The sequence below is a fragment of the Rhinoderma darwinii genome, chromosome 1 (assembly GCF_050947455.1).
Source record: "Rhinoderma darwinii isolate aRhiDar2 chromosome 1, aRhiDar2.hap1, whole genome shotgun sequence".
Taxonomy (NCBI): Eukaryota; Metazoa; Chordata; class Amphibia; order Anura; family Rhinodermatidae; genus Rhinoderma; species Rhinoderma darwinii.
The window spans coordinates 53766904-53827851 of record NC_134687.1 but is presented as its reverse complement, the minus strand read 5'-3'; the positions used below and the strand labels follow the sequence as shown (position 1 = coordinate 53827851).

The 60948-nt window shown below is 41.6% G+C and overlaps 1 protein-coding gene across 3 annotated transcripts; it reads right to left on the bottom strand.

The window, feature by feature from the left end:
- Nucleotides 1-18858: 18858 nt before the first annotated feature.
- Nucleotides 18859-33653, bottom strand: SLC34A2 (solute carrier family 34 member 2). Of its 3 annotated transcripts, none has more exons than XM_075849484.1 (13): nt 33635-33653; nt 27947-28052; nt 27215-27352; nt 26995-27123; nt 26633-26776; nt 26130-26241; nt 24132-24327; nt 22844-22930; nt 22544-22658; nt 21521-21688; nt 21272-21388; nt 21060-21184; nt 18859-19996 (listed from the first exon to the last, which is right to left on the bottom strand). In XM_075849484.1, the coding sequence occupies exons 2-13, from the start codon at nt 28047-28049 to the stop codon at nt 19421-19423; spliced, it is 2010 nt and encodes a 669-aa protein (XP_075705599.1). In that variant the 5' UTR covers nt 28050-28052; nt 33635-33653; the 3' UTR covers nt 18859-19420. The 3 variants fall into 3 exon arrangements, with proteins under 3 accessions (XP_075705599.1, XP_075705593.1, XP_075705598.1); XM_075849478.1 differs by lacking the exon at nt 33635-33653 and adding an exon at nt 30700-30729; XM_075849483.1 differs by lacking the exon at nt 33635-33653 and adding an exon at nt 30700-30729 and having other exon boundaries at nt 27215-27349.
- Nucleotides 33654-60948: the final 27295 nt, after the last annotated feature.

The following is a 60948-nucleotide window of genomic DNA, read 5'->3' as shown; positions in this document are numbered from 1 at the left end:
ATGTGGCTCTAGTGTTCTCGTGGACTAAAACACAAGCCATAGAAGCAAAGAAGCCCCTAGTGCATTTTAAGGCCTCTTTTTTATTAGAATATATTTTAGGCAGCATGCCAGGTTTGAAGAGGTGTTGAGGTATAAAAGCAATGGAAACCCACCAGAAGTGACCCCATTTTGGAAACTACACCCCTCAAGGAATTCATTTATGGTTGTTGTTAGCATTTTGACCGCACAGTTTTTTCACGGCACCAATTTCAATTGGGCTGTGACATTAAAAAAATGAAATGTTTTCCAATAAGATGTAATTTTTGATCAAAATTTCTTATTTTCACAGGGAACAAAATACCCCATTTTGTTGCCCAATTTGTCCTTAGTGCGGCAATACCCCATTTGTGGTGATAAACTGCCGTTTGGGCCCATGGGAGGGCTCAGAAGGAAAGGAGCGCTATGTGTTTTTTGGAGTCCAGATTTTGCTGGATTGGTTTTCGGGTGCCTTGTCGCATTTGCAGAGCCCCAGAGGTATCAAAGCAATGGAAACCCACCAGAAGTGACACCATTTTGGAAACTACACCCCTCAAGGAATTAATTTATGGTTGTTGTTAGCATTTTGACCGCACAGTTTTTTCACAGCACCAATTTCAATTGGGCTGTGACATTAAAAAAATGAAATTTTTTCCAATAAGATGTAATTTTTGATCACAATTTCTTATTTTCACAGGGAACAAAATCCCCATTTTGTTGCCCAATTTGTCCTTAGTGCGGCAATACCCCATTTGTGGTGATAAACTGCCGTTTGGGCCCATGGGAGGGCTCAGAAGGAAAGGAGCGCTATGTGTTTGTTGGAGTCCAGATTTTGCTGGATTGGTTTTCGGGTGCCATGTCGCATTTGCAGAGCCCCAGAGGTATCAAAGCAATGGAAACCCACCAGAAGTGACTCCATTTTGGAAACTACACCCCTCAATGAATTAATTTATGGTTGTTGTTAGCATTTTGACCGCACAGTTTTTTCACAGCACCAATTTCAATTGGGCTGTGACATTAAAAAAATGAAATTTTTTCCAATAAGATGTAATTTTTGATCAAAATTTCTTATTTTCACAGGGAACAAAATACCACATTTTGTTGCCCAATTTGTCCTTAGTGCGTCAATACCCCATTTGTGGTGATAAACTGCCGTTTGGGCCCATGGGAGGGCTCAGAAGGAAAGGAGCGCTATGTGTTTGTTGGAGTTCAGATTTTGCTGGATTGGTTTTCGGGTGCCATGTCGCATTTGTAGCGCCCCAGAGGTATCAAAGCAATGGAAACCCACCAGAAGAGACCCCATTTTGAAAACTACACCCCTCAGGGAATTCATTTATGGTTTTTGTTAGCATTTTGACCATACAGTTTTTTCATAGCACCAAATTCAATTGGGCTGTGACATTAAAAAAATTAAATTTTTTCCAAGAAGATGTAATTTTTGATCAAAATTTCTTAATTTCATAGGGAACAAAATACCCCATTTTGTTGCCCAATTTGTCCTTAGTGCGGCAATACCCCATTTGTGGTGATAAACTGCCGTTTGGGCCCATGGGAGGGCTCAGAAGGAAAGGAGCGCTATGTGTTTGTTGGAGTCCAGATTTTGCTGGATTGGTTTTCGGGTGCCATGTCGCATTTGCAGCGCCCCAGAGGTATCAAAGCAATGGAAACCCACCAGAAGTGACCCCATTTTGAAAACTACACCCCTCAGGGAATTCATTTATGGTTTTTGTTAGCATTTTGACCATACAGTTTTTTCATAGCACCAAATTCAATTGGGCTGTGACATTAAAAAAATTAAATTTTTTCCAAGAAGATGTAATTTTTGATCAAAATTTCTTAATTTCATAGGGAACAAAATACCCCATTTTGTTGCCCAATTTGTCCTTAGTGCGGCAATACCCCATTTGTGGAGATAAACTGCCGTTTGGGCCCATGGCAGGGCTCAGACGGAAAGGACCACAATTTGGCCTCCTGGAGCTTTTCTGGTGCTAAGTTATGTATGAAGAAGCTCCTGAGGTGCAGAGTGAGATTTGAAATTTTCTATATATATGGCATGTCAGTGTCCGATATAGTGTGCCCAGCATGCGCCACCGGAGATCTACACCCCATAAGCTGTAATGTGGGTTCTCCCGGGTACAGCAATACCCTACATGTGGCTGTTATCAGCTGCCTGGGCACACGGCAGGGCTCAGAGGAAAGGACCACCATTTGGCCTACTGGAGCTTTTCTGGTGCTAAGTCATGTATGAAGAAGCCCCTGAGGTACCAGTACAGTTGAAACCCCCGAGAAGTGACCCCATTTTAAAAACTACACCCCTTAAGACATTCATCTAGAGGTGTAGTGAGCATTTTGACCCCACAGGTACTGTGTAAAAGATAATGCGCAGCAGATGGTGCAGAGTGAGATTTGCAATTTTCTATATATATATATGGCATGTCAGTGTCCGATATATTGTGCCCAGCATGCGCCACCGGAGTTCTACACCCCATAAGCTGTAATGTGGGTTCTCCCGGGTATGGCAATACCCTACATGTGGCTGTTATCAGCTGCCTGGGCACACGGCAGGGCTCAGAAGGGAAGATGAGGGGGATAAGCTGTGCGGAGGGCATCAGGGTAAATTTTCGGGACACGTGTCACATTGGTATATTGTTTCCCTCCTTATCCCCCTCTTTGAGCAGACTCTGCACCTCTTTTGACTTTTTCCCTTCTTGCCAGTTTGGGGAACTTTTCCTGGAAAGTGTTGCCCTGGTACGATGCGTGTGGCCTCGCTTCCAGAAGTACTGGGTGCCCCCCCCCTTCTTGGTCCCTAAAGATTAGGTTCTTGATAACCACCTCTTGAAATTCCAGGAAAGTTCCCCTCTGGCCTGCACATCGACGTAGCACGTACGCATTGTACAATGCCATCTGTATAATGTGCACGGCCAGCTTCTTATACCACACCCTCGATTTCCGCATGGCGCTGTAGGGTTTCAGGACTTGATCTGACAAGTCCACCCCTCCCATGTACCTATTGTAGTCCAGGATGCAGTCTGGTTTGAGGGTCTCTGTACTGGTACCTCGTACACGTACATGGGTACTGGTGTGGCCATGTATTGTTGTCAATACAAGGACATCTCTCTTGTCCTTGTACTTGACACACAATAAATTGCTGCTAGATTGTGCCCTGCTCTCACCCCTTCTGAGTGTTTGCCCAAGCAGAGTCTTAGGGAGGCCTCTCAGATTTTTTCTAGCAGTACCGCATGCCACAGTACTTTTGGAAGTGAGGCACTTGAAGAGTGGGACACTGGTATAAAAGTTATCCAGGTAGAGGTGGTAACCCTGGTCCAGCAGTGCGTGCACCAAATCCCACACAATTTTTGCATTAATTCCCAGTAAGGGGGGGGGCATTCTGGGGGCTGAATACTGCTGTCCTTTCCTTCATATATCCTGAATTTATATGTATACCCTGATGCACTCTCGCACAGCTTATACAACTTCACGCCATACCTCTTACTCGGCAGGTACTGGCGGAATTGAAGCCTCCCTTTAAAATGTACCAGGGATTCATCTATAGAAATACACTTCTCGGGGGTGTATGCTTGGGCAAACCGGGCACTGAAATGGTCTAATAGGGGTCTCAGTTTGTATAAACGGTCAAAACTGGGGTCATCTCGGGGTGGGCACTGCTCATTATCCGTATAATGCAAGAAGCGAAGTATTGCCTCATAACGCATCCTGGACATGGCAATACGGTACATCCGGGTGTGGTATAAGATGTCCATGCTCCAGTAGGTCCTAATGGATGGCTTTTTCAGAAGCCCCATGTTCAAATGAAGTCCCCAGAACTTGCCCAACTCTGCTGCATCTACAGGGGTCCACCTGTGGGATTGGGCAAAAAATGATGTGGGGTTCTTTGTTATATACTGTTGGGCATATAAATTAGTCTGGGAGACCATTAGTTCTATAAAGTCATCAGTGAAGAAGAACTTGAAAAAGTCCATCTCACTGAGCCCTGCCGTGTTAAATTTTATCCCTGAGCTGCCCGTGTACTCTGGGATTTGGGGCTCATAAATGTCTGGTGTGGGGGTCCAAATGGGGTCACTTCGCTCGGGGGCTTGAGCTGCGGCGGGGTCATTTCGCTCAGGGGCTTCAACTGCAGTGGTGGTCCTGGGGCGTCTCCTAGGGGGTTCCTCTTCTTCATCACTGGATGAGGAGGTAGACAAATAAAACAGTCTCACCATCCGACGACTCTGTGTCGGAGGCAAGAAATGAATATGCCTCTTCGGCACTAAATGTCCGTGGGGACATGTTTGATTCCTTCCCTAATAGGCTGCTAAACCAGCCAAAAATAAATTGTTTTTATAGAACGAGTGGGCTTCCCTGGCACTAAACCTAACTAGGGCGAGGGTTCCTAACACTAAACCTAACTAGATTTTATTTGAACTTCCCTGAGACCAAATCTAACTACGGTGACTATTCCCTGACACTAAACCTAACTAGATTATTCCGAGCTTCCCTAACACTAAACCTAACTACGGTGACGGGTACCTGACACTAAACCTATCTAGATTATTACGAGCTTCCCTGACGCTAAGCCTAACTACAGTGACGGACCCCTAACGCTAGATCTAACTACGGTGACGGATTACGGACGCTAAATTCCCTGACACTATACCTAACTACGCTTTTTGACGGTTCCCTGTCACTAACTAACCCTAATACTAAACTAACCAGTTAAATTGTCAAAATTGGCTAAACTAACAATTTTTTTTTTATTTTTTTTTTTAATTTTTTGTTTTATATGAAGAAAAAAATAATAATAATCTCCAGGGACCAAGAAATTGGTCCTGAAGACTAAGAAGTGGTCAGTGATAGGAGATCACTGACCAAAAACGTGGGGGGAACACAAAGAGGAAGGGTACAGGACTGGGTAGTGGATTGGGGAGGTGGGAAGCACAAAAAAGTTGTTTTTTAACTTCTTATTTGACTTTTTTCACACTTTCTCTTCTCTCTCTCTTTCTCACAACCGCTCCGAACGCCTCGCTAACTCCAACAGGGCGTTCAGGGTGGATGTGAGGTCAGGGAGAGGAAGTGAAGCGACTGATCGCCACTATTGGACAGTTGCTCACTAACTGACCAATAGTGGCGATCGTGGAGGCGGGACCATCGCGGCAGGTCCCGGCGTATTGAGCTGTGATAGCCTGCTGTTGGAAACAACAGCTGTCACAGCTCGTGCACGCGTTGGGGGAAAATGGCGATGCATTTTCCCCGCGACGTAATTGTCCGTCGCTGAGCGCTAACAATATAGTCAGCGCGACGGATTATTACGCCGCTGAGCGCGAAGGGGTTAAGTCTAAAAGAGAACAAAAGGGTGCTGCAAACGTGTTAAGCACTACCAGTACTATTTCCAAAGAACACATTAGAGAAACGCGCACACCCATCAATTATACTGTAGTAATATAAAAATGTTATTAGGTACAATATTCCACAGGCCATTAAAACCACTTAAAAACAAGTATTAACCCTAGATCCATGGACAATAACAATGGACCCACTTCAGTATTCATCCATAATGAGGTATAAAGACACAAGGATCGAAAGGAGTTACAATTTAACATGCAGGCTAATACGGAAAAAAATAGATACAAAATATAAAAAATCATATACTAAACAAATAAAAAGTATTCGACAGAACATTCCTAATAAGGAAAAGATGTCAATGCTTATGAACAATTATTATTTTGTGAAATGGATGCACTGGTCAAAGTATCACTACCTATAAGCAATAACTAAGATATATAAATATAGTAAGTACAGGTAATGATACCATGCAAAACTATAAGTATAAAGTTCCTAGGGCATGAAGAAAGGGTAATAATAATTCATGACAACAATGTGACATCATGATAAACAGAAAGAAAATTTACTGAATAGAAGAAAAAGAGAAAATAATTAAATGTTTACATGTCCCAAAATACTGCAGTATGAGACCTTCTCCACACGTATTGCTACCTCCTATTGCAGATTCGTCAGGGGTGAGAATTCAGAATAATTTAAGCCCATATATACATATACAATCACATTAAATTAGAAAAGCATTATGTAAAAAAACACCCTATTACCGACTCCTGAATCGGCGCGGCACAACCTGGCGCCCGTAAGTGCACAATTGGCACAGCATATCCCAGCATCTGGAAGTGCACAATGAACAAGACCATGGTTGGCTATCAACCATGGTCCTGTGCATTGAGCACTTCCGGACGCCGGGATGTTCGTTGCCTGTTTGTACTTCCGGTCTCCTTATTATGGGTGAATACTGCTGTAGGCCCATTGTTATTGTCCTTGGCCTTAAATAAGTAACATCCAAGATAAGCCATTTCCCGTCTGATCCAAAGGGTTTAGCTATATATATTTTTGGACCGGCTAGGAAAATAGGTAAACCAATGTATAGCAGCATGAAGTAACTTGTAATGTCCGTGGCTGCGGGCTGTCAGCTCCAGCCTCCCGCTGACAGCCGCAGCCACGAGTCGGCAAGCGCTGGCCCCAGCCTCCTCCTCAGGAGACGCCAGCGCTTGCATCCACTCACCTCCGCCGGAGCCAGCAGGGTGCGCGCGCATGCTCGTCCCCGCTCTTAAAGGGGCAGCGCGCGCACCGGACATCTTGAACGACCTTTGACCCGTGAGTACCCTGGGCTATAAGAGGGGTCCAGCCCCCTAGTTCGATGGCTGAGCGTTGTTAGTTTTCCCAGTCTGTCTTGCAAATGGTCCCTTAGTGTTTCCCGTTCCTGTTGTTACCCGTACCTTATTCCCCGTTCCTGCTTCCCGTGCTTTTCCCTAGTATCAAGTCGTGCCACGTCCTGTGTCATCTGCCACGTCCAGAGGAATCTGCCATGTCCTGTGTCATCTGCCACGTCCGGAGGAATTCGCCACTTTCTGTGTCATCTGCCACGTCCGGAGGAATCTGCCACGTCCGGAGGAATCTGCCACGTCCGGAGGAATCCGCCACGTCCTGTGTCATCTGCCACGTCCGTAGGAATCCGCCACGTCCTGTGTCATCTGCCACGTCCGGAGGAATCCGCCACGTCTGGAGGAATCCACCACGTCCTGTGTTATCTGCCAAATCCGGAGGAATCCGCCACGTCTGGCGCAACTTGCGGCTCCTGTGTCATCCGCCATGTTTGGCGCCATCTGCTGCACCCATCTCATCTGTGCCAGAGCTGCGGCCACCATCTGGACTATTCAGGTACCCTTGTGCGGGACATTGTATTTCTGGGGTGTCCTGTTGTTTGGCCAGCTGCCTCCCCGCTGCGGCGGTACGGCCTAGTGGGTCCACTAACCTGCTTTGTGACATTACTAAACATAGAAGGCACAGGTTAATAAGGCTATTGGGTCAGAAAGGCCATGAACAAAAAACTGAGCATTCAAAGTCTAAGGGTATGTTCACATGGCCTATTTTCAGACGTAATTTGGGCGTTTTACGTCACGAATTACGCCTGAAAAGACGGCTCCATTATGCCTGCAAACATCTGCCCATTGCTTGCAATGGGTTTTACGATGTTCTGTCCAGACGAGGTGTAATTTTACTCGTCGCTGTCAAAAGACGGCGCGTAAAAAGACGCCCACGTGAAAAAAGTTCAGGACACTTCTTTGGACATTTTTGGAGCCGTTTTTCATTGACTTAATTGAAAAACAGCTCCAATTACGTTCGTAATGGACGCCGCGAATAACGCGAGTACTTGCAAAAACGTCTGAAATTCAGGAGCTGTTTTCGCCTGAAAACAGCTCCGTAATTTCAGACGTCATTTGTTAAGACGTGTGAACATACCCTAAGATTAACAACCAATGTGTAGGCAGGTAGGGAAGGTATAGGGCAAAGGCTGCAGTAAAGGCAACACTAGTAAACACTGTAAAGTAGTACCATACTATATAATGAATATACTTTAAGGTCGTTTTGTAAGATCCTATACATTCATGGCAGTCACAAAATAAGTCTAATGATTTATATTTGACAATGCTAAGAGCTTTGAACAAACTAGATACTAAATAGTTAATACCCAACATAGTAGAATCATTCTACAATCAACAAAGGGCAATGTTCCCAATATTCGATACATTGATTTCAATAAAAAAAATTTAATACACTTTGCTGTCAGCAAAATGTATCGACAACCCATAAAAATCAGACTGAATTTAACAATTTAGAAACTTCTTAGGCCAACGCAACCATGTTTCCTCTGTACAATATTCATAGTGCAACAAATATAGTGGACAACATCAACAATATTGTCATGTAAGGGAGGTCATGTTAACATTGGTGGGGCAGTGTCTGGAGCACAGCCGTGTTGCCACTGGCTGAACAGGCATTGGAGAGTAACCTCCCTACCGCCCAGGGGCGTAACTAGGAAAGACTGGGCCCCATAGCAAACTTTTGACTGGGGCCCCCCCTCCACTGGGTAACACACAACCCCCCTTGTAGAAAGTGCCTCCCTATACATTCCACCACACAGCGCCCCCCTGAAGATAGCACCATACACATCCCCCTGTAGATAGCGCCATACACAGCTCCTGTAGATAACGCCTTACAGGCCCCCTGTAGATAACGTCTTACAGCCCCAAATCCCCCCTGTAGATAACGCCATACAGCCCCCTGTAGATAACACCATACAGCCCCCCTGTAGATAACGCCATACAGCCCCCCCTGTAGATAACGCTGTACAGCCCCCCTGTAGATAACCTCTTACAGCCCCAAATCCCCTTGTAGATAATGCCATACCGCCCGCTGTCGATAACGCCATACAGCCCCCTGTAGATAACGCCATACAGCCCCCGTGTAGATAACGCCATACAGAACCCCCTGTAGATAACGCCATACAGACCCCCCTGTAGATAATGCCATACAGAACCACCCCCTGTAGATAACACCATACTGAACCCCTCCCCTGTAGATAACACCATACTGAACCCCTCCCCTGTAGATAATGCCATACAGACCCCCCTGTAGATAACGCCACACAGACCCCCCCTGTAGATAACGCCATACAGACCCCCCTGTAGATAACGCCATATAGCCCCCCCCCCCCACAAAATACAGCCTATAGTTTGTCCTACAAAAGACATGCATCCCCTATCCACAGAATAGGGGACACATGTGTGATCGCTGGCAGCAATAAGGAGAATGGGGGACCGAAAGTCCCCCGAAGTTCTCCATGACAAACCTCGGACTTCCGGCGTCTGCGCAGTTCAATAAAAATGAAAGGTGCGCTGGTCACGCATGCGTACAAGCGCGACAAGTGCACAATTCATTTCTATGGAGCTGCAGATAGACCCCGGAAGTCAGAGGTTTGTCATGGAGAACTTCGGGGGACTTTCGTTCCCCTGTTCTCCTTATCGCTGGGTGTCCCAACGATCACACGTGTCCCCTGTGGATAGGGGATGCATGTGTTTTGTAGGAACAACCCCTTCAGTGGCGTGGTGCTGTAGCAGCTATAGCAGCTGCTAGCGGAGCCTCCGGCCATGGGCGGGCCGTGCCGGCGGGTGGCAAGGGCCCCCTCATGCTGCGGGCCCCGTAGCAGCTGCTACGGCTGCAATAGCGGTAGTTACGCCACTGCTACCGCCATAACAAGAGTAGCCATTGTTTGGCAACAGCTCTAAAGAAAGCCGTGCACTAATCAGGAGGGGGCTTTTTCCTGTATATTGGCCGCAAGACCACCGATACTAGGAAAAGGAGGAGGTGTGCTGACCTGAAGGTCATTCAGAAGCCGAAGCTCAGTAAGTGGGAGGAGAGTGCCAACTGAAAAGAGAGAGAGCAGCCGGAGTAGGAGGCTGCTGGCATCCTGTAACACCTGGACATTATTGGAAAGCCTGATATAACTTGGAAGCAGGCTCCACACCCTGAAAATCCCTGCCCAGGAAATTACTACAAGGCTACAAAAGATACCCAAACTGTGGTTGGCTCTGAAGGTGAAACAGACTTGGGACTTCTACAGTTCAATATTGTTAAATGAGTGAGACAAAGTCCTCCTCTTCTTGAGAACTTCTCCCACAACACAAAGGAAAAAACAATTTATTTTTGTACACCTGTATTGTCCGTTACGGAACAAGAATTATATTTCCATTTCAAAGTTATAACACTTTCCAAGTTGATTGTGTTATACCGTTGTTCTCAAACTTTGGCACCCCATTAATCTAATATGGATAGAAGGGCTGTTTAGACTGCATACTGAGTGTATTGGACTTTCCCTCTTTTTAAACCTGCCTGTGTGTGAGTACTTATACGTAAGCAGTTGGTAAGGCCGACAATTGCAAAATGAGTGCAGGACCATGCTATGAACGGTAAGGGCAAGCTGCCGCTATGACCCCTAGACGCGTATAGTGTGATTCAGGCGCAAGTTTACAAAGTCTGGGTGCAGCCAATAGCCCATGGGGCATAGCTTTCGCTATTGGGGATTCTTTGAGGGAGTGGATAGCCCCACTAAAGAGGTGCATTGAAGGAACAACGACCGTCCGGTCGAACGTGGGTCTTTGGCGCAGCTGGTCCAAGGGGAAACTCCGGCAGGATCGAGATCCCCTGCCACTGTTCATACTGTATCTACTGAGGGTGCCAATTCTAATAGTATACAATAAAGCTATTCTTTGATCAAAACCTCAGTATAACCTCAGTATTATTCCTGTCTAACTGGTACGTTAGCACTAGAAGACACACCTTCATATATCTGGAACACCTGAGTTTTCTTAGGAAGGGTGTTGCTAACAGTCTGGTGTGGCATGTTTACGTGCACTCCTCCGCCTATATGTCTTAAACTCTGCCAGGTCTAGAAAAAGGAAAACTGATGTGGCATTGGCCTGCCAACGCTTCTCGGTTTTGATTAATGAAAGGAGGAAGTACTTTAGAGAGCCGTCAGAGGCAGATGCCAGAAGTAGCAAGAAGCAGATTGAGAACAGTGGTCAATCAACTTGGAGAGTAGTTTAATTTTGAAATGCAAATACAATTCTTGCTCAACACAGATGCACAAAAATAAACACTGTTTTTCCTTGGGATGCGGGAGAAGTTCTCAAGAGGAGGATTTTGTCTCACTCACAGTATGATTGAATTGTAGAAGTCTTTCTGAGCTTGGTGGTTTAAGTGGCTTGTGAACTAAGTGGAGTTCTAAAACCGGATTGTGTTGCTGTACTTCTGTATTGTGTTGCTGTATTTCTGTGTTTGTGAATCTGTTTTGATTGCTAGCAAATAGAAGATAGCAAAAACTCACACAATTTAAAAAAAAAAAAAATTTGTAAATTTTTTATTTTTTTTTTTCCCTTGCAGATTCGTTCCAGCTGAACAGCTGACGAGGGGGAAGGGGTTAACTGGACACAGGTGGTATAAATTAGTCAGCAGACCTCATTTTGAGCTTGCTCTTTCTGAGCTTGGTGGTTTAAGTGGCTTGTGAACTAAGTGGAGTTCTAAAACCGGATTGTGTTGCTGTACTTCTGTATTGTGTTGCTGTATTTCTGTGTTTGTGAATCTGTTTTGATTGCTAGCAAATAGAAGATAGCAAAAACTCACACAATTTAAAAAAAAAAAAAATTTGTAAATTTTTTATTTTTTTTTTTCCCTTGCAGATTCGTTCCAGCTGAACAGCTGACGAGGGGGAAGGGGTTAACTGGACACAGGTGGTATAAATTAGTCAGCAGACCTCATTTTGAGCTTGCTCTTTCTGAGCTTGGTGGTTTAAGTGGCTTGTGAACTAAGTGGAGTTCTAAAACCGGATTGTGTTGCTGTACTTCTGTATTGTGTTGCTGTATTTCTGTGTTTGTGAATCTGTTTTGATTGCTAGCAAATAGAAGATAGCAAAAACTCACACAATTTAAAAAAAAAAAAAATTTGTAAATTTTTTATTTTTTTTTTTCCCTTGCAGATTCGTTCCAGCTGAACAGCTGACGAGGGGGAAGGGGTTAACTGGACACAGGTGGTATAAATTAGTCAGCAGACCTCATTTTGAGCTTGCTCTTTCTGAGCTTGGTGGTTTAAGTGGCTTGTGAACTAAGTGGAGTTCTAAAACCGGATTTGAAAAGAGGAGTTGAAGCCCCAGTAAGTACTCTTCTTTTTCTTTGACAATTGTTCGCTGTTTTGGTGTAACTTGGATAATGGATAGCAAGATTGGAGGTTTTCTTCAGTGCACAGTTTGTCATATGTATACACGACTGGAGCCGGAGTTCCAGGGTGAATATCTCTGTGGCAGATGTGAGCATGTTGTTCACCTGGAAGCTCGTATTAGAGATCTGGAGGAGCAGAATGCAACACTGAGGAGGATAGACAATTTTGAGCGGAGCTTGCTGCTCACAGAGCATGCAGTTAGTGGGTTAGAACTGGAGGGTGAAGACATGGGTGAGCAGGATCAGGTAAGTAGCTGGGTTAATGTAGTTAGGGGCAGTAGAAAGGGGTCAAAGACAAGGAAGGCCGATCCGGTTTCTGGCATTCCAAGCAAAATTGCCAGGTTGGGTGATGATGCGAGGGTGTCAGTCTCAGAAAAGGCAGCCCTAGTGGATACTGATCTCCCTAACAGCCGGGAGAACAGCCCAGCTAGTAGTCGGCGGGATGGTAATGCAGGCAAGCCAAGACAATTGATAGTTGTAGGGGATTCTATAATCAGGAAGACGGATAGAATAATTTGTCGCCAAGACCGCCTCAACCGAATGGTTTGCTGTCTCCCTGGTGCCAGGGTTCGGCATGTGGTGGAACGGGTGGACAAATTGCTGGGAGGGGCTGGTGATGATCCAGCTGTCGTGGTCCATGTCGGTACCAACGACAGAATAAATGGTAGGTGGAGGAGCCTTAAGAATAATTTTAAAGAACTAGGCTACAAGCTGAAGGGAAGGACCTCCAAGGTTGTATTCTCAGGAATACTGCCTGTGCCATGCGCATCACAGGAAAGACAGCGGGAGCTTAGGGAGTTAAATGCATGGCTGAAGTCTTGGTGTAGAGGAGAAGGATTTGGGTTCCTAGAGCACTGGGCTGACTTTTCATTGGGGTACAAACTGTATTCTGCAGATGATTTGCACCTAAATGGAAGGGGGTCCGCTGTGCTGGGGGAGAGAATTCTAGCTGGGGTGGCGGAGTATTTAAACTAGGGCTGAGGAGGGAGGTCAATGTAGAAAAAAAAGGGGTAGCCAGGTTAGAGAGGGGTCAGACTATATTGGTGGGGGGAGAAACAGAATGTGGGGAGAGGACTAGACAACAAGATAAGGAGATCCTTTCGTTACAAAACATCAGTGTAAATAAAAAGGACCGATTAATGTCAAATCACATTTCTGATAATAAAAGTGAAAAACTGACAGGCAAGTTAAAGTGTATGTTCACAAATGCCAGAAGTCTAGCAAGCAAAATGGGGGAGCTGGAGGCCTTGATACTGGAAGAAAATATAGATATAGTTGGTGTTGCTGAAACATGGCTGGACTCTTCACATGACTGGGCTGTAAATCTACAGGGTTTTACACTTTTTCGTAAAGACAGGACAAATAGGAAAGGTGGTGGTGTATGTCTGTATGTGAGAAGTGATATGAAGGCGAGTGTGAAAGAGACAATAGTGGGTCAAGACTGTGAGGAGGTTGAAACCTTGTGGGTGGAACTAGAAAGGGAGGTAAACACTGAAAAAATTACTTTTGGTGTAATCTATAGACCCCCCAATATAACTGAGGAGATGGAAGGTCAGATATATAAACAGATGGAGCGGGCTGCACAGGCGGGTACTGTAGTGATAATGGGAGATTTTAATTTCCGGGATATTAATTGGTGTCATGGTTCGGCTTCAACTGCAAAGGGGAGACATTTCCTCAACCTATTGCAGGAAAATTTTATGGGCCAGTTTGTGGAAGACCCGACTAGAGGTGAAGCTCTGTTGGATCTGGTCATTTCTAATAATGCAGATCTTGTTGGGAATGTCAATGTTCGTGAAAACCTCGGTAACAGTGATCATAATATAGTTACATTTTACCTATACTGTAAAAAACAAACGCAGGCTGGGAGGGCAAAAACATTTAATTTTAAGAAAGCCAATTTCCCCAGGATGAGGGCTGCAATTCAGGATATAGACTGGGAAGAACTAATGTCAAATAATGGAACAAATGATAAATGGGAGATTTTCAAATCTACTTTGAGTTATTATAGTGCAAAATTTATTCCTACAGGTAATAAGTATAAACGACTCAAATTAAACCCCACATGGCTTACACCTTCTGTGAAAGGGGCAATACATGACAAAAAAAGGGCATTTAAAAAATACAAATCTGAGGGTACATCTGTAGCCTTTGTAAAATATAAAGAGCTTAATAAAATCTGTAAAAATGTAATAAAATTAGCAAAAATACAAAATGAAAGGCAGGTGGCCAAGGATAGTAAAACAAATCCTAAAAAATTCTTCAAGCATATAAATGCAAAAAAGCCAAGGTCTGAACATGTAGGACCCCTAGATAATGGTAATGGGGAGTTGATCACAGGGGATCAAGAGAAGGCAGAGTTACTAAATGGGTTCTTCCGCTCTGTATATACAACAGAAGAAAGAGCAGCTGATGTAGCCGGTGCCAGTGCTGTTAATATATCAGTTGATATACTGAATTGGATGAATGTAGAGATGGTCCAAGCTAAATTAAATAAAATAAATGTGCACAAGGCTCCGGGACCAGATGGGTTACACCCTAGAATTCTTAAAGAGCTTAGTTCAGTTATTTCTGTCCCCCTTTTCATAATATTCAGAGAATCTCTAGTGACTGGTATAGTGCCAAGGGACTGGCGCAGGGCAAATGTGGTGCCTATTTTCAAAAAGGGCTCTAGGTCTTCCCCGGGTAATTATAGACCAGTAAGCTTAACATCCATCGTGGGGAAAATGTTTGAGGGGCTATTGAGGGACTATATACAGGATTATGTGACAATAAATAGCATTATAAGTGACAGCCAGCACGGTTTTACTAAGGACAGAAGTTGTCAAACTAACCTAATCTGTTTTTATGAAGAGGTGAGCAGAAGTCTAGACAGAGGGGCCGCTGTGGATTTAGTGTTTTTGGACTTTGCAAAGGCATTTGACACTGTCCCCCATAGACGCCTAATGGGTAAATTAAGGACTATAGGTTTAGAAAATATAGTTTGTAATTGGATTGAGAATTGGCTCAAGGACCGTATCCAGAGGGTTGTGGTCAATGATTCCTTCTCTGAATGGTCCCCGGTTATAAGTGGTGTACCCCAGGGTTCAGTGCTGGGACCACTATTATTCAACTTATTTATTAATGATATAGAGGAAGGGATTAATAGCACTATTTCTATTTTTGCAGATGACACCAAGCTATGTAATATAGTTCAGACTATGGAAGATGTTCATGAATTACAGGCAGATTTAAACAAACTAAGTGTTTGGGCGTCCACTTGGCAAATGAAGTTTAATGTAGATAAATGTAAAGTTATGCATCTTGGTACCAACAACCTGCATGCATCATATGTCCTAGGGGGCGCTACACTGGCGGATTCACTTGTTGAGAAGGATCTGGGTGTACTTGTAAATCATAAACTCAATAACAGCATGCAGTGTCAATCAGCTGCTTCAAAGGCCAGCAGGATATTGTCGTGTATTAAAAGAGGCATGGACTCGCGGGACAGGGATGTAATAATGCCACTTTACAAAGCATTAGTGAGGCCTCATCTAGAATATGCAGTCCAGTTCTGGGCTCCAGTTCATAGAAAGGATGCCCTGGAGTTGGAAAAAATACAAAGAAGAGCAACGAAGCTAATAAGGGGCATGGAGAATTTAAGTTATGAGGAAAGATTGAAAGAATTAAACCTATTTAGCCTTGAAAAAAGACGACTAAGGGGGGACATGATTAACTTGTATAAATATATTAATGGCACATACAAAAAATATGGTGAAATCCTGTTCCTTGTAAAACCCCCTCAAAAAACAAGGGGGCACTCCCTCCGTCTGGAGAAAAAAAGGTTCAAGCTGCAGAGGCGACAAGGCTTCTTTACAGTGAGAACTGTGAATTTATGGAATAGTCTACCGCAGGAGCTGGTCACAGCAGGGACAGTAGATGGCTTTAAAAAAGGGTTAGATAATTTCCTAGAACAAAAAAATATTAGCTCCTATGTGTAGAAATTTTTCCTTCCCTTTTCCCTTCCCTTGGTTGAACTTGATGGACATGTGTCTTTTTTCAGCCGTACTAACTATGTAACTATGTAACTATGTAACTATGTATCACTCTCAGAGTCTACCACTCTCTGGGTATGTCTTGTAGCCTGACTAACACTAACTTGCCCAAAGGCAAGATAAAGCCCTTTTTTCCCAAGTGCCTACTAACTAATCCGTTGAAATTAAAACATAACTTTATATTCATATATATGTATTGCTTAATTTAACCACACTAAATTAACATTTCCACTGTGGTCTGGTAGTGTGGGTAATATCAAGATTGAAATTTAGCAACGCTGTTGCAAAATTAGTATAACATATTGGATGTATATTTGCTAATTTGCTGCTGCAGTCCACTAATAACATACAACTACCAGTCAACGCACTGTATTAAAATTCAAAGAACCCCCCTGACATGTTTCACCATTCACAGCACAAGGATATCCAAAAAAGCGTTTACATAGAGTCTATGCCAGGGTGACCAATAGAAGTGATTTGTTGAGTAGTTGTAATAATAAAAACCTTAAGGAGTCTATTGGTAGTATCAGATGTATTGGAACATTTGACGTTTGTTCGAATCAAGTTGCTAACGTTCTACGTCAACATTGGCCTATTTTATATGCAGATCCTGATTTACGCGATGCAATAACAGCGACACCTAGTATAACCTATCGAAGGGGCAAGAACCTTAGAGAGTTCCTTGTTCACAGCCACTATAATGGACAGTCTATACCACAGAGTACATGGCTTAAATCTCCCACCATAGGCTCCCATTCTTGTGGGCGATGTTCCTTCTGCCCAATAATGCCTAAAGTTAAGAATTTCAAAAATCCTACTGATGGTAGGTCCTATGAAATCAGGCAATTCATTATATGCCAGAGCAGTGGAATTGTATATATTGCTAAATGTTCATGCCCAAAAATCTATGTGGGCAAAACTATTCAGCAGTTTAGAAGACGTATCTCAAAACATCTCAGCTCTATCAATAATAAAGAGGATACATCATTATCGAGACACGTTGGGTGAGTACATAATGAAGAGACTAGAAGAACGGTGGATTCATCAGTTGGCCAGTCTTTTACCTGATGGACTCAACGAGGGTTTCACTTTCATGGCTTTCCTCTAAAAAATATTCGTAAAAATATTTGATTAAATTGGCTGAAATTTCAAAATATGTTTATGACTATATATATAAGATACTACATTTATACCTGGTTTTATCCATATTTTCTCTTTGGCGAAGGTATTTACCTTTAAATCTATATGGGCCTACATAGACTTTTCAAATTCTTTATAACTACTCTCTTTTGAGTCTGTCGATCTTTAATCTGTATGGGCTTCTGTAGGGTTGTTAAATCCCTTATAACCTTCTATCTGAGTTTGCTAACAAAACACCCTATGTATAGCATCGCAGCTAAATCTATACCTATTGGCTGATGCTGCTTTTTTTTTTTTTTAATACTAATGTTCTTTTAGGTCCATAATTCTATTAACCAAATAATTATACTATTTCGGGTCTGCTGATTGTGTTAAACACATACCCAGTAACAGAGGTGAACTTCTTCTTTTCTGTTCTGGAAGTAGAATGTCTCATCTGAAACTAAAGTCCCGTTTACACTGGCCAATTATCGGGCAAACAAGCATTCAAAGAACGCTTGTTCCCGATAATTGCCCTGTGTATATAAGGCAGCTATCAGCAGATGAACAAGCAAGACGACGACTTCCGGCTGCGGCTTCCGGCCATATGTTCAACGAAGCGAAGGCGCAAGGAATAGGAGCGTAGACCAGCGGAGGCGGCAGCAGCGGCAGGTAATTTATTTTCGTGTATGTGATGTGTGTATTATGTTCGTGTATGTTCGTGTTATACTGTCTGCTGAGCCCTGTATCTAATCTTCCTACACTGTGCAGTCGCTCAGAAAATGACGGCACACAGTGTAGGAGGTTTGAAGACATTCAAACCCCTCCTTCTCCTGGCACTAGCCAGAAGAAGGGAGGGGGGATTGTCTGAGGACACTAGAGGAGAGTGTGTCCACCCCAAATTTGCAGCATAAATCAATGAGGTTACTTTACCACAGTGACCATGCTGCAATTTTGGGAACTGCTCCCTCTAGTGGCCAGCACATGGAAATGTTATAAATTAGAATCTAATTTATAATATTTCCTGACTTGTGAAAAAATGTAAAAAATTAAAACAATGTGTAATCACTCAAATACTAATTGTTTAACTGAAAAAAAATATATAATAATTTCTAGCAACACATTCCCCTTAAAGTAAATATAAGTATATGGAGTAGACATATGAAGAGGATGATGTCAAATATAAAATCATAAATCTGATGATCGTGCCATTAGGATGATGAACACCCAAGACACAGGAAATTAGATATTTTGGAGAAATTCTGTTCGGATCAGAAATTAAATGAATGGCAAATTTTACACATAATAAATATTATACTAATGTTCTTCTAATGTGTATGGAACAGCGCACCATGCTTCTGTTCAACTGCTTGCCCATGCGTGTATTACCTGTCTCCTGAACGGGGCTGGATGAAGTGGTGCCAGTAGCTCAGTCATGTACAATGGAACATACATTTTTACGTGACTGCTTAATATTACAATATCTGAGCTCATGTTGATACCCTTATTAAAAGAAACTGAAGAAATTATCAATTATGTCAAATTCACAATATTTATTAAAAATTAGAACATGTCAGAACTATATTACAACTGTACATTGGTTTCGGTACAAGAAACATGAGAATATAGTAAAAATTTTACATTTATATACAGTGGAACATTCGGTATAACTATATACATGGGCTAAATGATATCTACAGATCTGTATTAATATGTACACAGTACAGAGCACAGACTGTATTACGCTGGGGTGTTTCCCATTCAACATATTTATCATCTTTACCTTTTTCCTTACATACATTCATATTATTATGTTTACATTTGGTTGTTTCTCCAGTTCTGTCCATTCTGCCCTCCAAATGTTCAATAGTTGATAGCAGCCAATAGTCCATAGCAGCAATTCATCACTTACTACCTCTGTGTACATCCTAACCTAATTACAACATTGTCAATGATTAGAAATTCATGGACAAAGACGTGATCTCGACCACCAAAAATTTGTTATTTCTGATCTTCTCGTGAACATATGCTTAACCGCGTTGGTCACAAAATAAATAGTCATTTGATCAGAGCTCCAGTCAAGAAGAATTTTTGGTCCATTTTGTTTAGTTCCTATAACAGAACCTTCTAAAACTTGTCCTACAAGGCAGTAAGGTCCATAGTTTTTCCTTGATCTTTGTTACCAATAGATGGGAGTTCATCAGTCAGATCGACAACATTTTCATGACACTCCAGAGCTTGGGGTTTGTCAACTGATGCTTCTTCATCTTCTTTATCCTGGCAGCATTTACAGCACTTACATTTCTTGCAACAGCAGCAAAAGTAACGACCACAAAACAGGGAGAGGGCGGACATCCAGATATCCCAAGGCTTCAAGGAATGCATCCACTTGGGGAGAAAGTCCCAAGTTTTTAGAATATTTGGTAGCACTCTGGGGCATTTGGATTGCAAAACACTGATGATGATTACAACAATAATTACAAACACAATCGGGACAGCAACTCCAACCAGAGCCTGCCATCCGGCAACAGACAAGCCGAAGATAGCCAGGGGCAACAGGAAGAAGCACATGATCAGGTAGACAACAGCAAACCATCTGTATTTAGCTGTCTTGTCCCCCAAGCCTTTGGCCAATCGAATGGGTAACCTCATAAAGGGGATAGGATACCAAACAAGTATCCCAGATATGTTGAAGAAAAAGTGGCATAACGCAATCTGCAAAAAAAAAGGATATAATATAATATTTTACCTGAAAGCAACAAACGAAAACTATAGACACTTTATGCTAACAACTTCACCTTATGTTATGATCTGATTATGTATGGCCAATACATGACCAGATAATACTATTATGTAAGGATTTGATAGATTTGCATTTTTCTAATATAGTCATGTAATGAGGAGCTTCATTATCTACAGATGACCTACTTCATCAATGTTTGGATTCCTCAGTGCTCGATAAGATACTCTGATCAGAATTAAAGCATCACAGAGAGGATTTGAAGTGTAACTAAACTTTAAAAAATGTTTGACATGTCATAGTGACATGCCAACAGTTTTGATCGGTGGGGGTCCAAGCACCTCTACTGATCGCTGAAACTAAATGGCAGAAACGCTTGCGTGAGCACTGTGCCGCTTCGTTTCGGATCAGCTTTCCTCAGCTTTTCTTTAGAGCCGCGTTCGGGCTCAATAGAAAGTCTATGAGTTTTTACACCGTTCACTCTAAAGAAAGCCGAACAGAAAACAAAGCAGCATTACTGATCGGTGGGGGTCTCAGTGCTCGAACCCCCACCGATCTAAAGTTCTGGCATGTCTCTATGACATTTCAAACGTTTTTTCAAAGTTAAGTTACCCTTTAAGGTGACATATAAAGAAACTAGTATCTACATCAAATATGATAAGTCATAATTGACTATTGCAAATCATAGTTAAGATTTTTCATATCCTTAAAGGGGATCACTTTATGATCGGCGGGGTCCGATCTCCATCAAATCTGAGAAAGAAAGGGCAAAACGAGCGCTGCGGCCGCAAAACTTTATTTTCCTGTACAGCGGCACCCCAGTTACCGGCTGCGCAGGAAATAGCAGCATGGCCCAATTCTAGTGGATGTGCTTCTTTCTCCAGCTCGGTTGGGGTCCCGGCAGTTGGACTTCCACCTATCGCTGGCAGTATGCCATCACTCGGTGTGATGGGAATAACCTTTAAGAATTATAAAATCCTGAAATAACATTTCATTAATTGAAATACTTCATAAAAAAGACAGTGCTGTAACACACACCTGTACAGCGTTTTGTAAGGTCTCCCCTGGACTGGCTAGTGCTGCCAACAGGGCAGTTGTTGTTGTTCCAATGTTAGACCCAAGTGTCAGTGGATAGGCACGCTCTATGCTAATCACCCCAATACCTGCAAGAAACAAGAGCCAAGGTATTACAGGAAGAAGGAACAGTATTACTGGAAGTATGATTTCTCACAATCATTCATGCTCCTTACCAATGAGTGGAGTCATAGCGGATGTGAAGACTGAGCTGCTCTGCACAATGAATGTCATTCCTGCACCTACAAGCATTGCCAAGTATCCAGTCAACCATGAGAATGGGAAGGGGAAGTCTTGAAGAGAAAAACAAGAGAGGACATGTAAAAAATGATGGATCCGGACAATTCTTCATCTTGGTGTGAACCACAGAAGACATCTGTTCTCCACTGACTAGAATAGATGAATGTTGTGTCACTGATAGTTACCAGTATTGATTATCTTCCTGATAATAACAGATACTTGTCCTTTTAGCATGGAGTTTAAAAGCTTGACAATCAAGATCAGACACAGGCAAAGCACTATCAGGGACAGTGCCAACAGGATGAGTCCCACTGCTAGATCTGGGAGATCAGTGGAAGCAAATATGTGGGAGCCTGGAAAATGATATAGAAGAATAGTTATTACAAGGGTTTGTTATCCATCCAACTCTTTTTTTATTACAAGTAAGAAGAATTTAGATGAATGTTTCCTTCGAAACCATATGATCTGGAAATGAGGTGGTGGTACAGAGGACATATGTGGAGAATGGACCCTCTGGGGTCTTAATGATAATTAGGTAATAAAGACTAAATTACAAATATATCGTACCTGCTTATACCTGTTGTCACTACTATTCTAGCATTCAACAAAAATAGAATAAGAATTTTCCATGCAAAAATTACATCTTTTGAATTTAGCTATGACCTGAATGGTTTCCAATGCAAAAAAACAAAAACATTCAGATCAAATAATATTCAGATCGTAGCATAATAGTTATCAAATATTGTCGTATTGTCTACAACTACCTTTGGAATAGCAACATGACAGTGAAAATGTAAAGGTTATGTATACATTTGGAACTATTTTATTCACATAGTTCTGCATAGAAACGGTATACACAAAATTGCAGGATTTGGACTGTTTGCAAATTTGCTTCTTTTTTTAATCTAGATGCATTGGAGCAAAAAAATAAATAAATTGCAATTGCAAAAGTATATAAACCTTTTATCAATGCCAAGTTACACTTTCCAAATTAAAAAAAACATTCAATATATTCAATATATATCCAGATGGCTGAGCTCTAAGGACTGAATAACTATTAAAACCTTGATTCTATATGGTAAAATTACACTATAGTATGTGAAAAAAAACAATAACAATAATTTGTATTGAGAAATCGCTGCAGATGTCAATGATAGTTAAAAATTAAGTAAAGAAAACAGAATTTTTACATTGATAGAAATACTTACAGGTGAATTTTACCGTCTCAAACACTTCTGTCCATACCACATCATTATCATCTTCCCAGCACAGTCTATTGATAGTACAATTCTCCTTACCAGGCACGCTAGAATTCATCCATTCCTGCATAGAAGCATGAACATACATTATTATACCTAATAGCTACTGCCCCCATATAATACATCCATACAACACGTAATACAGCCATGCGAATGAATCCTTCGCCAGTATTTCTGTAATCTATCAAAATTAGTGGTTGTCAGGCCGGGTGCTCCACTGAATATTATAATAAAAAGATGTCGTCTTACCTTGTAACCACATTCTCTCTTGATCAGACTCATATTTTGAGCTGCTAAGTCTCCATTAGCTATCGCCTGAATGACGTTTTTATCAAGCTACAATAGAAAAGACACTTGTTAATGCGCCGTACACGTAAAGATTATATTGTATCCACTACGTGTGCGCTTTGAGTATTAGTTGTAGTTTGAAACGTGTCAGTAATTGTAATAGAGTTTAATGCAATGTACTAAAGTAGTTTTATTCATTGTCTACATGGGGGGCAGATGTTCATCTATCTGTGATTTTCATGATCAGACAAGCCTTTATTATGCAGCCAAGGAGGAAACAATATGGCTGTAATTGCCATTTGCTTTACTGTAATGGAAAATATGTATTTATCTATTAAAGGGATTTTCCCATAATCAATATTTATCACCTATCCACAGGATAGGTGATAAATATCTGATCGATGGGGGTCCAACTTCTGGGTCCCTTATCGATCATGAGAACGGGTTTACCTTGCCGCTCCGCTATCTTTGGCAGCACCATAGAAATTGATGAAGCGTTGGCCGAGCATCCGCACTACTGCTCAATTCCTATAGGGCTCCCAGGAACGGCAAGGTAAATGCATTCTCCTGATCGTGGGAGTCCCAGTGGTTAAACCACCACCGATCAGATATTTATCACCTATCCAGTGGATAAGTGATAAATAATGATAATTTTTAATGTTATTTTTTAAAAGTTATCCAATTTTTCATTATCATTTCTGTATTAATTCCTCATGGTTTTCAAAGTCTCTGCTTGTTGTTATTCATTAGGAACATTCATTGTTTATTTCTAGTGGATAAAATTCTGTCCATGGTCATGTGATGGATACACAGGTGCTGGGATCGATAGAAGACACAGCTCTAATACACATACTGTAACTGTAACGAGCCGTGCACCTGTGTGTCCATCACATGGCCATGGACAGAGTTTTATCCATTCTATCCATGGATGTTCCTACTAAATGCACAGATCTTAAAAACAATGAGGAATTAATACAGAAAGTATCATGGAAAAATGGATAACTTAGTTATGCAAAAAGATTAACATTAATTTGTTGAAACCGGACAACTCCTTTAATTTTCCCTACTCTTTTAAGTAATGCAAGGGTAGTTTCACCTAATACATATAATTCCTCTAGTACATTGTTATTCTATGTCAGGTTTATCTATGGAACCAACTTTTGGTATTTTCTATAACAAACCCAAAAGTTTTCTTCATCCATTTTGAATGATCATCATTAATTGACAAATAAGAGATTTATGTGGATACCTGAATAATTCCTTTGGTGAGGGGCTCTGTGATAACTTTTAACATATCTGGGGCATCCTCTCCTGATTGTATATTGAAAGTCTTGACAATAGCGCTGGTGAGGTGGTACAAATATCCTGATGCTATTTCAATAGGCAGTAGAACCAGCACCGAGAGCCAATTAAAGAAATCATGAACGGTGGCTCCTGCAAATGCCCTGTAGGGAGGAAACAACTTTTATAAGTCATTGGAAATAAGTTCAATGCGAATTATTAACAATCATTACACTAAGGTCTCAAGCATACAGGAGCGCCTGGGGCTCCATACTATGAAATCATAAGGACTTTGGGGCAAATATATCAAAACTGGTGTGAAGGAAAAGAGGAATATTGGCAACCAATCAGATTTTCCCTCTCTTTTTTTAGAGGCCCTTTGGAAAATAAAAGCAACAAGATCATTAGTGGCTATTTGAAATTGCTCCACTTTTCCATTGCACCAGTTTTCATACATTTTCCCTTTGTGTGCCGCCATATATTGCACTGCATGTCACCTTATTCTCTACTTGAAAAACCTCCATATGATATTAGAAGCATATGGAGATACAGTAGGAGGCCATAGAAGTCTATGAGCGCCGTATTACTCGGAGGTTGCACAGATCCGTAATATCTGGGCAACATTTACACTGAACTACCAGCTGTAAATTCCAGTCATTGCCGTGTATATGTTAAGCAATAGGAACAAGCAATTGTTCAGGTCTTATATAGTTCATTTCATTGATCACTAACTTATTACAGAAGTCACTGAAATAGACATTAACTTCCTAAAACTTTTTTATACGTTGCAATCTGTCAAGAATCACTTTTATGTTTCCATTTTCAATATTCCATTGTATTATGTTTTTTTTATTATTGTAATTTTTTTTTGGCTGCATCATTTTTGTACTTTGTACTATAGGTTTTTTACATGCTCCCATTTGAAAATGTTTGTTTGCGCCAATGTCAGATTCCCTACAGTACTAGGTAGCTTTACAGGTTTCGTGGGAGATAATATTATAATTTTATAGCATATGGTATCAGAGAAGAAAATCTCTGGAACTATATGACTAAACTCAGTTTTGTTCCCAGGGTGTGCCCCAGTACTGTACATGGTTTCAATGAACACCCTTTTCTAAAAATGAGTAACATAAAAACTTATCAGATGTACCGCCAATTGCGTCTGTACGTGTTGTTCTCCAAAAGAAACGTCTGTTTATGAATAGGTATTTAGAAGAGCTTTCTGTGCAGATACTTAAAGAGGCTCTGTCACCAGATTATAAGTGGCCTATCTCCTACATAATCTGATTGGCGCTGTAATGTAGATAACAGCAGTGGTTTTTATTTTGAAAAACGATCATTTTTGTGTTATGAGCAATTTTAGATTTATGCTAATTAGTTTCTTAAAGACCAACTGGGCGTGTTTTTACTTTTTACCAACTGGGCGTTGTACAGAGGAGTGTATGACGCTGACCAATCAGTGACCAATCAGCCTCATACACTTCTCATTGTTTCAGCCCAGCATGATCCACAGCACAGTGTGATTGTACAGTGAAAGAAGCTGGGCTGGAACAATGAGAAGAGTATGACGCTGATTGGTCACTGATTGGTCAGCGTCATACACAAAAGTAAAAACACGCCCAGTTGGTCTTTAAGAAACTAATTAGCATAAATCTAAAATTGCTCATAACTTCCACAAAAATGATCGTTTTTCAAAATAAAAACCACTGCTGTTATCTACATTACAGCGCCGATCAGATTATGTAGGAGATAGGGCATTTATAATCTGGTGACAGAGCCTCTTTAAATGGACGTACAGTACATAATACAGGAGCACAACAAGTATAACTACTTCAAGGAGTCTCAAGACCATCTAAGAAGATGAACAACCATGGAAGTATTTAATTCAGCTACAACAGGAAAGAACTTTATGCGCTTCACCGGATCCTCATTTTCTTATCTGATATAATAAGAGTAGGCACTGTACCTTCTGAATTCATTCCGGTCACCAGACTGCATCAAAGCCACAATGGTGTTTGTGACTGATGTGCCAATGTTTGCTCCCATGATGATTGGAATGGCTGTCCTAACGGTTAGAACTGTCAAAACACAAAGAGTCATACAAACAACATTTACTTTATGTTATAACCTCCAGAACAACATAAGCATTATGCTATTCTCAATATTCAACATTCATTATAAACGCCAATATAATAGGACAACACTACACAATTGCACTGCCATTCGTCAATGTTCCAGGTGAGTTGGTGCCATTGCAAACTCTTTAAACCCCTGCTGATATGCAATTCATTTTAAGCAAACATCAACGATAGCTTTCATCATTTGGGAGATTTTAGGTCATAGCCTCACCCAACTTTTCCCAAATATAACATCAGAGTGCTCAATTTGGCAAGCAGCACCCCAAATATGAGTATTGTAGTATAGTGTGATATACAGTTATATATTATATATAGTACAAGGTATACTTACGACCAGATGACACCATGCTGACCACAATAGATGTTGAAGTACTTGAGCTCTGTACGAGGACGGTCACCAGAACCCCAATCACCAGTCCAGCAACAGGATTGGACAGCACAGAGTGGTTCTTGAAAATGTCTCCTGCAGCCTTTCCTATAATGAGTTAACTTTAGGTTAGTTCAGAAGTGCAGGGTATAAGAAAGTTCTATATCAATTAGACCAGGTGGTCTAATACTTAGACCAGAACGAAATTATTTTAAATTAATATGGATAATATAGCCTGCGGCTTATACCGATAAGGATATTCCGTTTTTGGGGACTTGGTGTTATAGGAGGCTAGTGGCTATAACAGAAAAATTTTATTTTCTTACCTCCTACCAGTTGGAAGGCCGAGCTTAACACATCCAAAGAGCAAACAAAGAAATATAGCAAAGTCAACAAGAGGACACCTTTTGTGATCGACAGCAGAACCGATAGGACACGTTGTTTTGTGTTCATTTCTGTAAAAGAAAAATTCTTTCAGTCCTGAAGTGTGGTGAAACTTTACACTGAAATGTTAAAATATCACATATATATATATGTTAGACCCACCCGACCACTTTGGTCCAGTGCTCTTAAGTTCTGGCATCTCCCATGGGTCAATCTCCTGTTCTTCAGATTTGTCATTGCTTAGTATCACACTGGAGTAAGGTGGAGGTAGTGACCTTGAGCCATAAGTACTACCCTCTTCTAGCAAATACAGAAATACATTAAGTTCATGTCTATTATGAAAAATGACGACTTCAAAACATTTAGAGTCATCACATTTTACATTGATGCCGCCCATCTGTAGGATACCAATAATATAACAGTGACAATAAGGCTTGAAAACATATATAAAACCCTTATATTCTAATTTATTAAGCCCCATAATGCACCATTTCTAACTTTTGTAAACAGGGCGGTGCTTAAATGTCACATGACTGCACACCAGCCAATTGACACCTGTGTAGGGAGAAATAATCAGCATACTGCTGACACATTTTTTTATTTTTTCCTTCCCTACAACATTGGTGTCATGAAAATAACAGCCTCTTATTGCTGCGATGTAGGTAAGGAACTGATATAAACACTATGCAATGGATGATTTTTCATGGAAATTTTCTTTAAATAAATTAGATATTTTTTTTTCCAATTCAAGTATTTTTATTTTATCATAATAAAAGCATAAACAAAAGAGAAAAACCTTGAGTCAAACAATAAATCTTGATCCACATGAGACATAAAGAGGTTAAGAATAATATGTAATACATGAGAATTTAATAATAATAATAATAAGCTTACCAGGCGGAGGGTCTGCATTGCTATTAGAGGAAAGTGTGGGGTACCTGGGAATTTCCTCCACACCTTCTGGGATATGGTTCTGAAATTCTGGGAAAGGAGCCATTGTCTGTAATCATAGAGAAAAGAGATTGTTAACAGGAGTATAAGACATCTGCAGTTATACGCCACCATCAAAGATAAATCCCAGCATTTCACCATCTTGTACAAAACAACCAATTCACCATTCAATAACCTTAATAAATGGGTTGGCAGATGACCCATCACCTTTTAGAGCAGGAAATCCCCCTCAATGCAAGCTTGGGGTTTTCTTAGGGTGGGATATGAATAGGCAGTGATCATCTACGTTAATAATATATATACACCTTGACAGGATATTAAGGGTTCTAATGCTATATAATTTTAACTCATAGATTTCTGCAATAGAGGGTGATGACATGGAACCAGTGGTATGGTGCTCCTTCATGGTGGACTGATAACTATCAACTTGCATGTAGCATAAGACATTGGTATTTCCATAAGGAGCTCAGACAGGGTGAGAGATTATATTTCCAGTCAGGCACCAGTTTTGGGACCTTCGTCCAGTGTCAGGGAAGGAGAAGTCGTCCCTCTTGAACAGATAAGAACGGTTTTGCCCATAACAACTAACCACTTGTAGATGAACATTGACAAATTACAGCAATTGATCGGTTGCCATAAGGAAAAACCCTATTTTGCTTTTCTCTCCTCTCCATATAGTTCATATTCACTATAGCCAAAAATAATCGGGTGTTTAATGCAGTTCAGGGGCAGACATAACATCTGTACAGCTGCACAGGGGCCCTATAGGTAAGGGGGCCCACCACTACCATAGCAAAAAATTGTCATTCCTCCTACTGCCTTTTAGGGCTCATTCAGATGAGCGTTATCCTGTGCGTTGAAATAATGGACAGCACACAGTCTCACTCATTTCAAGGAACATGCATGAGTTTTCACTCAGAGAGTGTCCATTGCGTGAAACTCACTGCATGTCTTATATTGGTGCGTTTTTCCGCACCTTGTTGCCCATTGAAGCTTATGGGTGCGTGAAAAACACGGACAGCACAAGGACGAGATCTGTGTGCTGTCTGTCTTTCACACATCAAATGCAGAGAAATTTAAAAAAATAAAAAAAAACGTGAAAACTGCATGTCACACGCAAAGCACACTGATGCCATACACAACGCACACTGATGCCATACACAACGCACACTGATGGCACACAGACATAAAATGCTTTGCGTTTTTTAAGCACGTAAATCGGACACGCTCGTGTGAATGAAGCGTTAGAATGCTTGTAAGATACTGTAAGACCCTGGTTAAGGATTTGCTAGGGCCATGATGACCACCTCCCTCTATTCCTGTTCTGTTCATCTCCGCCACTGATGCCGTTTCTAAGACCACGACAAGTATTCTATGTACATGTACTGCTACTGAGATAAACTCCATTATAAGGGTGGGAACGACACAGAGGACGATGCCAAGATACATGAATGCACACATGGATCCCATTGTCTTAATTATAGGCTGCGCCATCTCCAACTAGACTATCTTCCTTAACCTGCTGGGCAACTTATTAATAATTACTCTTATGATGTGTAAATCAATTTTACACAATCATGACAACTTGTAGGGAAAATGAGACAAGGCGTCTAATGTATTTAATACAATGAACAGAATCGACTCCAGGGCTGGATTGGCTACAGAGCAACCTATTCAGATGCCGGAGGCAATGTAGGGGAAATAAAAGCATTGGTTCTCCTGATATAGACAAATCATGGCAATAATTATTAATCCTGATATAATCTAAAACTTTTATCCTACCAAGAACCTACCTGAAGCTTAATATTAACATAAAATATGTCAGGAAAATAATCATTGGGCCAACAGTCTTTTTCTACGAATTCCAAACTAACATTGGGTTCAGCCTCTTATCTTTTTCCCTTCATATTTTGCTAAAAGGAGATAAGGGCTGCGAGGCACACGATACACCGCTTATCTCGGAGAAACAATTGCTGATTCGCCTTACAGTAGACATCTGGAGACAGCCTGACTGTTCTCATAGACATGGGATTGATTCTCCAAAAACAATCTTATGTCTATGGCCAAATTTATAGTTGGATCCAACACAACATGAAACTTTTATCTATTCAGAATAGAGACATTTGCTTATTTATTCCAACAAATAAATCCAATGAAGCCACAGGGAATACATATGTACATCCATGATATCACGGAACAAATAAATAGGTGTTTATGGGCAAAAACAATATATTAGTTGGGGGCGCTAATTTTATTCTGTTGTGCTGAGAACATTATCATATGCTTTTACTAAACTTAGAAGTGTCAAAATATCACATTGAGACCACAAGACATGAATTCGACTCATAAAAACGACTCATCTGTCTAATAAATCTATCTATCTATCTATCTATCTATCTATCTATCTATCTATCTATCTATCTATCTATCTATCTATCATCTATCTATCTATCTATCTATCTATCTATCTATCTATCTATCTATCTATCTATCTATCTATCTATCTATCTATCAATCTATCACAACCAAGAATCATAATAACATATTGGTTTAGTTATAAAATAATAACAAACTCATTAAATAAAATAAAAAATAAAATGCAGCGATATCATGAAGCCCACTCTCCCAGCAGAAAGCCAAGAAAACGGAAAAGCATAACTCTGCCCAGATGTCCTCCACCATAAGTCACCAAGTACCTTTTCCTCCATGTTTCTAGCTGTAGACAAGTACTGGAAAGCAATTATTAAATTATTAAAATGATTGATATTCCGCCTTAAACCAGTGAATAATCCACAAAAAAAATACTGAAATATTATGGAATTTATGGAAAACGTATTAACTGATAATAGTAATGAACATCATCAACACATAGGGGCTCGTAGGTAAAGTGTTGCTTCACAGTCACGTTTTAATTCAGAACAATGGGGTCTGTCGGGTATTTTGTGGGGGTTTCAGTATTTTTTACATAACGAATAGCTCTGCGGGCTGCAAAAATACCATACAAGCTTATGGAACCCCCAATAGAGGCTCTCAATGCAACCATTGAGAACCTTATATACAATGGGGGAGATTTATCAAAACTAGAGCAGAGGAAAAGTAGAGTAGTTGATTATAGCAACCAATCAGACTTCATTTAAAAATTTTTAGAGGACATTTGAGAAATGAGAGCAGCAACCTGATTTTTCATATAGGCAACTGTCCTACTTTTCCTCTACTTTGATAAATCTCCCCCATTGTCATGATGTATATATAATATATAATACACAGGAGACGATAGTAACAAATATTTGCTATTATAAACTTTGGATACTTATATGGTGCACAATTATTCACATGGCTTAAAACATATTTGATGTGGCGGAACAATCTACTAAAAGTGTCATTTTATTCATACGGAGCAAGTATCTGCTGTATAAGGGTATGTGCACACACACTAATTACGTCCGTAATTGACGGACGTATTTCGGCCGCAAGTCCCGGACCGAACACAGTGCAGGGAGCCGGGCTCCTAGCATCATACTTATGTACGATGCTAGGAGTCCCTGCCTCGCTGCAGGACAACTGTCCCGTAGTGTAATCATGTTTTCAGTACGGGACAGTTGTCCTGCAGCGAGGCAGGGACTCCTAGCATCGTACATAAGTATGATGCTAGGAGCCCGGCTCCCTGCACTGTGTTCGGTCCGGGACTTGCGGCCGAAATACGTCCGTCAATTACGGACGTAATTAGTGTGTGTGCACATACACTAAGGCTCTGTTCACACTGAGTTTTTTTGCAAGCAGAAAAATCTGCCTTAGGGTATGTGCACACGCAGTGTTTTCAGCCATTTTTCGGGCCGTAAACGTCCGTAAGCGTTTTTTTACGCCTCGTTTTCCAAAAACGGCACATAAAAAGACACCCACGAAAAAGAAGTGCATGTCACTTCTTGGGACTTTTTGGAGCCGTTTTTCATTGACACTATAGAAAAACAGCTCCAAAAATGGCTGTAAAAAAATGCCACGAAAAACGCGAGTTTGATTAAAAAACGTCTGAAAATCAGGAGCTGTTTTCCCTTGAAAACAGCTCCGTATTTTCAGACGTTTTTGATTTTGTGTGTGCACATACCCTTAAAATTCCTTCAGGAATTTTGAGGTAGATTTTGACCTGCCTGCACTTTCATTGCCACGGTTTTCCCTACGATTTTCTGCCACGACCATTGAACGCTGTGGGCAAAAACCGCTACGTAAAACGCTTTCTCTGTCTCTCATTGAATTTCAATGGGAGGTCAGAGAAGGAACCGTGGGAAGAAAGAGCATGTCGCTTTTTTTTCCTGTGAGAAAAACGCCTCCGCCTCCCATTGAAATCAATGGGAGGCAATTTCGGCCGTGTTTTGGCGCTGTTTCTGACGCCGTTTCCGCCTCAAAACAGTGCCAAAAAACTCTGTGTGAACTAGGCTTTAGAAGGCTGAATTGCATTTCCCTACTGATACTTTTTTTTATAAGTGAGCCGCTATGCGCACTGACGATTGTTTTACAATAGGTAAAGTAAAAAAAAGACCATGAGGTAAGAAAACAGGTCACATTGTAGGTAAAAGAAATCAACTGTGGACTCCTCAAGTGCTCTGATGAGCAGCCGGAATGTGGAATATGAGATCGTTGTCTTGGACAAGAGGACGTTATTATAAGATGCTTCACTGGATTCGCATGAGATAAAAGAAATTCTAATATAATCATTTACTTGCTTATCTTTACCGAGAATTAGGAAAAAATGAAAATGGGTCAAATTGTCAATCCTGATCGCACTCCAACTTCACACTTGTTGTACAGTAGCAGAGCTTAAAGTTTCTCATTTGGCACAACTCATGATGCAATCTCTAGGTCTTCTTTGTACTTTTACATAGGACTGCAATTAAACCAACTGCATAATCTTAACGTAGTTATCACATTGCGCGAGTAATGCAGTGTAAAGAAGTTAAATGGTAAGTTCAGATCTGCTACGTGTGTAAGTGCAGCTGAAATATTCTAGAAAAATAATAACATAAAACGGAAAAATATCGAAATAATTGTATAATAAGTCTTCAGCATGAAAAGGTGTGTTCATAACACGTAATACAAATAATACTAAATAATAATAATATTTATAATAATAATAACAAATAAAAGTGCCATTTTTTTTTAATTATTTTACACATCATTCGTATAAAAAAACAATAACACAAACCGCTATATCAGATGTGGTCAGATAGAGTGCGCTATTTTAGCGCAACAGATTTTCAGATTTGGAGTACAATGTATAGCAGCGGCCTGTGGCTCCCCAGCAACTTGCAGCAAAACTTCACAACAGCCGGAGAGGCACCGGTCACACACCCCTCATTTATAGCATAAGTAATGCATAAAGTGTCATGTAAAACTCACAACAGGTAAAGTTACGCACTTACATTATACATTCATTCAAATGCAATGACCTAAATTACTATACATTATTTTACTGCAAGTATGGACAGAGCCGTCCTCATTTCATTCCAGCAACCTATGCCAGTGTCTAGTAAACCATATTAACCCATTAGTGTATGAGAAAATGACTCCTGCAATACGTCCGGCTTTGAAACCTAGTAATTAAATGACTCCACATACAAGATCTAAAATGTAACTCACCTGATGTTGTGGTGGAAGAGGAGGCAGAAAGGGAAAGGTGGAGAGGAAGGATGCTCTAAGCACTTATATACAGGATAATATCTGTGCCTACACACCCAGGTGACACAAAGCCATCCCTCCCCTTCTCACTGAGCACTGCCTTCCTACCTGACTCCCTAACCCCATTCTTTGCAATCAGCACTTTCCAATCAGGGAACTGATAAGGGAGTAAAGTTACTTGGTCAGTGTGTCTTATCAGTGCAGGCTCCATGCTGAGGACAGGGAGCCCGGCTCATATAATAATAAGTACTTGATAGCAGAGCTGCCCTGCGCTGGAGAGGAGGGGTGTCTGTGGAATTGTAGCCCTGTGCAACCTGAGTCGCCTGTCCTGGGAATCAACTGCTCAGTCTCCCATCACACTTCTTTGATAAAGGAAATCCATATATTTTAAGATTATAGAATTGTTTCAAATACATGTTTTGTTATCTGCGTAGCGCGTCCTTGGATCCGGCGTAAACTGGCTGCTGTAAATCTTATATAGGTAAAGTTCACTGAGGCCATGAATAGGACAATGGTTAAAATGTATCAACATGGTCTGATTATAGGAAAGGCAAATGGGGCAAATGTCCATGGGCCGCCACCTGCTTGGGGCCTACATCTCCCAGTTCACTCAAGTATTTTCCAGAATTTCCCAGGCTCCAGCAGCAACACGTGTTAAAATGCAACATGCACAATCCTTTTCACCTCAACAGCAGATGAGCTCTCCCCATATCCATTAGATTATTGGAACATTGACATTAATGAGACTCAGTTTTCATTTTCTATGCTGCACTGGGAACATGTAATAATTTGTCACCACATTATAAGTGGCCTATCTTGTACATAATATGATCGGCGCTGTAATGTAGATTACAGCAGTGTTTTTTATTTAGAAAAACAATCATTTTTGACAGAGTTATGACCTATATTAGCTTTATGCTAATGAGTTTCTTAATAGACAACTGGGAGTGTTTTTACTTTTGACCAACTGGGCGTTGTGGAGAGAAGTGTATGACGCTGACCAATCAGTGACCAATCAGCGCCATACACTTCTCTCCATTCATTTATTCTGCACATAGTGATCTTACTAGGTCACTATGTGAAGTCACTTACTCACACATTAACGTTACTGAAGTGTCTTAAGAGTTAATAGACATCACTTCCAGCCAGGACGTGATGTCTATTCACAATCCCAACACTTCGGTAAAGTTTCTGTGGGATTTACAACACAGAACGCGTAATCTCGCTGTAAATGGTCATTTACAGCGTAATCTCGCGAGATTACGCTTGCTGTGCTGTAAATCCCACACAAAAGTTACCGAAGTGTCGGGATTGTGAATAGACATCATGTCCTGGCTGGTAGTGATGTCTATTAACTCTCAAGACGCTTCAGTAACCTTAATGTGTGAGTAAGTGACTGCACATAGTGATCTAGTAAGATCACTATGTGCAGAATAAATGAATGGAGAGAAGTGTATGGCGCTGATTGGTCACTGATTGGTCAGCATCATACACTCCTCTGTACAACGCCCACTTGGTCAAAAGTAAAAACACGCCCAGTTGTCTATTAAGAAACTCATTAGCATAAAGCTAATATAGGTCATAACTCTGTCAAAAATGATCGTTTTTCTAAATAAAAAACACTGCTGTAATCTACATTACAGCGCCGATCACATTATGTAGAGGATAGGGCACTTATAATGTGGTGACATAGCCTCTTTAAAGTGCTTGTCCACCCTTGAAAGCATTTTTGTTTTTAACCTAAATAGTTCCACAATTCTGAGCGGATTCATTTCTTAATATATATTTATAGTGGTCAGAATTCTATGTTTCTTAGGCTTCGTTCACATCTGCGTCAAGGCTCCGTTAAGGGGTTCCATCAGAGCTTTCCATCAGGGGAACACGTGAACGGAATCAAACTGAAACAAACGGAAACCGTAGGACAGAATGAATAGCGCAGTCGACTACGTTATTGCTTCCGTGAAAATGCCTGCTCAATTGACAAAAAAATATAAACCTTATGGCTCTGTGAATATGGCAACACAAAACGTTTCTGTTTTGTAAAAGTGGTAAAACACAAAATAATTGGGAAATTGCTTTTTTCACCTTCACTTTACAAAATCATTTCTCATAGTTGACCAGTACATGATATGGTACATTAAATGGTGGCATTAAAAATGACAAATCAGCCCTCAAGAAAAAAAAAGCCCTATGTCAATGGAAAAATAAAAAAGTTATGGCTCTTGGAAGGCGGAAAGGGAAAACGAAAATGGTCTGGTCATTAAAGGGTTAAATTCCTTGCTGCTCCAATGTTGATGTTCCCGTGGTCCCCTCCTAGCTCTGTTTAGATGGCAGCAGCGATGACATGCCATACCGACATGTAACTGCTGCAGCCAATCACTGGCTGCTAGTAAGTATGGCACTTGACATTTGTGGCCAGTGATTTGCTGAAGTGGTCACATTGCCAGTACAGCACGTCATCTCTGCTGCCATGTAAACAGAGACGGCACAGGGCCTCGGAAGCATAGCGTGGAACGGCCTGGGATTTATTGTCTGTTTTGTTCATTTATCACCTACTCTGCAGCGCTGTTTTTTCTTTTTAAGACCTGGCAAACCTTTCCCCAAAGGTAAGGCTGGAAAAAGGCTTAAAGCAGTTATGCTTCCTTTTTGACAACACAGTTATGTAGCCCAGCAGAAAACATACGAGCAGAGATCACAAGACCAACATAAATTCTCATGCATTAGAAACCACAGAAGTTTATCCAGTTCTTTGTCCCAGACTGCAGAGCCTCAACTATCCAAGAGATGGGGCCGTAGAGTCCCTAACACAAATTTTTGAACAATTTTTTTTACTTCCTTGTGATTCTTTTGCCCATCAATATGTACATACAGAAGAACTTATTTTTAAAGTGCAGTGTGCTTTAAGGAAAGAATTTCTATATAATTCATACTTTACGGACACATTACAAAATCAAGAGCTAGTGATAAACCTGATGTACGCCCATCATACCTGTATATAACCGCCATCATTCCTGTATATAACCCCATCATCCCTCTATATCAGCCCATCATCCGTGTATATAAACGCGATCATCCATATATATATAATCTCCATCATCCATGTATATAACCAGCCATCATCCCTGTATATAACCATCCATTATCCCTGTATATAACCCCCATCATTCCAGTATATAACCAGCCATCATCACTGTATATAACTGCCATCATCCATATATATATATATATATATATATAACCCACATCATCCCTGTATATAACCAGTCATCATCCCTGTATATAACCATCCATCATCCCTGTATATAACCCCATCATTCCTGTATATAACCAGCCATCATCACTGTATATACCAGCCATCATCCCTGTATATAACCCCCATCAGCCCTGTATATAACACCCATCATTCCTGTATGTAGCCCCCATGAACCCTGTATACAGGGATGATGGGATTTATATACAGGGATGATGGCGATTATATACAGGTATGATGGAGGTTGTATACAACAATGATGGCTGGCTGGTATATACAGGAATCATAGGTATTATATGCAGGGATGATGGGAGTTTTATAAGGGGATGATATGGTTATATACAGGGACCCAATGATCCCTGTAAATTACCCCCTAAACCTTCTATATAACCCCCATTAGGCTCCAATTGTGACGTCACGTGAGGCCAAAACTAGGTGACTCAATGGTCCTGACACCGACCCAACAACGGTCTGTCTCTGACTGAGGTCACCTAAGTCAGAGACAGTCAAAGTCCGTCATAACCTCCTCCCCTGCTCCTAGTCCACTTTGGCTGTGGGCTGTCATGGGCCCGCTTCCCTTATTGTTTGCACTGCGTCTGCGCATGTAATTTTCGGCAAATGTGCAGTGAAAATTATCATAGGGAACGGAAGAAATCCTGGACAGAGTTTTTTTTCTGCCGAATGCTACAGATGGCAGAAAAAAACACCAGGTTTTTGTGTGCTGTCCGTAAATATACGGACGGTTGGCAACACTGTCCAGCACTGGGGTGAGATAGAAATCTTACTATGAGCAACTGCAGCATGTCTGTCTGTGTTTTTCTCCTCTCATAAGAGGGTTTTACAATGGGCGATTATCGGGCAGACGAGTGTTCATAGAACGCTCATTGCCAATAATTGCCCTGTGTAAACGCACAATCTTCTGCTGGTCGTATCGTTTTAAAAAAGTTAAATATTATCATTGTTGGCAGCACATCTCTCTGTGTATACAGAGAGACGTGCTGCCGACATGATAATAATGTATGGAGACGAGCGATCGGAGTAACGACCGCTCGTCCCCATCCATAGCTCCATGTGAAAGGAGCAAATGAGTGCCGATCAACGATGTCTTGTTGATCGTCGCTCGCTGCACGAGTCAATTATCGGCCGGTGTAAAAGGGATTTTACTCTGCTCCTGCTCCCTCATCCCCCCCTCCACTCTCCATAGACTTCTATGGGCAGCTGTAACCTGAACTCTCAATGAGCTGTGAGCCTGTCTTGTCTAAGACAAAACAGAGAAAGCAGTATGTTTAGAGTGAGTGAACAGTTTAGGCGGATGGGGAAAAAAAGGAGCCTTATAAGTAGAGAAATAGGTATTTTTCTCTATTAAGATATGTTACAAAGTTTCTTATATTCACTTATGCTATTCATTTATGCAAAGTTTGTCCAAAGTACAGTGCCTATTTAAAGGAACAGTGTCACCACAAAAAAAAATTTCATGTCAGTTTAATGTTAGTGTTTTATTAAAAACGTTTTTATTTATTTGTGTGTTTGTGTGTTACTTTTTTCTATTTATTCACTTTTTCTTCCCTATGGGGGCTGCCATTTTTTTTCCATTTCTGTATGTGTCGATTAACGACACATACAGACATGGAATACGGCAGCCACAGTCCCATAGGGACTGCGAACGGGTCCCGTCCCATCCACTTCTGTGTACGCCGTCTGTGTGGGAACTGCGCATGCGCCGCTCCCACACAGTCCAATTTTAAATGCGCGCCGTCGGGCGCCATTTTCCTGTGGACCGGAAGTCGCGGCCGGACAGTAAGATTACTACTTCCGGTCGCGGCTTCCGGACTTGTTCACTTGGACCAGCGGCAGCAGACGGAGCGGACGGGCCGGAGGGAGCCGCGGCGGCAGGAGCAGGTAAGAGATTTCTATGTATGTTCGTGTTTGTGTGTGTTTACTACTGTATGTAAACCTACTACACTGTGTGTTAGCTCAAAAAATAGCGAAACACAGTGTAGGAGGTTAGACCGTTCAATCCCCTCGTTTATCCCGGCACTAGCCAGGATAAAGGAGGGGGGGATTCTCAGAGCTCACTAGAGCGAGTGCTTTTTTCCCAATTTTGCAGCAAAAAGCAATGTGGTTGCTTTACCACATGCAATGCTGCAATTTTGGGAATAGCTCCATCTAGTGACCAGCAATGGGAAATATTATAAATTAGAATCTAATTTATAATATTTCCTGACTCGTGAAAAAAATAAAAACAATTTGAACAATGTTTAATCACCTACACACTAAATGTTTAATTAAAAAAAAAACAACATGTTTTGCTGGCAACACATTCCCTTTAATGTGTACTGCCTCCTTTAGTGTCAATTATTGCCATCACTTATGTAAACTTTTGAGGAGGGTTACAAAAGGATGAATACGCCAGAATATTCAGTAGCAAATTGATAATGGGGAATGTAGTTTTTGATTCTCATCACACATCACAGGCTCAGATAAACCAGATAACCAGATCGGCAAGGGTTCTTTGAAAATGATTTTATAATGTTGGCAGCTAGGTATTTCGTTTGTCAGCAATAATTACTGTAATCTTACAGTACGGACATGGAAAGAAAATGTGCTTTAATGGGGGACCTGATCTTTCCCCTCAATACAATACACAGACGTATTGTGGGACCCAGTACCATATCTGCCATTATGATTGTGACATCAATAATAATGCCCCATAAATTAAAGCCAGTCATACCTGGTAAGATGTCTCACTGACACATTTGTGAGAACTCCTCCATTCTTAGACTTTCTTGTGTACAGGTGGCACTATCAACACAATGGATTTCACACTCTTCCAATGAAAAAAGAGAAGGAATTCATGATCACAAGGGGAGATTCACAGCCGTTTCCAGGTCTTCTTTTATAAGCACATACCTATTACCCCAATTATTGAAACATCCAAAAATATTGCACCACCTACAGAGCCGGCAAAGCTTCCGGCTTGTGTCTACCTGTAGATGACACTGGCCAGTTGGCAAATATTAAAATTAAAATTTATGTTATAAAATATTAAAATAATTAAAATTAAAAAAATGTAAATAAAAAGTAGTGGTTATAATAACATATTATAAATATTGTTCCACTGAATGCAGTTAATAACAGAAATATAATGTACTGACATATGGATTGCATTAATCTGTATTCAGTGGAGCACCCAATCGCAGTGAATAAAGTCCAGCAATCCACTCAGAAATACATATATAAAAATGATACGCAATGGGGCTGCACACTATATAGTCCGGATAAAAATTGAACACACTGACTCCAGGAAAAGTTCCTCACCATCCCCAATATCAAGGAGGTTAGAGGTGGTAGATGAAGTATCAGAACTCACTAGGCCAGGAAACTCAGTGTGTTGAATTTTTATCCGGACTATTCAGTGTGTAGCCCCATTGCATATCATTTTTATATATTTACTAACAGAAATAGTATTCATCCCAAAAGGAAATTGTATTAAAATGTAATTTGTATTTCTCTTTTTATAAATCAATGTTTTTTATTTGCTATTTTACATTCATAGTTAGTTTCAGATGTCTCTTTATAGATAAATTATAACGTATTCAATAAGGACCTGAAGCTTTTCTGACTTTTATTCCTATTCCTAGTCAGCATAATTTGGCAGCCAAGTTTCCTAATCCAAGTGCTCTTTAGTACAAGGGGTATAGTATGCTTTCTTTGCTGTTATATGATGTCATCTGAGAAAAATTAAAGAGCATAATACTCATAATAAAAATTCCAGTCATGACAAAATATTTGATTTCCCTTTAAGCATAAGCATGTCCTTAAGGCAGAATATAACATCGGTTGGCGTCTGTGAACTGGCACTCTTAGAAATTACTTGAATTAAATGGATTTTATGAGATTAGAAAATGGGATCTGTTTGAAAAAAATGCCAGGAAACCAAAAAAGAAAAAACGCTATCCAGGACATATCCAGCACATGTCAGGGTGGAAAAATGATATAAATTTAAGTTTATTATAAATATATTAGAAAAAAAGAGAAGGTGAAACCCATTCCCTAGGCTATTGCCCAGGAAAAGGAATATATTAACAATTAAAATACCACCTGGCCAGGCAAACAACAGGGGATACAATAGGGTATATTCCATACATATGTATCACATACAAGTTTATATATATAAGATGTGTTGGATAAATAACTTGGCCAACTGAGGAGCAGAAGGAAGAGTAACTGAATTCAATAGATGAAATTGCCCCTGAATATCTTACATAATGCTAAAAATCTGTAATTGCTGCATAAAATACAGTAAAAATAATCTTATCACATTGTCAGTGCTTAAAACATAAATTCTGGGCAATTTAATGGTATCTTGAGATAAAGTAGTAATTCCTTCACAAACAAAACTTTTGCATGTAATGCTGACCATACACTAGTGATTTAAAGAGGCTCTGTCACCAGATTATAAGTGCCCTATCTCCTACATAATGGGATCGGTGCTGTAATGTAGATAACAACAGTGGTTTTTATTTTGAACACAATCAATTTTCTGTGCTGTCATTCACAGAAACTTTACCGAAGTGTCGGGAGTGTGAATAGACATCGCGTCCTGGCTGGAGGCAATGTCTATTCATTCCCAAGACACTTCGGTAAAGTTAATGTTGGTAGTATGTGACAGCATAGGGAGATCTTGCGAGATCACGCTGTGTTGCGAGTACTGCTAAAAATGAATGGGGAGAGGTGTATGACGCTGATTGGTCACTGATTGGTCAACGTCATACACTTCTTTCCACAACGCCCAGTTGGTAAAAAGTAAAAACACGCCCAGTTGTCCATTAAGAAACGAATTAGCATAAAGCTAAAATTGTGCATAACTTGCTCAAAATTGATTGTTTTTCAAAATAAAAACCACTGTTGTTATCTACATTACAGCGCCGATCAGATTATGTAGGAGACAGGGCACTTATAAACTGGTGACAGAGCTTCTTTAAGATGGCCATATGGTGAATGACTTGTCGCTAACAGTTGGTCTAAATTAGTTGTTCTATGGAATGCCATTTATTTACATCACATCGCTAAATAACCGACAATGCCTAGATCCTTGTCTAGCTTGCTCTGTGACGTGGTCAGAAGCAGTTAATGTTGAAAAGGTCACAACATCATAGGTAAATGCGCACTAGAGCTAGTCTGTTGGTCATGAATGATTGCCAATGACTGCATCCAACAGCATCCGAAAAAATCCAACAAAATTGGTAGACACAGCATCACAAAAAGGCGCCAACAAAAGTCTAAGGCCTCATGCACACGACCGTATTTTTGCCCACCCGTAAATACTGGCGTAAATACGGGTCCGGTGTCACCCGTATTCCACCCGTATTTACGGGCACGTTTTTGGCTGCAAAATTGCACTGCACTAATCGGCAGCCCTTCTCTCTATCAGTGCAGGATAAAGAGAAGGGGCAGCCCTTTCTGTAATAAAAGTAAAAGAAATTCATACTTACCCGGCCGCTGTCTTGGTGACGCGTCCCTCTCTTGACATCCAGTCCGACCTCCCTGGATGACGCGGCAGTCCATGTGACCGCTGCAGCCAGTGATTGGCCTGTGATTGGCTGCAGCGGTCACATGGGCTGTAACGTCATCCCAGGAGGCCGCACTGGAGGAAGAAGCAGGGAGTTCTGGGTAAGAATGAACGTCTGTTTTTTTTACAGCTTTATCTATATTGTGATCGGTAGTCACTGTCCAGGATGCTGAAAGAGTTACTGCCGATCGTTTAACTCTTTCAGCACCCTGGACAGTGACTATTTACTGACGTCGCCTAGCAACGCTCCCGTAATTACGGGTGCACACATGTAGTCACCCGTAATTACGGGAGCCCCATAGACTTCTATGGGCTGCCCGTGCCGTAATTACGGCCTGAAATAGGACATGTTCTATCTTTTTTCAACGGCACGGGCACCTTCCCGTAAGCATACGGGGAGGTACCCGTGGCCAATAGAAGTCTATGGGCCCGTAATTACGGGTCGTAATTACGACCCGTAATTACGGGAGTTTTTACGGTCGTGTGCATGAGGCCTAAATCAGTATTTACTGCTTTCTAGTGCATAAACAGTTTTCAGAAATTGGGAAGAACAAACACAGTCTAGCACGTTTCAGACTGTGTATGTAAATGTCTCTGTAATTATAAGGAAGTCCTTGCACACCCATCATAAAGGCTTTAGAAAAAGGAATGTAATCAGGTTATTTCCACTCCTCCGGTATCAAAATAAATATTGTGCAATGCCTGAATGAGTTAAAGAAAGTATCGCTGGGATAGGGTGGCACATTGTAATTAGCATCAAAGTACCATAGCAAGTTTTTTATGGTAATCAGGGGCGGACATACTATATGAGCAACCTGTGCAGCTGCACAAGGGCCCGATAGGGTAGTGGGCCTACTGCCACCTTAGAAGCAGCTAGTAGCTACCTTGAGTCTATTAGTTTACATGTAAAGTCCTGAGCTAATTAATTTCATAACTCACAATTAGTAATGGATTGTTAGAGAGACATAAGGGGGTGCTCTATAATGAGCTGTAAGTGAGCAAGGGGCCCATTTACTGTTCTTGCACAGGGACCCTTTGCTGTCTCTGTCCTTCCCTAATAGTAATAGTGGGTTTATCCAAATGTAAGTTTTTTCGGTTGATGAGTGGCTCTGCAAGTGTGTGGATCTGTCTTTTGAAGCCTAAGAGATTTGCTTCGCCTGGCTGCCTAAACAACTCAGACTTCAGCGGAGAGGGCCATATAATAAGGCCCCCCTACCAACTTTAATCTGGCCCTCTGTTCTGATCAGATAGCGTTGACAGTATGGAGCTATGCTATGTTATTAATAGAATTATCCCATGGCTAGATGGAGCACTTGTGGTAATATATTCGGTCTAGTATTTCCTTAGGTGGAGCTTCTCTAAAAGTAGCAGTTTTATCATGAGTGCATGCCTCATGCTTTATTAAACCAGACCGGCAGGGTTTATTGTAATTTATTTTGTTACAGCAGTAAATTATGTTGTGTATATTATTTAGGAAAGTAAGACAAGTTTTATGTTGTAATTAAATTTGACTAGCAGAAGGCAGATATACAGTATATAAATATATACCAAGCCATTACCACATGGTACAAGGCCTAGAGCTGTCAGACTATTCTGTCTCTCTAGCATTATTTTCTGATTTAGACACCCCCATTTTTTAATACCCTATTAGGGCATTTTGAGTGTATAGAGAAGATTCCTGGTTCAGGACCTCCATCAAGTAGCCAGAATAGAGAGTGGCAACTAAGAACATCTCTTTCTTTTTGGAGGACCCAGCATGTCTCTGTATTACACGTACAGTCAATTCATGTCAATGAGCACATGCTTCATTTTTCCTGTTGCAGCCCTGCAGGGGAATTTAAAACTTGTCTATTACTTGCAAATTACAAACTGCGGAGATATATTTGTTTTATCTCGTGCAAATGGTGTGTCTTAAGGGTCCTTTTATACCAGCCAATAAGGGCCATAAAAACGAGCGCCGATCAATGAGACAGCTCATTGATCGACGTTCATTTGCTCCTTTCACACGGAGTTATGATCAGTAATGTATGGGGACGAATGATCGTTACTACAATTGCTCGTCCCCATGCATTTCCATCATGTCAGCAGCACGTCCCCTGTTTACACAGGGAGATGTCCTGCCGACAATGATAATATTTTGTGCTGCAAAAACGATAGCGTTTGCTCAGTAATCAGCTGATCGTTGCCCTGTTTATCAAGCGTTTGCCTGATCATTAGCTCATATAAAAGGGCCTTTATCATTTTGTTTCTGCTTTCTATAAGAATTTACAATAGCGCTCCACCAGAAGAAAGAAAACTGTCTCAATAGTGCCCCCTATAGGTGACTACCCTGTAAGTCAAAGTCCGGCCCTTTATACAGCCTTGAAAGACTTGGGTTACGGAATGTGTCGCTAGAAAATTATTTTTATTTTTTTAGTTAAACAGTTAGTATATAAATGATTACACATTGTTCTAATTTTTTCACAAGTCAGGAAATATTATAAATTAGATTTTAATTTATAACATTTCCATGTGCTGGTCACTAGAGGGAGCAATTCCCAAAATTGCAGCATTGGCATGTGGTAAAGCAACCTCATTGCTTTATGCTGCAAAATTGGAGAAGACACACTCGCTCTAAGTGTGCTCAATTAATCCCCCTCCTTTCTCCTGGCAAGTGTCAGGAGAAAGGAGGGGGTTGAATGTTCAAACCTCCTACAGGATTAGATACAGTGGTAATCACACAGTATAACACGAACATACACACACATCACATACACAAACATAATTTACCTGCTCCTGCCGCCGCCGCTGTCCCTGCCGCTCTCGCCGCTCCCTCCGCTCCTAGTCCTTGCTTCTGAACATATGGACGGAAGCCGCGACCGGAAGTAGTCATCTTATTGTCCAGCCGCGGCTTCCGGTCCACATGAAAATGGCGCCGGATGTCGCTCTGCCGAAGACCTTCCTTTTGGACTGTGTGGGAGCTGCAATGGGAATCTTGAATTCAACAGTGGAATACCGATAGAGCCTGTAAGATTAATGCAGCAAAGGCAGTGAGGTCTTTAGGGCGCACAGTGCACGGGCTACAAATGGTTTTCAATCACAACTTAGGTTGAAGAGCATGGAAGGCCTTATGGAGCCACATGAGAAGACAGGCCTGAAAAGTTTGTTTTACATTTTGATGAGAACGCTTGTATACAAAGCAGTACCTCCAAAGGTTATTTTGGTGAATTTAGACTTCACACTGAGAATCTTCTGTATGTCTTCCCTAATTATAATCGCAGATTAAGGTGGAGTGTTAGTGTCAGATACAGAGCTCCAGTGAAACACATCGTTACCGATACATTCCCCTTATTAATGTATTATGTTGTTTTTTTGTTCATTTACCTTTTTTTTTTAACATTTATACATAGAAATACAGAAAATAGATAAAATACTGAATTCTAAATTTATAAGCATTGTGGCAAGGTTTCCTGTGTGAAGTTTTAATCCTGTTTGCTCAACCTGGGATAGTACCATTACAGAGAGGTTATACCAACAATGATGTCTACAGGAACATAAGATAATTGTCTAGGTGCAAATTATATTGTAGACAGCCATATGTGACACATGACATACCATAGTGTTAAAGGGGCACTCCTCAACTGAAACTGATTGTCCACTATGATCATTATCATTATTTTCCTTTTTAAAAAGGAGCCCCCATTACAAACCCCTGCCTATAATCCCCAACTATGCCCTTTTTCCCACTGTTATGCCCTCGGAAGTCCCCTCTTAGCACCTGCTCAGGTGAGACAAAGTCTCACTGGCCTCCCCAGCCTCACAGGCTGATACCATCTTGTGTATCCTTTTCCCCCATGTTAAGGCCACATGACCCCCCCTGAATTACTCCTCATTGAATGCTATGAAATGTTGAGATAGTCACAGCCAACTAGAAAAGGAAACAAATAATGATTAATGGTAATAATACGCCTAGCTACCTAAACTGCACACAGGTTACTAGGTTTGAAGAGGTGTTTTTCAATGATTTACTATTGATTGACAGTAATGATTAAATGTGACTTTAAGAGGTTAGGAGTCTCTAATTCAGACTATAAACTATTCCGTTTATATCACACCGTCTATTTTTACCATATTTATATATACTTGGGAGAAGACAATCATATTTATACAACAATTAAAATAGTCTTTTGTTTGATGTTTATACTTTTATTATATAGATTTACTTCTGTGTGCACGTTTCACAGTAAAGCACCAACAGGTTTATCAAGCTGCAAGAGGTACCTCTATCCACTTTATATTTTAATCAGACTTTAATAATAGAATCTCTGAAAAAGAGTCCGTCATCAGGACCTGAGAATCCGCCCTGAAAAGCTAAAGTACAATTTGCAATTAAACCAACTATATGGCCCCCTGTGGATGAGGAGCAAAATAAAGTGTGCGTTATATGCAGTAGCGAATTAAGTAGACCATAGGCCCTGGGCTGTTACCCAAACTTGTGCCCCCCTTCTCCACCACCGCCCTGCCGCACCGTAACTATTGTTAACACAACCTTTTTGTGCAAGCATTAGCAAATAGGTGTTACGATTCCCCTTGTCAAAGGGCTGTGTCCCTACATACTGACAGTCTCCAACCATCGCTGACAGTATCACACTGTGCAGGAACACATCCCCCTGACAAGGGGAATGGTAACACCCATTTGTCTAACAGTCCTGGACTGCACAAAGACTTTTTGTGAAATACAAGGATTTCCTACAATAAACATGACAGGAGAGCTGACAGATTCACATACACACAGCCCCCTGTAGATAGCGCCACACACAGCTCCTGTAGATAGCATCACACACACCCCCTATAGATAGCACCACACACAGCCCCTGTAGATAGCGCCACACACAGCTCCTATAGATAGCGCCACACACAGCCCCTGTAGATAGCATTACACACACACTCCTATAGATCGCGCCACACACACACCCCTGTAGGTAGCGCCACACACAGACCCTGTAGATAGCGTCACACACAAACCCTGTAGATAGTGCCACACAGGGCCCCTGTACATAGAGCCACACACATCCCCCTGTAGAAAGCCTCACACACAGCTCCCCTATAGATAGCGCCACACAAGTCCCCTGTGGATTGCGCCACACCCTCTCCTGTAGATAGCGCCACACACAGCCCCTGCAGATAGCATCACACACAGCCCCCTATAGATAGCGCCACACAGCCCCTCTATAGATAGCGCCACACAGCCCCCCTGTAGATAGCTCCACACAGTCCTTCTGTAGATAGTGCCCCACAGACCCCCTGTAGATAGAAACACACAGCCCTCCCCCTCTTGTAAATAGTGCCACACAGCCCCCTTGTATATGCTGCCACAAAACCCCCCTTGAATATAGTACCACACAGTCCCCCTTGAATATAGTGCCACACAGCCCTCCCCTTGCATATAGTGCCACATAGTCCCCATTGATGTAAATAGTGCCACACAGCCCCCATGTATATAGTGCCACACAGTCCCCCTTGTATATAGTGCCCCACATCCCCCTTGTATATAGTGCCACACAGCCCCCCTTGTATATAGTGCCACACAGCCCCCCTTATATATAGTGCCACACAGCCTTCTCTTTGTATATAGTGCCACACAGCCCTCCCCTTGTATATCGTGCCACACAGCCCTGCCCTTGTTTATAGTGCCATGCATCCCCCCCTTGTATATAGGGCCACACAGCTCCCCCTTGTACATAGTGCTACACAGCAACCCCCTGTATAATGCTACATAGCCCCCCCCCCCAAAAAAAAAAATATATTGTACTTAACTTGTCTGTTCCCATAACGGATGGAGTGCTGCACAGCTTCTGGGCAGGACGCTTCCGCAGCCCAGCGTGATGCAGTGATGTCATCATGCCAGCCTGGGCAGGGAGTCTTCCCAGTGCTTGATAGGCTGCAGGTCTAACATGGCCTGCAGCCTATAGTATTCATTTGTATCTGCGTCCTGAGGATGTAGATACTAGAGAATGTGGCTGCCACTATCACCAGGGCCCACTCATGCCCGGTGGCATCACCAGCCGAACAGCACATAAATGTTAAGAGAATGGAGGCGCTGGGCCCTGGGCGGCTACCGGAACCGCCCTTATGATGATCCGCCACTGGTTATATGATAATTTACCCCTCAGTGAGCCATCTAGGCTGGTCAGGACATTACCCCAACATGGATCATATTTTGCACATGGATTGGTATTTGCATAGCCTTATTTATTTACTCTAATAATCTTTAGATCTGTATTGTTTACAGGCACTAAATAAATATGAACTACAGTTGTAGTTCATTGTATTGGGGTGGGAGGGGATGTTGTGCTACAAAACTGATATGCAGACCATTAATCACTTGGATTTTGCACAAATAACTTTAGACATTTGGCCCACTAAATTTTGAGAAATTCAGAAAGCAGAACTGAACTTTAACCTAATGCTCTGATTTTTTTTTTTAGATCGCCTTACCCTGAGTCACTCACAGTAGTACTTTACTGCTGGTATTTTAATATAATCTTTGATTGAGACCAATAACCACTTTCCTCAATTGTAGACTCTATAAGTCTGAATTGTTAGTTAGATCCTGGCAAAGAAACAACAGTGTTACTGTCTGTCACCAAACATCGGTATAGTTATACGGTGATTTTTTGATACACAAAATCCTTTCTACGCAACGGACCATGTGAGACTGGTCTTGTATTTGTCCATGCTTAGAAGAAAACTATCCAGATACATAGAATCACTGGAGACTTTGCATCCAAAATGCTTGGTAGATGCAGTAATCTTTTTAATTTTGCATGGAATAAAAGCTGAAGGCGTATTCTCTATTACTTGATGTTTTTTAATAGTTTTATAAATCTTTTTAGTATATTTATCTATAAAAGTATAGTAAAAATCTAAGGTTATAGGGTAAAACGAATATAAAACCTGCATATTTGTATCTATGATGTTGTTGCTGAACAAGGGCAGGCAACTAATTTGCACTACCACACTTTAGTAATCGGCCAAAAACTTCTATGGAAAAGTTGTCAGGCATATTTCCAGTAGCCTTGTTTGTCTTATCAGCTGATTTTTATGACACAAAAGAAGAGCCTTCTCTTATGTTGACAGATAAACAGATGGGTCACCACCGGCAAAGGTAGGCATTGTCAGAGTTTTTGGGATTATATACTTTTTTTTAAATCAAAATTAAGAGGGATCGTCTTAATCACACAGTGATTGGCTGACATCTTCCAGCATGACCTAATTCCTGGTCAAATTGTCATGCATGAACAGTTTTAATCTGAAAAAAAAAACAAATGAGATAGAACAAGCTTTATATTGAAATAAGCATTGATTTATACAATATATGTAATGTACTGTATAATATGTAGACATCAGAGGCATACACTTGGAGGAAAGGCTACATATCAAAATCAAAGTCCAACCACTGGAACCCGCACCGATCACCGAATGGGGGACAGGGTCTGGTCTGAGGTCTCCATTTATTTAGGGGGTCTGGTCTAAAGTTTCCATTTATTCAAGTGGTCTGATCTGAGGTCTTCATTTATTTAGGGGGTCTGGTCTAAAGTTTACATTTATTTAGGGGGTCTGGTCTGAGGTCTACATTTATTTAGGGGTTTTATCTAGGATTTAAACTAATTAAGGGGTTTCGTCTGGGGTCTTATTTATTTAGGTGGCCTGGCCAGGGGTTGGAATGAATGTGGGTGTCTGGTCTGGGGTCTGTATTTATTTAGGGGTTTGTTCTGTGGTTTTATTTATTTGGGGTCTGTATTAATCTTGGGGCCTGGCCCATGGTCTGTATTAATTTTGGGGTCTGGGGTTTGATGCCTCTGCAGCCCCCATTCTGCATTTTGTATATACGACTGATAATGTGTGTGGTACCATTGTCTGTATTTTTTCCATCTCCCTTAGATTTTATTCCTGAATCGGCACTTAGTAGCAGCGCATCACAGCAGAGGGGAACCAGTCAGCAGAGCCTTCAGAGGAGAAGAGAATGCCAACGCAGACAGAGATAGAACCTAAAAATATTGAGTCCGGCCAGCTTCGGCGCTGTGCACATGAGTCTCTCAACCTCAGCCTCCACATCTTTTTACACCGAGTTGGACAGAGAGGGACAGAGAATCTGCCTGGCCCTGGAGGAGGGCAGGAGCAACAGGCTGTTCAGGGACCGATTAATTTTCAGTTTTGCTTGGAGCTACACTATAGCTTGGTCTACACTTTCCATTCAAATATGACCTAATGGAGTAATAATTAACAATGCAAGTTTTTATTAATGATGGCACCAAATATTTCTAATGTTGCTTTGTGTTGCTGTCTAATAATAGTTAGGCATGATAAGACTTTTTCCTATAGCCACGCTAATGAATTGTAATAAAATGAATGAGATAACAATTATCTCTTAATTCAGATAGTGTTTAGAAAAAATATCATACAAAGCCTCCAGGTTATTAATGGAGGACTACAGAACTTAAGCTGATATTTATTAAGATTACTTTTTGTTGGCAGGTGATACCACATTGGAAAATTGAACCGTGACTAATACAACCATGTCACTGCGTTATCTGAGAACTCCAAGGTCTATCACTGCTTCAAAAGCCCATCTCAATTATTAATTTTATATAGTAGAAAATACTAATTCACTCAGATCACATGTGTATATGGAATTTACCCCAATAAGAAACTTACTGTAAGACATTGGGACTGAAGCTGGCAAACAATCCAAAACTGATCCAAAGATTGCACATGCGTCATCAAAAATAGTCTAAAATTCAAAGTTAATCTAGAACCGTATGGTCTGTTATCAAATTACAGTTCTAAAAGTGCTAGAAGTCTCACATTATAACCATAAGCATGGGCTCAGGGGAGAAAACATAAACATTTTATTTTCTCATGGGCTGGTATTATGCTACAGAAAAATTATTAAATTGGTTATATTATACATAGATCAGCTAATAAAAAATCATTAAATATTATATAATTTCACAGTAGCTGCCTTAGTATAACAAAAGTTAAATGCCATCACTTTATGATTGTAGTGATCGAACCCCTAGTATCCCCTTTGATCCACTAAACGAATGGGCAAAAGCCCCTTTGGCTTTTTTCCTGAAAAACATGGCTCCAGTTTATCCACCGTGCAAGGAGCTGCAACAGATCTTCACTCAAGTGAATGGGTCTGTATTGCAGTTTCTTACACAACGCGTGGATGAAAGCAGAGGTGAAATCTATGAGGGATCTACAGCGGCTTCACCAACCCTTCACTCTAAGTGTTAATTGTGGTCCTGGCAGTTGGACACCCACTAGAATGCTCATTGCCGATAATTGCCCAGTGTAAACAGGGGAACGATCAGCAGATGAACGAGCAAATGCTCGATCATCTGCTGGTCGTATTGTTTTAAAAAAGTAAAAAATTATCGTTGTCGGCAGCACATCTCCCTGTGTAAACAGGGAGACGTGCTGCCGACATGATAATAATGTATGGGGACAATCGATCGGAGTAAAGACCGCTCGTCCCCATTGATAGCTCTGTGTGAGAGGAGGAAAGGAGCGCCGATTAACAATGTCTCGTTGATTGGCGCTCGCTGTATCGGCCGGTGTAAAATAGCCTTTAGGGTATGTGCACACAATAACGTCAATTACGGCTGAAATTACGGAGCTGTTTTCAGGAAAAAACAGCTCCTGCATTTCAGACGTAATTGCTCGTACTCGCGTTTTGCGAGGCGTCAATTGCGGACGTAATTTGGAGCTGTTCTTCATTGGATTCAATGAAAAACGGCTCCAATTACGTCCCAAGAAGTGTCCTGCACTTCTTTGACGAGGCTGTTATTTTACGCGCCGTCTTTTGACAGAGACGCGTAAAATTACAGGTCGTCGGCACAGTACATCGGCAAACCCATTGAAATGAATGGGCAGATGTTTGCCGACGTATTGGAGCCGTGTTTTCAGGCGTAATTTGAGGCGTAAAATGCCTCCATTATGCCTGAAAATAGGTCGTGTGAACCCAGCATTATAGTGCACAAAATAAAAACAGCCAATCGCAAAAATAAATAACAAGTAAGCAATGCAAAAATTTAAGACAACCTTCAAAAAGCTTTATATTCTGAAAGGTTATAATTACTTTGGCTTCCATAGTCTTCGTAATTTGCAGAATGTAAGAGGGTAAATAAACAGGTAGTTGAAAGACATATAGGAACATAAGAAACAACAGAGTTTGAATGACTTCCAACCATGATGAGTCCCATGTCTGGATGCTCACATTATGCAAATCTGGGAGAACCATATGTAGACCAGAAGCCTAGCTATGATTTTCTTCACCTTGGGCAAATATTCATCTGCCTTTTCCCTGTATCTAAAAACCCTGAAGATCGCAGAGTGGCTTGTTGGCGCCACCTAGTACCCAAAGCCCTGCCAGCACCTCTAACTAGGCCCCTGTGTAAACATATGCCTTTGTTAGTGGTTAGATACAGGGCAGGCGTCAGCACCTGGCGAACCCGGGCAAGTGCCAGGGCCCACTACACTTGGGGGGGCCCACTCGGCCGCTGGGTGCTGTCGCTGCTGTCGTCACAGCATCACTGTCCATATATGGACTGTGATGTCGGGAGGAGAGAAGGCGTCCCGGGTAGAGCGCTAGAGGCTCTGCTCCGGGAATCCATCTCTGGGGAAGCCCGTGATATCACTGTCCATATATGGATAATGATGTCAGGAGGAGAGTAGGAGTCCCAGACAGAGCGCTAGCGGCTCTGCTCAGGGACTCCGTCTATGGGGAAGCCCCTGACATCAATGTCCATATATGGACAGTGTTGTCAGGAGCAGAGCAGTGTCCCAGGCAGAGTTCTAGTAGCGCTCTGCCCGGGACTTTGGCTCTGGGGTTGCCCCTGACATCACTAGCTGTATCTGGACAATGATGCCAGGGGCTTCCCCAGAGCTGAAGTACCGGAGCAGAGCCTTTACTAGCGCGCTGCCTGGGACTTCAACTCTTCTCCGGACATCACTATCCCTATATGGACAGTGAAGTCAGGAGCAGAGCAGGAGTCCCAGGCAGAGTGCTAGTAGTGCTCTGCCCGGGTCTATGGCTCTGGGGTTGCCCCTGACAACACTGTCCATAAAAGGACAGTGACGTCAGGGGTTTCTCCTGAAGCGGAATCCCCAGCCAGAGCATCCGCAATGCTCTGGCTGGGGATTCCATTCCTAGAGGGAACCCCAAAGGCGCTACCTACAAGGAGGGAGGTTGTGCGGCACCACCAAGGAGGTGGGCTGTGTGGCACTACCAGGGAGGGGGGCTGTGTGGCACTACCTGGGAGTAGGGGACTGTGTGGCACTACCTGGAAGGGGGGCTGTGTGGCACTACCACGGAGGTGGGGGCTGTGTGGCGCTACCTGGGAGGTGGGGACTGTGTGGCACTACCTGGGAGGGTAGCTGTGTGGCACTACCTGGGAGGGGGGCTGTGTGGCACTACCTGGGAGGGGTGCTGTGTGGCACTATCTAAGGAGGGCACTAAATTTATGGGGGTACAAACTGGGGGCCTAACTTCTATATGGGAGCACAAGGTCCCACATAAACCTGGAGCCAGCCCTGGTTTTATATATATGTATGTATATATATATATATATATATATATATATATACATATATATATTTATATATATATATTTTTTTTATATATATATATATATATATGTATACATGTATATATATATATTTGTGTGTGTATATATATAAATATATATATATATATATATATATATAAGTCACGAGACAACATACATATAAGTCACGAAACAACATATAACTTAATCTAAACTGTACTTTAGAATATACATTTTTACAACCCAAGTCTGATAGTAAGGAAAACCTTGGAGAGGTGAAATGATAATGAACACATTAATGGTGACCGTCTTTCCCCATCTGGTGATCTTTGCTCCAATTCTATATACATTTATCTCTGACATTAAGTTATGGACTCAATGACTCCTGCAGAATTAGCAATATAAATTGCCACAAGAAGTTCTATCAGATGTACTATAGCTAATGCCATAAATTCTTACGCCTACGGCTTTCCTCCAGAGTTTCATCAGGTTACACAGGAATTTATGAGAAAACAAAATCATCACGAAGTACTGGAAATACTACAAATTATAACTGATGATGAATCAAACCCCCATATGAAGACAAAATTCTTTGTTTATTTAAATTACAACTTCCCTTGTAAGTTTTCATAAAGAGTTAAATTGAACAGCGTATCCCATTAGGATATCTAAAGGCATAAAAAAGGAAAAAAGGATGAATTAGAGAGTACAAATAAGTCACTGCTTTCTTTAAACCAGTACCTCATCTGTCCATGGGTTGTGTCTGGTTTTGCAGCAGTTCAGCTCCATTGAAGTGAATGGGTTACGCTGCAATACCACACAAAACCTGTGGATAGAGTTGGCACTGTTTTTGGAAGAAATCAGCCGTGTTTTTTTAATCCCATACGACGTCCTCAAATAATATTTTTCATGATAAGCTTTCACTACAATCAGCGCTGGATTGTTGGGAAGGTATAAGGGGCAATTATCAAAGGACCTTCACCACCTAGGGGCTTCCCCCCTTTTAGTTTCCTCAAGTGCTTGTCGGACACTCTCAGCATACATGGAAAGTTTTTAAGATTCTGTGGATGCAATGGGTGGGGAGGACTTTATTCACTGGAGGTCCCTTATCTGGCCTGGCATGCATGAACTTCTGGAGGACCTGGAGGCTGGAGTGGTGATTGAGTTTACCCGGCAATGGGACTTGGACTGCATGCCTTACTAGGCCTCAGAGGCCTGTTGAGTCAGAGAGTATGCTTAGCACATTCACCAGTGGGAGGCATCCATTACCACCAGAGCCATTGTGGAACCTAGGGGAGGGAGAGCTTGCTGATGATGGCTATGTTGGCGGGGAGAAAGGGGACCACCAGATGCTGAAGGAGTTTCTGCTATGGTTCTGGACATCCCATGGCTGAGTAGGGGGACTATATGGTAGTAAACCACTCCTTAAATATTTCTGTACATTTGCCCGTGTCAATGTGTGATAATGCCCAGCTAGTTATCCAGTCTGGGCCAGCATCCCCTGCTGAATCATTCTAGAGAGACTGTTCTTGTTACTGCACAGGGACACTTTGCTGTTCCTGAGTTCTAATGTTCCTGATAGGACTAATTCTGTTGGCCATCCGGCCTATTTCTGAGTTACGGAGGTGTTATGTGTCCCACTGAAGTAAAAGGGACTGTTAAAGTGGCTATCCAGCCTGTTTGTGTAACTGCTAGGCAATTGGAGGGGAATTGTTTTCAGTCAGTCCAGTTGGCCACCCAGCCTGCTGTGTTTTGTCTGTACCAGGGACAGCAATAGATTAAATCTGGGGGGTGTAAAGTATGTTACTTTCAATGGTATTGTACTCTGGGCCCTTTGTGGCATTGTAAATGTATGCATTTTGCCTTTTGCAATGTGCTATTGTCTGCTGTTTTTCTCCCCCAGGTGGCATTATCTGGAGAAGTGGTCAATCCGGCCACTGTATTGTTCTGCACTTATGTGGCCAACAATGGTCTGTGTGTTTGATTTGCATTTGTACATATTGTGCTAATGTTCGTTATGTTGCCCTTAAATTTTTTTATTTGCAGGTAAGGCTTCGTTCACATCTGCGCCAGGGCTCCGTTCCGACGTTCCATCGGAGCTTTCCGTCGGAACGGAGCCCTGACTGACACATTGATTTCAATGGTGACGGATCCAGTGCCAATGGTTTCCGTTTGAACAGAGCCCTGACGCTGATGTGAACGAAGCATAAGGTGAATAGTGGTTGGCTTGCTGGTTGTTTAAATTGTTTGGTGCCAAAACACAAGGCCCGGTAGCCTTGCCACTCAGAAAGAAATGATGCGATGCCATTAGTTATAATATTAATAGATCGCAGTAATCCCCAAATAAAAGCGCCCTGAGTGTCTAAGTCGAAAGGGAATTTTAAACAAGAAGACAGTTTAGAAGACAAGACAATGGACAAACACACGAAAGGAGCTGGATGAAACAGCCATAGGGGAAAGGGGGAGAAGGTGATAACATGGGGGCTTTAAGTATGTCTTCACATTTAACCCATTGGAAAATATGACATGTTTACAGACTATTTCAAGAGGGCAGGACACCGGATCTAATCCATGTATCACGAAAGGTCAACTAAGCATGCCACTGAGATAAGAAGCTGGAAAAAAAGCTAATTCGGCCACCATAATGTTTTCATTGATGCCCAATTTTCGTGCATTCCCATCCCAAAATCGGAGAAAGCTGGGTAAGAAATGCGAGTGAAGGACATAGTCCCCTCTGTCTAAGGCCGGGTTCCCATGTAGCATAAATGCTGCGGAATTTCGGCAACAGAATTTTGTGAGGAAATTCCGCAGCATTTACAGTAGCAGCAAAGTGCATAAGATGTAGTAAATCTCATGCCCACGACGCGGATTTTATTTTTAGTGTAAACATCAAATAAATTGACCTGCGGTGATTGGTGGGATCGTAGCGATTCCGCCGCAAAATTCGCAAGTAAGAAAAATGTAAAAAACTAGATATACTTACCCAAAATTCCATGCTACTTTTCCAGTCCAGCCTCCTGGGACGACGTTTCATCCCATGTGAACGCTGCAGCCAATCACAGTCTGCAGCAGTCACATTGCCTGCAACATCATCTTAGGAGGCCGGACTACGCACAGAAGAGAGGGAGGGGGTAAGTATGAAAGTGTTTTTTTGCTTCGGTGCTTTCCGCAGTGGAAATTACACCCGAAATTAAGTTCAGTTTTACAGACTTAATGTGCTGCGGGTTCCAGGTCGGATACGCTGCATAGTATTTACGCAGCGTATCCAACTCGTGGGAACCCGGCCTAAAGGTTGTAGCCAAAATAGGGACTAGAGTGATAATTGGGGAATCTCTATGTCCACCCACAGATTATTACTTCTATCCCTTAACAAGTTGAGAATGCAGTTAAAGAGAGCAGCTTTATGGTAGTGGACAAAATTTGAAAGACCAATCCAGCTATTCTCACGCCTCCTAATTAAGGTAGAATAATCCAGTTGAGAAGCCGAGCCCTTCCACACAAATTGCCTAATTTGTTTCCAAAGGGACAAAAAGTAAAGTTTCGGGAGAGAAATGGGAACTGTATATAAAATGAACAGGACTGTGGGGAGCGTATCCATTTTAATGACTTTGACTCTACCAAACCAGGAACGAGACATGTGGTCCATTTTTTGTAAGTCAATTTCTAGGTAACAGAGAAGAGGATCATAATTAAGCTGAAATAAATCCAACAGATTTCCCGTAATCCAGACTCCCGTGTACCTAATTGTAACGCCGTCGGGTCTCTTACCTTGTCCGGTGGCCTGACCCTCTTCCAGGCTGCCAGTGTCTGATCGTGCCCCCTGCTCGCACTGTTCTTAGAAATTCAAAAGGGTCTGACCAATTCCTGTTGCCCCCATGAATATTTAAAGAGGCTCTGTCACCAGATTTTGCAACCCCTATCTCCTATTGCAGCAGATCGGCGCTGCAATGGAGATAAAAGTAAAGTTTTGTTTTTTTTTTTAAAACGAGCATTTTTGGCCAAGTTATGACCATTTTTATATTTATGTAAATTAGGCTTTCTAAAGTACAACTGGGCGTGTTTAAAGTAAAAGTACAACTGGGCGTGTATTATGTGCGTACATCGGGGTGTTTTTACTTCTTTTACTAGCTGGGCGTTGTGTATAGAAGTATTATCCACTTCTCTTCACAACGCCCAGCTTCTGGCAGTGCAAAGACACAGCGTGTTCTCGAGAGATCACGCTGTGACGTCACTCACTTCCTGCCCCAGGTCCTGCATCGTGTCGGTGTAGCTACTTACCTGCAAACGCTGATGCTGCTGCAGAATCAACTGTAGCCTCTGGTGCCGATGTGTCCTCGCTCGTCCGACACGATGCAGGACCTGGGGCAGGAAGTGAGTGACGTCACAGCGTGATCTCTCGAGAACACATCATGTGTACTCAGAATCCTAACACTTCTGAATCTTTTTTTGTGAGACCAAGTGAAACCAAATCTCGTTTAGCTCTGTGATCTCGCGAGATTTTGTATCCGTTGCTGGAATCTCACAAAAAAGATTCAGAAGTGTCAGGATTCTGAGTACACATGACGTCCAGGCTGGATGGTCATGTGTATTCATTATCAGGACACTGTAGTAATGTTAGGGTTTGTGTATGAGGCTGCACATAGTGATATAACTATATCGCTAGTGCAGTGTAAATGAATGGAGAGGAGTGCATGATGCTGATTGGCCAGCGTCATGCACTCCTCTGTACAACGCCCACTTGGTCGAAAGTAAAAGTACGCCCACTTGGGCATTAAGAAAGCTCATTAGCATAAACTTAAATCGCTCCTAACGTTGTGAAAAAAGATCGTTTTTTAAAATAAAAAGCATTACTGTCACCTACATTACAGCGCCCATCTCCTTATGTAAGAGATAGGGCACTTATAATGTGGTGACAGAGTCTCTTTAAGGCATCTTCAATATCCACCAGGTGCCTGAGCAACAACTGAACAACCTAGTGTTATCTAGCGAAGGTTCCTTTATGCACCTGTATCAGTCTGCTATTGTTATGTTATCAGCCTGTATCCTGTTGTTTTCTTTACCAGCCTGTATCCAGTCTGCTATTGGCATCAGTTATCAATCTGTATCTAGTTGTCCGTATCCAGTCTGCTATTGCTATCAGTTATCAGCCTGTATCAAGTTGTTTGTTACCAACCTGTATCTGTTCCGCTATTGCTATCAGTTATCAGCCTGTATCCGGTTATCCATTACCAGACTGTATGCATTCTGCTGTTGCTATCAGCCAGTGTCCAGCTACTCCCTCCCTGTGTCCAGCTACCTTCTACCTGCCTGTGTTCAGCTACCCACTACTTGCGTGTGTCCAGTTACCCTCTACTTGTCTATGTCCAACTATCCGCTATCAACCTGTGACTAGTGATTCTGCTGTCAAATTCCATCCTTGAGGGTACGATATGGTAGTGTCTGTTTCTTGTCTGTTTGGCCAGCAACCACTCCGCCGGGACCAGCTCAAGAGGTAGCGGCATTGTAGCCTCCCGCAGCGATGACCAGATCCCTGTATAGGGTTAAAGGGTGAAAACTGGAGAGATAACGTCTTAAGAGGTGGCCTAAGCCAAACCGATGGAATAGCCCAGTGGGTCCACCAAGCTGTTGGTCGTAACACTAATATCCCTTGCTTGCCATTTGAATGGGATTCTTGCCTCCAAACGTGAGATCTCCTCCATCACAAAAGTCACATTGAGTATTTCCGACTTCTGTACATTCACGCTGAAATTACTCAGGTGCCAAAATGTTCAAACTGACGTAAAATGTCCAGGTGTTCTTCTCTGGGATTAGTAGCATACAGAGGTCATCAGAAAAGAGCGTAAGTTTGTGTCTTTTGAAGCCCACACGAATGGCAGAAATAGAGTAATTTGATCTAAGTGCATTAGCCAAGAATTCCATTACAAGAATGTAAAAAAGTGGTGACAGAGGACACAACTGTCTGGTTCCATTTATGATATGGAAGGGGCTAGACAAGAGGCCATTAAAGGGGTTTTCCAGCTTCTGACAACTGATGACCTATCCAGCGGATGACTTCAATGGGTGCGTGATGCGCAAAAAACGCTCAAAGAACGGACATGTCGTGACTTTTACGCAGCGGACCAACGCTGCGTAAAAATCACGCACATGTCTGCACGGCCCCATAGACTAATATAGGTCCATGCGAAGCGCGTGAAAATCACGCGCGTTGCACGGACTTATATCCCGTTCGTCTGAATAAGCCTTAACAGACAGCACAACTGCACATGTTAAAGACACAGTGTACTGGCAAATGCGATATCGGAACTACAGTATATATATATATATATATATATATATATATATATATATAACAAATCCCCTTCTACCCCACACCCTTACTAGTGTACCATGTTTGTTATATATGATCTCCCTACCACTAGTTTTCTTATGCTTAATAAAACCTGTTTTGAATTAAAAAAGCCATACAGAATACATTGTACAAGGTCATAATATGGCACCTAAGACTATGGGGCTATACTGTACATCTGTATACCTCCGACTTCATACAAATGATGTTTCTGCCAGGAGAGATGGAACTTGATGCTGCTGTGTGAAAGCATGTATGCGCTGAATGCATGAAGAGCATGGAGCATGACCTGGTCGCCAGGGCTGATTTTAGGTCACCATGAGGACCTGGCATTCGAGTTTTGCTCTGCACTTATTTAGATGAATACATGCAATATAAAATGTAATAATGGTAATGATGATAATAAATTAATAATCATAATAATTCATAGCAAATTTGTATTTGTTGTATTACAAAAGCAAAAATATTTAAAAGTTAATTTAGAAAATGTGAAAATAGCTTTTACAGTTGTGC

What these genes read in the sequence shown, in the direction of transcription:
- SLC34A2 (XM_075849478.1), bottom strand. An exon ending in CAATGCAGACCCTCCGCCTG is followed by an intron (nt 27,353 to 27,946) that starts GTAAGCTTATTA and finishes TGTATTTGCTAG; the next exon opens with AAGAGGGTAGTACTTATGGC. An exon ending in CACTGGACCAAAGTGGTCGG is followed by an intron (nt 27,124 to 27,214) that starts GTGGGTCTAACA and finishes TTTCTTTTACAG; the next exon opens with AAATGAACACAAAACAACGT.